General features: G+C 50.5%; 3 protein-coding genes across 14 annotated transcripts in view; 2 read left to right on the top strand and 1 right to left on the bottom strand.

Moving 5' to 3' along the window:
* Window positions 1-7,660, top strand: part of DMRTC2 (DMRT like family C2) — a 13,969-nt gene extending 6,309 nt beyond the window's left edge. For 7 of the 8 annotated variants that reach the window (XM_079985469.1, XM_079985465.1, XM_079985463.1 and 4 more), the window contains 4 exons: window positions 799-916; window positions 3,239-3,314; window positions 4,589-5,585; window positions 7,032-7,660. In XM_079985469.1, coding sequence (XP_079841595.1) covers window positions 799-916; window positions 3,239-3,314; window positions 4,589-5,585; window positions 7,032-7,201 — 1,361 coding nt within the window. In that variant the 3' untranslated portion in view covers window positions 7,202-7,660. Of the gene's footprint in view, window positions 1-798; window positions 917-3,238; window positions 3,315-4,588; window positions 5,586-7,031 lie in introns of those variants that run through there. The other variant, XM_079985470.1, reaches the window with a different exon arrangement.
* A 3,925-nt stretch (window positions 7,661-11,585) lies between these two features.
* PAFAH1B3 (platelet activating factor acetylhydrolase 1b catalytic subunit 3) lies at window positions 11,586-17,041 on the top strand. Of its 3 annotated transcripts, none has more exons than XM_079985734.1 (6): window positions 11,586-11,789; window positions 12,556-12,651; window positions 14,619-14,708; window positions 14,809-14,925; window positions 16,073-16,195; window positions 16,409-17,041. In XM_079985734.1, exons 2-6 carry the CDS (start codon window positions 12,571-12,573, stop codon window positions 16,673-16,675), a joined length of 678 nt encoding a protein of 225 aa, XP_079841860.1. In that variant the 5' UTR covers window positions 11,586-11,789; window positions 12,556-12,570; the 3' UTR covers window positions 16,676-17,041. The 3 variants fall into 3 exon arrangements, with proteins under 3 accessions (XP_079841860.1, XP_079841859.1, XP_079841861.1); XM_079985733.1 differs by lacking the exon at window positions 11,586-11,789 and adding an exon at window positions 11,809-11,941; XM_079985735.1 differs by lacking the exon at window positions 11,586-11,789 and adding an exon at window positions 12,004-12,462.
* A 1,750-nt stretch (window positions 17,042-18,791) lies between these two features.
* CIC (capicua transcriptional repressor) lies at window positions 18,792-66,667 on the bottom strand. Of its 3 annotated transcripts, none has more exons than XM_079985260.1 (21): window positions 66,549-66,667; window positions 58,833-61,415; window positions 38,312-38,461; window positions 37,924-38,140; window positions 37,452-37,581; window positions 37,082-37,264; window positions 36,311-36,470; window positions 36,033-36,214; window positions 35,511-35,730; window positions 32,382-32,482; window positions 30,600-31,869; window positions 29,265-29,485; window positions 28,015-28,181; window positions 27,668-27,861; window positions 27,252-27,521; window positions 26,082-26,536; window positions 25,179-25,447; window positions 22,807-22,961; window positions 21,798-21,929; window positions 21,402-21,533; window positions 18,792-20,145 (listed from the first exon to the last, which is right to left on the bottom strand). In XM_079985260.1, exons 2-21 carry the CDS (start codon window positions 61,381-61,383, stop codon window positions 19,796-19,798), a joined length of 7,509 nt encoding a protein of 2,502 aa, XP_079841386.1. In that variant the 5' UTR covers window positions 61,384-61,415; window positions 66,549-66,667; the 3' UTR covers window positions 18,792-19,795. The 3 variants fall into 3 exon arrangements, with proteins under 3 accessions (XP_079841386.1, XP_079841388.1, XP_079841387.1); XM_079985262.1 differs by having other exon boundaries at window positions 22,807-22,958; XM_079985261.1 differs by lacking the exon at window positions 66,549-66,667 and adding an exon at window positions 65,310-65,448.
* Between the last annotated feature and the right edge of the window lie 2,858 nt (window positions 66,668-69,525).

Genomic DNA, 69,525 nt, shown 5'->3' with positions numbered 1-69,525 from the left:
TCAGCCGACTCAGCGTCGGAAGAGTCCAGAAAGGGGAAAGCCCCGGCGGGCAGGAGGACCCAGAGGAGGAGAGAACAACGGAAAAGGTGGAGCAGGGCTAGGATCTTAAACTGGTGTCAGAGGGGAGGAGATTCAGACGGGACTTCGCCGGTCTAGGGTTTAAGACGTAGAGCTGCGCGCTGCGGCTTTGGAATGGAAGTTGAACTTCAATAAAGACTTTTGTACATAACGACGATCGGGCGTTGGTCCTCTGTGAGCTGGGACCTAGGGGCAGCTCTGACAGGTGGCTAATATTTTAGTTGCATGTACCGTAATTAAGAAAACCTACATGATCATAGCACATGCTTCGAAAGATATACTGCACTTCTTATACTATAATAGCAGCAATTATATAAGAACTTAATGTAACCTTCCAGCGTCCTGGTGTTCTTTGAAACAGTCCTGAGGAACGAGGTGTTGCTTCGGAAAGGCTGGCCCTAGTTCTGGTTTCTTATACAGTGGTACCTTGGGTTACAGACGCTTCAGGTTACAGATGCTTCAGGTTACAGACTCCGCTAACCCAGAAATAGGACCTCGAGTTAAGAACTTTGCTTCAGGATGAGAACAGAAATCGTGCAGCGGCGGCAGCGGGAGGCCCCATTAGCTAAAGTGGTGCTTCAGGTTAAGAACAGTTTCAGGTTAAGAACGGACCTCCAGAACAAATTAAGTTCTTAACCCAAGGTACCACTGTATTGTAAACACCATGTTGGCCTCTGTATTCAGGATCTGATCACTGAGCTTGTTTTCCACCCCATGCAGGTTGTGATGGTAATGAAGCATTGTACATGCCAGATAGTTACATGACAGCTCCAGGACAGATGTTTCACCAGACCCCTGGCACGTCCTGGTGCTTACCTTCACCTGCCAATCTGCCCAGGTATTTTGTGTATGGCGTTCCAGCATCGGGAATATTTAAAGCTAAGTAACGGTCTGTGACTGAAAATTTAAAAACATGAATATGCCTCTATAACTGCTAATCAACCAGGAAGACTTAACTGTGGGTGACTTGAAATCTTTGGTCATTATAGTTGTAAAAACTATAATATAGGTCAGTATGAATATTTCCATATGCAAAATAAATTCAATGACTGCTTATTTTGCATATGAGAACACATTTCTGGTGAAAATAAGGGAATCCTATCACAATGATAAGAAGAAGTCCTTGCAGAGTTATATAGTAAAAAGAATGTGGAGATTCACTAGAGTTGCTAGATCTTTAAAGAGGTGGCCCTGGCCATATCACATTCCCAAGCATAACATGTTGGATGAGGACTGTAAAAAGTAACATAGCTCCAGAGTAAGTTTGAACTTTTGAGCTGGCAACTCTACCACCTGTCCACTCACATTTTGCCCACACTATATGATGAAATATTTGCTCTCTGTGAAATATTTTCTTGTCCAACATGTTTATGCACATGGCAGTTGTGTAAACACCCTAAGGAAAGTCTGGCAGCTGTAATGTTCTGTCTCCCTGCTCTGCTGAGGATTCAAAAACAAGAAGCCAGGACAAGACAGAGAGCAAATAGTTGGTAATAGTACCTCTGGGTATTAATCACATGGTTGATTTAGCCATCAGGTAGTGCCTCCCACATGTGGGAATGAACATGCCTTTTGGCTACGATCCTAAGTGCACTTAGCATAAATGTTCAATTAATGTCAATAGGACTGACTTCTGCCACAATGTTTACAGTATCAGGGTGTATATTAGCTCACTAATCCCAAGAAAGGGCTAATCCAGCTAATGTCAGGGGTGTTGAGGAATAAGTCTCACTAGACACAATGCCCATGATTTAAGATGGGTTATTTATTAAATGATCTACTTCTCTGTGTAACTTACATTGTAAGTAGAAGGTAAAGTTACTAAAGTAATTACAGTGAAGTCAAAGGGAAGTATAAAAGGTAGAGTTTGCTATAGAAATTTATAAGAAATAAAGCAGATAAGCTGATGACCCTTTTGGCCAACTTCTGTTGCTGAAGGAAATAGTCAAACTTTGCAGTTACACAGAAGTCTTAATCTAGAGCAGGAGTGGGGAACTTCAGACTCAGGGGCTGAATGTGCCCCTCAGAACTCTCCCCAAGCAACACACCTCAATAGCCCTGTTCTGCACCCAAGATTTTTTGCCTGGTTGGAATACGTTCTTGAAGTGTGGTGATGTTCTTTCCTTGCCTGGATGGAGGGTGAAGAGGGGAAACCTCTGACTTTTGCTTGGCCTACAACAAAGAAAGCATCACATCCATTGCTCCACCCACTTTTGGGCATACATGCGGCCCCCAGATGGTTACTCACAAGGGAGTGAAACAAGGGGCTGAAAAACATTCCTATCCCTGATCAAGAAGAATCTAGAGGAAGCACAAAGTCACAGATATGAAGTAGATATAGCAAAGACAGTGCTGGAATAATTGTCTTGTTATGAGTGGAACCAGAGGGTGGTATATGCCTTTACTGCTAGAATAATGTATTTGCACAAATTATTTAAAGAACAATTTTAACAGTTCCATGTAACTTCAGGTCCTGTATAATGAATAAACAGAAATTGCTCCATGAAAGACATTACCTAATCTATTATTTATCTTTTATTCTCTGGCACTGGTACAGCAACAGCTGTCTATAAAGGTAAAGGTAAAGGTACCCCTGCCCGTACGGGCCAGTCTTGACAGACTCTGGGGTTGTGCGCCCATCTCACTTAAGAGGCCAGGGGCCAGCGCTGTCCGGAGACACTTCCGGGTCATGTGGCCAGCGTGACATCGCTGCTCTGGCCAGAGCCAGAGCCGCACACGGAAACGCCGTTTACCTTCCCGCTGGTAAGCGGTCCCTATTTATCTACTTGCACCCGGAGGTGCTTTCGAACTGCTAGGTTGGCAGGCGCTGGGACCGAGCAGCGGGCGCGCACCCCGCCGCAGGGATTCGAACCGCTGACCTTTCGATCGGCAAGCCCTAGGCGCTGAGGCTTTAACCCACAGCGCCACCAGCTGTCTATGCTAACAAACATTTACTGCAAACAGCAAGTTGTGGGTGGAAATGTAAATTGAACTTGGGAGAATGACAGCTGCAGAAGCCCCTCTTCCCCCTCAACAGTTTGTGGTTTAGCAAGGACAGAAGGCGAGTGGGAGACAAGCTGCCAGTAAGGAACTTTATAAACAGGATTGAATGTGCTCTCTGTCTTTCTCTCTCTCCCCCCTCCCATCCACCCTCTTCCAGCCGCATGGCCCTGAATCCCCTGAGTGGCAACATGGATTTCAGCAGACGTCCAAAGGCTGCACCTTTGGGAGGTCAGGTATTTTGGTCCTTGTGTCTTGCACAAAAATTGCCCGTGAGCTGGAATTATTACCTTCTCCCTCCTTCCTGAAAGATGGGAAGACACATTTCAGTGATCTTGCAGGAGGTAGGGAAGCTGGCAGTTGGAATTATTTAGTCTGCCCTGTTCTGTGGGAGGGTGAATACACACATGCCAATGTATGGTAAGGCTTCTCTCCTGATGTCTCTCCAGTTGGTGACTCACAGGTGTGTTAGCTTGTCACAGAGAAATGGAGAGTAGTTCAAGGTCTTGGAATGGGCAACCTCTTTACTAATAGTAGAACTCATGCTTCCCCTATAAGAGTCCCATGATCCATTTTGTAGGTGATTGCTTCTCTGCCGTAAGAAGGCCCCAACTTGCCAGGGCCTTATATTGGTAGAGGGCTTTCATGGGCTGGTCCAGTGGTTTAGTGGGAGAGGGTGAAAGTGGGACAGTCAGCCAGTCATGCTCTTTGGTCTAATGTTAAGTTATGAAATGCCATAGCTCTGGCTGCAAAAGAGGAACTGCGTTGGAAACAGTAAACATTATCCCTTGAAAAGTGAAACAACTCCTATTCCTTTCCAGCCCTTTAAATTGGACTAAGCAGAATGCACAGCTGGGGAGAACACGAGCAATGATTGGCAAGGCTAAACGATATCCATTCAATCAAAGAATTGTTATTTGGCACAGGCAATTGGTAAAATGACTAATAATTGGTCTATATTTCACTCTGTATACGTGGAAAGCAGCCAGAGTTGCATCTCCATTCTATTCTAATCGGAAACCTTTATTAAAATATTCCATGTTGCAAGTGCCCATACCACAAGCCAACCTGGGGCTAGATTAAAATTGAGGACCTACAACTGTCTTGCTGCGGAGGCCAGTTGTGTGTCATTCTTATTGCTGCTACCACTTTCCTTTTTTCTTCTTAACTCTGGTGAGGAAAAGGAATCCAGAGCTATGAGCTGGTTACCTGCATGGGTGAAGCTTCAGCTAGCACCTTCTCATCAGGGTAACACTTCATGCTTCTGATAAAGTGGACTGTAACCCACAAAAGCTTATACTATAATACAATGGTTAAGTCTTTTAATGTGTTGCAGGTCTCTTTGTTCTTTCCCACCAGCAAAGAAGGATGCAAGATTTACCCTGCTCTTATTCTGTTTCCCAAACTCTGCAAAAAGAACAAGCAGAATCTGTACATGAGACGTTCATTAATCTAGTTCATGTCTGTTTGTTAATTATGAGGTTAATAGTCTCTCCCCCTCTCTCTTCAGCCAACCTCTTCTGCTCATGTTTCGGTCTGGCCCACCAGGGGGTTTATCTTCTCCCCCCTTTCTGAACAACAGCTGCAGAAAGAGGCTGCTGAAGCCCTGATGGTGCTGAGAAATGCTCCCCAGCCAGGTCCCATTTTGGCCACTTCCAGTCTTCTGCCCCCTACCAGCTCTGCACCTGCTCTGTTGGCCTCATCAGCTTTCACACGCCCCTCAGCAACATTTCACAATCCTGGGGTGGCCAGTCCCTTCCAGCAGCATCCCTCATACTACATGCCTCCATGTGACATTCAGCCTGTAAAGGCTTCCAAGGACATAGCTTTGAAAGGAACCCAGCTGTCCCCAGAGTCAGTTAGTGCTCATGGAGAACAGGCCCCAGGGCCTCTTTTCCTTCCTTTACTCCATGGAAGTGCTCTTCCCCAGCAGTACAAAAATGTCCATCTATTCTCAATTGCTCCACCCCGGGCACCCCAAGTGGCTACTTCTGTAATGGTTTCCAGCATCCAAGCTGTCAAACCTAGCCTCAGAGGGACTTCCAGTGTCAGCCACCACCATTTTGTCCCAAACGTGGCAACCTACCACACAGCCTCAGGCTCCATGCCACATACCATCTGCATGCCACAAACTGTAGACAGTGGTTGGATTTCAGAGACAAATGTTGAAGTCCTTGCTCCATCCAGCTCCACTCACAGTGGCCCTCAAATTCTGCCCTTCTGTGTCCCACCAATGGATGTGTCTGTCACTTCAGTGCCCCTACAAACTGGCACCCCATGCACTCCATTTGGGATGGAACTGCACATGCTTCCTAGGCTATCACTGTTGAATCCTACCCCCTACATTATAGCTCAGGAAGGTTTCCCAGAGCCAGTTTCCCCCCCAGGGCAGAAATCACAACAATGCCATCAGCAGCAGAGCAAAGAAGGAAAGCATTCCAGCAAGGGACAGGAAGGAGAAGAACATGGCAGAAGCCACAATGCGCCAGGGAGCAAGGATCCAGAAGGTACACTATAGACAATGCAGCTGCAATCGATGCCAGAAGGACTAATACGTGTTATCAACTATTTTTGAAAACAGTGTCTCCAAAAGAGCAATGACATGTGCAGAAAGCACCCCTGTACCCAAAATATAACTGAGGTTTATATAAAGTAATATAGAGATTTTATTTTATTTTTCTCACACACAACACACTAGAACTTAATGAAAGTGATTGGCAATAGGATCAGGACTAACAACAAAAATACTTCACACTACACAATCAACATGGAATTGGCTGCAGAATGTTGTGATAGCCACTGGACTTAAAAAATAATAATTAGATAATTTTTTGCTGGAGGATAACAGTTATTATGATAATAATATTGGTAAACCTTTCAGGGCTGTTGTAAGGGTTAGTGAAAGAATGTATGCAAATATGTGCATTTGAGCTTTTAGAAAAACTCACTATACAAAACTGAAGTATTTTAAATTTTGGAAATGCCCTTCCATGATGCAGCACTGCTATCTGTAGCAATTTGTTTGCTTTCATAGGAATTTGCACAAAATGTTAAGCACATGTACAGACAGACATGGAATCTGGAATGAGGGGATCTTTACTTGTCTTTGTAGATATTAATGCTGGGTTCTTGGGTTGTTGTTTTTTAAAAAAGGATTTGATCTGTTGATGTATAGGAAAATTCCTACCGTTAGCAAGAACAGTCCTTGCAGAGAAATTGTTAAGAATGCATGCAAACTAGCTTCAGCAGGTTTCTCCTTTATCAGGAAACCTGATTTCATTGACCAAAACATACCTACACCCATATTGCTTTTCTCCTAAACTGAGAATCTTCTGCTGATCTTCCCGTATACAAGGAAGTACCAAGTGGCAGTGTCCATGGTGCAAATAAGAAACCTACGCTAGACATCTCATATAGTTTTGCTGGAATTCCTTTGTTTAAACACCATCACCTTTGTATCAAGAGGTTTCACAGGAGGTTATACAGCTGGGCTCCTCAGAACACAGACAGAAATATTCAAATCACTTATTCCGGATTAGTCGCATTGCAGTCAACTTGAGAATCATGGGATTTAAGGATCATGGTCATAATGATGTGCAGAGTACCCAGAGTGTCTGAGAGAAAGAATTCAAAAGGGGCAATTACGGTGTTGCCACTTAGGAGCTATTCATACAGGGCTTCTGCAGTTTGTCAACTTACTGCTTGTAGCTGACCTGGGTTCACACCAGATCAGGCAGAAGGCAATGCAATTCCAGTCATGTTACCTTCTAGCTGTCCTGGAACAAACCCAGGTCAGCCACATGGTATTTACAAATAGCAGGCTGACACCCTGCGGGAGGCCTGTCTGAATAGCTGTCACAAGATCAGTGTGATTGTTGTATAGGTAGGAATAGGGGAAGAAGCCATTGAGCTGCACTGTTAGAGATCTAACAGGGTTTCTCTGTTCTGTGTAGGTTCTACAGAAGCAGTGCCTGACTTCCTCGCATCTAAGCAAGCATGCAGCCAGTCTGTTCAGCAAGCCTCACCAAGCCAACAACAGCCGAGCCACCTCCACCAGGCCAACACCTCCCCCTCTGTTTCCCTAAGCATTGGCCAGATGGGCTCCATCTCGCTCCCCACCTAGGCTTCTGACAGTGGGAGGGTGTGTGCATATATAATACTCTGTGAAAAGAAGGGCTTCAGTTGGGTAAAGCCCTTCTCTCCCGATCTTTTAACAGGGCATGGTCAGGGGCACAGCCTCTGCATTTCTTTCCTTCAGATCCCCAGCTGAGTTATTGCAACCACTTTATTGTGGCAAGACAAAGTCAGCATCACTTAACACATTCAATTCATTTTTAACTAGTTCAGTGCCAGGCAACAGGCAGAGTTTTTGAAAGGGTTTTGAGAAAATGTTAGATTTTTAAATAGCATGTTGGAGTAGCTTTCTAACAAATAGCGTAAGCAGTTAATGTTCCTTCTTGAAGAAATGGGATATTGTAATGGATTTCTACCATTTAAAAATAAATCACACTGAAATGATTAATGAACAAGACATGTGTTACGTTCCCTACACGACTGCTGCCAATAAAATGTTGAGACACAACAGCAGTTGTTTTGGTTTTTATCCCCAGGCTGAAGTTTGAAAGATTTTTCACTTTGCTTTATCTAGTGCTATTTCAAGAAGGATTCAAGTTTTCTAAATTAGAGCTATACTGAAATTCTGCACTCAGAATATATTAATAGGGTTGTATTTGTAAGCTTATGTAGCATGTTGGTTTTTGAGGGTATGCAAGAACACCATGAGTGAAAACCACAAGGTAAGATGAGAAAACCATGTGTCACAGATAATTTCTCCTTTGCATGCTGAATTCTTTTACAAACACTTCTATACATTTTCAAATTTATACCCACAACAAGAACTGTAAGTATTTTTAAACAAAAAAGTTCTCAAACTTGTACCAGATGTGACGTGTACCAGATTCCCATATACATATTCCCATATACATATACAGTCACAGAGAGCCTCTGCAGCAAATATCAAGCAGATGTTAAAGTGAGGTTTGTTCTGCAGCAGTAGATCATAGTATGATCTCCCTCACCCCAAACTGGACTGTTCTGTTGTTCCATCTTTCTGCCGGAAAGGGGAGAAGGATGGATGTATTAGCGAGAGGAGGTGGGGCTGTGTTCTGTAGGTTCACACTTCTAGAACAGGCTTTCATTATCAGCTCTCCAAACCAACAGAGCCCACATCACAGTTTACCATAAGCAATAATTCCAGAAACAAGTAACTCAAAACCACCCCATTTATTTGTTTATTAGAAAGATGGGCATCCAGGCCTTCCAATGCATTCATATTGCACAGAGCAACTTAAAACAATTAAAATATAAGCCTTGGTTATTAATGCAAGATAAGCAGAAACTTTCTATCTAAAATAGCTTAGAGACCTTTGAATTTCAGATACAGGGACAGCAACACTAATTTAAGTTCTACATGTGAGAACATCCTCAGAACATGCCTTCTCTACAAACAATGTCAGTGTTTTACCTCTTGAAGCTTGAACCTTGCAGACTATAGTTATGAGAAGAGGCTGAGAATTATCTGCTATTGTTCTCTAGACCCCTCAGAAGGCTGTGGGACTGTCCACCTAGTGTGTGGTACAGGCATGCCTACAGTGCCATGCCTTCAGGGCTGATCTGCAGCACTATTCCTTTCTATTGCTGTTCTGTTGAGATTCTCAGGAAAATGGGTCCCCTGTGTGGCTGAGAGAGAGAATGCAACAGCTTTCCACTGGTCAGTCCCTATTTGGATATAGGTAAAAAGTTAAAGGACCCCTAGACGGTTAAGTCCAGTTAAAGGCGACTATGGGGTTGCAGCGCTCTTCTTGCTTTCAGGCCGAGGGAGACAGTATTTATTCACAGACTGCTTTCCGGGTCATGTGGCCAGCATGACTAAACCACTTCTGGCACAGCGGAACACCATGACGGAAACCAGAGCGCATGGAAACACCGTTTACCTTCCCACCACACCCGCCACAGTGGTACCTATTTATCTACTTGCACTGGCATGCTTTCGAACTACTGTAATAACACACAATGTTTCTTCACATGTGAATGTGAATATTCAAGTGCCACTCCAGGAGTGGCTGTACCACCATGGGGTGGACTAGGCCTCAATATACAAGCGCTGGAAAGTCCTTGGTTTAAAACTTGCATCAGCAAGGCCACTATTTCAGGCCAGCACAACTTTGTGAATCCTGGAGCTAAATGCAGTGCTTTATCAGCTGTATAATATGACCATGCAGGTGCTTGCAGCAAAAATAGGAGGTTCATTAACATGGTGGACAATATGTGGCCAATTGGCTGCATTCAGATTAATGTGTCACGCATTGTGCAGGCTTGGAGTATTTTTTCAGCCTCAGCACCTCATTCTGCAATCAGGTGATAATACTGATCCAGTATTGTTGTAGGTTGTTGTAGGGATGACTGTGTCAAAGTATTTAACACATTATCAACAGTCTGCTAAGTTATTATTTTCCACCACCACCATCCTGTGATTCTAAAATGAATGACCTGTGCTAACTTCTGAAGAATACAGTGGGCTTCCAAATGGTTGTGGGAATGCATTAAGCCAGGAATGCAGAACCTCTGGCTCTTCAAATGTTGGACTCCCAAATCCAGCCAGTCCCAGCTACTATAACTCAGGGAGTTACAGGCCAACAAAATATGGAGAACCAAATATCCCCCGGCTTTCTATTAGCTTGCTCTCTCCCATTCGCCCCAAAATAGAAAGTGTTGCCAATTTTATTTTTACCTGGCAGAGCTGCAATGCCTTTATTTCAATACGTGAATTTCTGCCAGACGTGCAGGAGCTAAGGCAGTGTGGGATACAGAGGCAGTAGCCTTATTCTCATGGTGCCTGCAGGGTGTGGTGAGAATTATATAAATCTAATTATGTACACTACCAAATAGGAAAACATTATACAAATATTGCTTCCAACTACTATCACACAAAAAAACCAATTTTGAGCACAAATGTTGTTGGATCTGATATTGAGTTTCAGATAATTCAGTTGGTTAGACCAGAGGTTTTCAACCTTTTTGAGTCCACGGCTCCCTTCTGCGGCACCCCTGCGGGGCTCAGGAGCCCCTTTATGTCACCCCTTGCCCTGCAGAACTGGCAGCCCCTCACCCCTTTTCAAACACACCTGTGGAGTGTTCTCTCAGCCTCCTCTCCTCTCTCCTTGGGAGTCCTCTGGGCAGCAGTTGCTCTCTCCCCCCCCCCAACTTTAAGCTGCCCACCCCCTGCTCTACCCCAAAGATAGGTGCCTTCTCCCACTGCCCCACAGGGGCCTGGGAAGCACCCTCTGGCCAGCCCCAGAGGCACCATTTGCCCTGAGGAGCCAAGGCTGCTGCAACAAACAGATGTGCAAGCCTTTGGGACGCAGAGACGGGAGAAGGCATCAGAGGAGGGAGAGATGAAAAGAGGTATGGAGGCCAGTGGTGCCCGTGGCACCACTGACCATTATTCAAGGCACCTTGGGGTGCCACGGCAGCACACTGGTTGAAAACTACAGTGGTACCTCAGGTTAAGTACTTAATTCGTTCCAGAGGTCCGTACTTAACCTGAAACTGTTCTTAACCTGAAGCACCACCTTAGCTAATGGGGCCTCCTGCTGCTGCTGCTGCGCCGCCGGAGCCCAATTTCTGTTCTTATCCTGAAGCAAAGTTCTTAACCTGAAGCACTATTTCTGGGTTAGCGGAGTCTGTAACCTGAAGCGTATGTAACCTAATGTACCACTGTACTGGGTTAGAGCATGATGCCAACAAAGGTCCGTATACAGTAGTTAAAGCTATGATTTTCCCAGTAGTGATGTATGGAAGTGAGAGCTGGACCATAAAGAAGGCTGATTGCCGAAGAATTGATGCTTTTGAATTATGGTGCTGGAGGAGACTCTTGAGAGTCCCATGGACTGCAAGAAGATCAAACCTCTCCATTCTGAAGGAAATCAGCCCTGAGTGCTCACTGGAAGGACAGATTGTGAAGCTGAGGCTCCAATACTTTGGCCACCTCATGAGAAGAGAAGACTCCCTGGAAAAGACCCTGATGTTGGGAAAGATGGAGGGCACAAGGAGAAGGGGATGACAGAGGACAAGTTGGTTGGACAGTGTTCTTGAAGCTACCAGTATGAGTTTGACCAAACTGCGGGAGGAAATGGAAGACAGGAGTGCCTGGCGTGCTCTGGTCCAGGGGGTCACGAAGAGTCGGACACGACTAAACAACAACAACAAGAGCATGATGCTGATACTGCCAAGCTTGCAGGTTTGATCCTGGACTAGATGAACCTCAGGGTCCCTTCCAGGTCTCCGATTCTGAAAATCCTGCCTGCACCAACTGCTGACGCCCATTGGCTATGCATGCATAAGGCGGCACCGAGGAAGCAGCAGCCGAGGGGAGATGCAGAGCACAGCCCGACCGGGGAAGGGAGGGTACCAGGAACAGCCGGAGGATGAATGGAACAGCGGTACCATTTCCTTCACGAGATGGGGGAGTGGCGAAGGAATGCATCCTCCTCCCCTCAAATGACGGGGTCAGATGGTTCCGCCGAGGCCGCACAAGCAACCGCTTCCAAGCGCGGAGCTAAGGCGGCTTGAGCGTCAAAGTCAGTCGGCGGCGAAAGGGGCTCCTCCCGCCGCTGAAGGGTTGGACCAACTGGCTTCTTTCCGATCAAGCCGTGAGTATTTCTCCCCTCCGTTTCAAATGGTACTGCCTGTATCAAGCGTAGAGCGGATAAGGTCAGAGCGAACCACTGCGCATGAGATGGGGGGGGAAATCGGGCAAACTCGCTTTTCCCTTCGCCTGAGGAAACCTAACTCCCGCTCGTCGGTAAGAGTGCTTTAAAAGGCAAGCAGGAACCTTGAGTTATTACATAACCTTGGGGGAGGTTCTGTGGGCAAACCGCGTTCCCTCCCCCCATTGTGCTTATTGGTATTTCCCACTCGCCTTGAGGGGGCATCTTTGGCTCTTGAGGATTGTACCACTATGCGCTACACAGAGGGGGAAGCAGTGGACAGAGCTATTGTATCCAAAGGGGAGCCTGCAGGAAAATTTTATGTCCTGCTTCCTAAGTATTTCCCTCACCACCACGCCCACAAAATAGAATTTTACCATCACGCTGCCTAGTGCTGTCTGCTTTGAAGCGGGAGGATCCCGAAAGAGAAAGACCAATGGCATAAGATCAATCCCCCTTTTTTTGAGAAATGGGACTGCCGATTCATAGTGAAGCCGATGAGAAAGGACTGAACCACTCACGCCGACGGGAGGGTCAGAGGGAAAGGCTTGCCCGCGTGCAATTAGCCTTCCTGGGCTGTGTGCTGTGTGCACAGTCCCCTCCCTTTCCTGGCTAGGTAGTGCAGTCCCCTGTGCAGGGCAGGTGGGGCGGGGACAGGGGTGGGGGGCTTTCATTGTGTGAGGTCTCATTCTTGCTCTCGCCTTCCCAGGAGCCACAAGGGACCATGAGTGACGGCGACAAGAACCCAGCCAGCACCCCGACCCCAGTCACTGATGTGCAAGGGGATGGGCGATGGATGTCCCTGGTGAGAGGCCCAGCTGGCTCAGTGGCCCATTGGGAGGATGGCGGGCTGTAGAGAACAAAGCAAGGGGAAGGGGGGTTGTGGGGGGGGGAGAGAATAGTTTTCCACCTTGGGAGGGTGCAGTTGCATTTTCCAGGGTTTTCGTTTGCACGTCTCCAAATGGTGGCAATCACAGTTATCAGCTTCGAAAGGCTTGCAAAAGATTTGTATTTTTAGGTTGAAACGCATGCACCCTCCCGCAAAAAAAGAAAGAAGCAGGTTACATGCAGCATTTAAAAAAACAACAGCAAAGCAAATGTATGATAAGGTGAAAAGCGGAGGGAACATCCTTATGAATGAACCACCTGTGAAACAGACAAAAGACTCCTGCCTCTCACTTGACCCAATGAGCTCTTTGAGTAGCCTTATTAGTTTTCATTGTCTCTGATCTTTTTGGTCCCTCAGTGCCCTTCCCTGGAGAAGGCCTTGGTCGTTCCTGCCTTTGCAGTTTTCATTTAGTATTTGCGACCCACTTTTTCTCCCAAAGTGGAAAACAACAAGGGAAACCCCCAATGACTTACAGTGGAGGCGATAGTGCATGGTGGTCCTCAGGCAGTGTACAGTTGCTTGTGTGCTCATTTCTTGTGTGCTAGGCCAGAATTGCCAATGTGCTAATCCTGAGAGGGATGCAGAATGGAGCCCCATCCCTGCAAAGGGTGCTGTTGTGGTGCAGAGCGATAAAACCACCTATTACCTCCTCAGTTGTAGGGCTTTCATTTAACCATTGACATGGGACCTATTTTTAATGTTTCAGGAGTGTAGGCCGTGTCAAGTCTATTGCAGCAAAACCAACAGAGCACCTTAAATATTAACACTTTTATTGTTGGAGATGCTTTTGCAGGCTAGGGCCAGGGCCTGCTTTTAATATTTCAACCTTGTATGTGCCCTCCTTTTCTCTTCTTTCTTCATAATCTCGGTAGTGGCACCCGCCCTGTGGAACGCCCTCCCACCAGATGTCAAAGAGAAAAACAACTACCAGACTTTTAGAAGACATCTGAAGGCAGCCCTGTTTAGGGAAGCTTTTAATGTTTAATAGACCATTGTAATATTTTGTTGGAAGCCGCCCAGAGTGGCTGGGGAAACCCAGCCAGATGGGCGGGGTATAAATAATAAATTATTATTATTATTATTATTATTATTATTATTATTATTATTATTATTACTACAAAAGAAAATGGTGCTGGTATCACCAGTGTGGCTCACCTGAAGCTGTAAAGGGAGGTGGGACCCACTCTTATACCACCCACTAATTGAAGGCCAAGAATGGAGTGTTGAGTTTGCATGGGATACATTTATGCCCCTGGGAAGGTTCCATTTCTAAGCCTAATTTCTCACCTTTGGCCTGGCTACCACCTCACACATTACGATGTGGAAAGTGCTTTATGAATGTTAGGTACCCCTTTTAGCCTCCTTTTCAGCTACTTCTTTCCCATCAGGGTGGACAATAACAGTGGAGTTTTTTCCATTTCTATGTCTTGGCATGTGAATATATGGCAGTTTTTTGTGTGGTAAGTGAACAGGAAATGGTTGGCAGTAACAATGCACAAAAGCTGCGTACGCAATATAACTTTAAGGTACATTCCAAGCACATTGCCCCCCCCCCCAAGAATTCTGGGCACTTTTCGTTTGTTAAGGGTTGCTGGGAATTGTAACACTGTGAGGGGTAAACGACATTGCCCAGAATTCTTTGAGAGGAGGAATGTGCTTCTAATGTGATTTGAAGAATTGGTGTGTGCGCAGCCTTAACGCTGCAGGGATTAAGGCAGCACTCCTGTGCAGAGTTAGGCATATTTCAAGACTATAGTGAGTCTCACCTGCATCTCATTTGAAAACTGGTCTGCATGCCTTGGTTGCTTCCTCTCTCCACCTAATGACATTCCTTTTTTTAGCTTTGTCTCTTGAAATTTGCCCTCTTTCTCCCCATAAAACAGCACCATCGCTTTATCGCTGATAGCAAAGACAAGGAACCCGAGGTTGTCTTCATTGGAGATTCTTTGGTGCAGCTGCTGCACCAGTTCGAGGTAAGGTGGCTCAGAAAGAAACTTGTAAGGGGCGAGATGGGTAAATGGAATTCTCTTTTAATGGTCTGACAGCTGATTTGCTTCCTCCCCCCCCCCCCAGATCTGGAGAGAGCTTTTCTCCCCTCTACACGCTCTCAACTTTGGCATTGGGGGCGATGCCACCCAGCATGTGCTCTGGCGCCTGCAGAATGGGGAGTTGCAGCACATCCGACCAAAGGTAATCTTTATGAAATAGTGCTATGCCAACTCAGACCATTGGTCCATCCGGCCCAGGACTGACTGATTGCCATTTCCCAAGATCTCAGAGGCATTGATCAGCAAGATCCTTTAAAAACTGGATTGAGGACTCTGCCCGTGATCCTAAAGCTTTTCCCGAGAGATGTCTCCTTATGGGAAGCATCCGAGGAGATTGGGTAGTGGCGGTACGGGAACATAGAGCAGGATGAGGAAGTAATTGCTGATCTTTAAGGAGAGTTAGGTTTGTTTCTAGTCTTCACCAAGAAAACCAGCAGGAAATCATACAGATTTTCATATTTTCTGCATAATTTATTCTGCCTCTAGGAAAGTGTGTGTGTGTGTGTGTGTGTGTGTGTGTGTGTGTGATATTGATTGATTGGCACTTTGGCATTTTTTTCGAAAGGACAAGTATCCAAAAACTCACAAGGGAGGACTGAAAGAAGAGATAGAGATAAACCCACAGTAGCCCTTCTTGCATAATCTCTATGCAAAAAATATTTAACTCAGTTTCTGTGACGCATGCATCATATGCCTATGTCTCTTTATTTTGCCTAATTCTGCTTTCACTAGTTAATCAGCCCTTGGGAAGAAGAAGAAAGCACTGGAAATACTGTTCAGACTACTTCTCCCGATTTGCTGAGATTATCTACACCTCGTAAAGCATATACTATAGCTGCTAGGCCTAAGGACTTGAAACAAGCTTTTAAAACATCAGCTAGGGGCTTCCATCCTTGCTCACCCATCCCACCCCAATGCTAACCCCATTCCCTTTGCACCTTGCCCCCCCCCCCAAAAAAACCCACTCCTTCACAGCTTGCCCCAATCGCCCCATCCCCATACTGTTTGTCACTGCCCTCACTGGTTAAGGGAGAGACTCCTCCCCCCCCCCCGCCTTTGTCCACCTTTGCTGAGAAAAAAGAGCCCAATTGTGGCTTTAAAAGCAGGATGGGGAACCTGTGGTTGATGGGAGTTGTAGTACAGAAACATTCCACCCCTGCAGGGAAGAATCTTCAACTACAGGAGAAAATGATTGTTCTAACCATGCGGGTGGCCTTCTTTAGGCCAGGACAGCAACCTCCTTTCCCCAAGAGAAACTTATTCTCCCCTCTCCCTCTTTTAACCTATAGATTGTGGTCGTCTGGGTGGGCACCAATAACCACGGCCACACTGCCGAGCAGGTGGCTGGTGGCATAGAAGCCATTGTGCGGGTCATCCATCAGCAGCAACCGCAGGCCCGCGTGGTGGTGTTGGTGAGTGCCGAGGGTGCCCGGGAGGGCTGCTTTGGTGGGAGGGATGAAGGTTTAAGGCAGCTACTGTTGGGCTACAACTCCCATCATCCCCAGCTAGCAGGACCGGTGGTCAGGGATGATGGGAATTGTAGTCCCAAAACAACCCCACATTCGGGAAACCCTGGCGTAAGGTCTGCACTGCTTTCTAATCGGCTCGTGTCTTCTCGGATGCAGGGCTTGCTGCCGCGGGGCAAGAACCCCAACCCCTTGCGGGAGAAGAACAGCAGAGTGAACGAACTGCTTGAGGCAAAGGTTCCGCTGCTGCCCAACGCCTCCTTCCTCAATGTTGACCCGGGCTTTGTGCATTCGGACGGGACCATAAGCCACCACGACATGTACGACTACCTCCACCTGACCCGCAACGGCTATGCCAGACTCTGTCCTGGCCTGCACCGGCTGCTGCTTTGCCTGCTGGGAGAATGCCACGCTCAAAGCCCTTGACCAAATGCTGTTGCCTGTGGCCAAGATGGAGCCACGCTGTGGCCTGGGTGGCTGCAAAGGGACACTTCCCCAGAAGTTAGAATGCTGTCTCTTCCGCCACCTCTCCTCCGGTCTTCAAGTGGGTGGGCAATAAATACAGCTTCCCTCCCAAGCTGTTACGTCTTCATCTACTTAGTATTCAGCACTGAATGCTGATTTCGCTCCCCCAAATCCCTTTCAGCATGTTAGTTCTGTAGATTGTTAAGTGATTGTGGGAGACTGTGGGGTTGGGGGGCCTGTTGGCCAACGTCTGCCAAAAACTTAAGTTGGGCACAGGCAAGTTGATGCAAACTTGCTTATGTTTACTTAATAAAAGTGGTGCACAAAGTATCTGGTCTCCAAGACTGGCTTCTTCTTTCTGTCCACCCAGTAGAACATGAGACCCTTAATCTCAGGGCTGTGGGTTTGAGCCCCACACCGGGCAAAAAGGTTCCTGCATTCCAGGGGGTTGGACTAGATGGCTCTTGCGATCCTTTCCGAGTCTATGATTCTGACTGGGTGTGGGTTTTTTTGTCCCAGATATACAAGCAGTGACTTCTCAAATGAAAATGGAGGTTTGCCAAAGCATTATCCTATGCTCTGGGGGTGGCCTGCCTTAAGCAGACTTTGAAAAATTACAGGGATTAGTATAGAACTGTCAAACCGTTAGCTGCAGCGTGTAGTAGCAGCGGTGGAGAACGAGTAGCCCTCCAGCTCCCGTTGGGACCCCAAATCCCCAGTCAGCATGGAGAGTGGTCACAGATGATGGGAGTTATAGTTCCCCACCGATATGCATGAACCTTCCATGGAGGGCCTATTATGTCTCTGCAGCAGGGAATATCACCTTCTTTGTTCCCTGCAATCTTTGCTAGGTAGTTGAATATTGAATCAGATGGAGCACATGCCAGATCCAGAAAGCTGGTTCTTCTGTATAATTGCACCTTCTCCCTAAAGCTGCTCCCTCCCAAACCTTTAGGTAATTGAAGAGCAGGGTCTCATCTCTAAATGGACAGGTGGGGCTTACTGTTAACCGCTGTGGTGCAAGTCCTGTATTGTTCCTTACAGCCACAGCAAGTGGTGGAGCTCTCCAAACGGTCGACTCACACTCTTCCGTTGTCTTCCGAAACAAGACAGATGCCAATAGCACAGCAGGGTTTGAGATGTGGTGCAAGCCATCATTACACAGCCTTGGTGCAGAACCTCGTAACGCTATAAATGCCTACTCAATCCTACCATTCACCACTCACAAAAAGAAGATGCCCCGCCTTATCAGGAAATGGCTGAAAAACAGGCACAGGTCATCTCTCTTCATATGTAGAAATCTAGATTTTGGAGGGGACCATCGTCTACACCATGGGTAGGCAAACTAAGGCCCGAGGGCCGGATCCAGCCCAATCACCGCCTAAATCCAGCTCGCGGATGGTCTAGGGATCAGTGTGTATTTACATGAGTAGAACGTGTGCCTTTATTTAAAATGCATCTTTGGGCTATTTGTGGGGCATAGGAATTCGTTCTTTTCCCCCCTTCAAAATATAGTCCAGCCCCCACACAAGGTCTGAGGGACAGTAGACCGGTCCCCTGCTTAAAGTGTTTGCTGACCCCTAGTCTACACTGATTGCAACCTGCTGTGCAGCCACCTCCTCCTGCCACTCAAGATCCATTTGAAAATCGTTTGAACAAGGATTGCAACCCAGAGAGACCTGTAAATCAGATGCACAAAAGGGCTCGATTTATGCAGCCAACTCCACATCCTACTGCTGTTGGTTTTCGTAGCAGATGCACCTTGAGGTTTGAAGCCTGCACAAGTTCGCTGCAAATACACACTTTTATTCTGCCGCTGCAGTGTCGCAGAAGGGAGAGCGCCCAGGGCCAAGGCTCACAGGAATCCCTCTGGTTTCTCATCTCATACACTCATTTCGGACATACCTCTTTTATTCCCTTTTAAGGGTTAAAAGCCTTTGGAGGATGCTGGAGTGGAGGTTTTGGAAGGTTCTGTGCCGCTCCAAACCAGACTTGCAGGAGAATTTGGTGGAAAGCGTATCCCCCACCAGAAGGTGTTCTCCAAAGATGTGCTCAACTAAAACTCCACGACTGAACGGATTGTTAAAGAGCTTTAATAGCATGTGAGGTGGGAGCACCCCAATACAGAAGGGGTTACACACATGGTCAACATGTGACGTGGGGCCGCCAGGGCACTCACGCTCGGGGGGGGGGGAGCCCCCCCAGCTACCCACACCTGCTCTCTCTTGCTTCTTTGAGTGCTGGGTCAGCCCCTCGCTCGCAGAAACCCTTCTCCACCTCCTGTCCAGACGTAGGCAGGTCTGTATGCAGTCTCTACTGCAAATAGCGCCCTCTTCCCTCCTCCTCGTTGCCAACGCAGAGCCTTGACTGGTCAAGAGAAGCGGGCATCTTAATCAACTGATCCTGGCAGCGGTCTGGGTGTGCTTTCTTCTTCCTTCGCCTCCGGCGACCGAAGCAATAACCTGTCCAGAACTCAAGGCCGCAAACTCCCCACCCGACCCCCTGCAGCTGTGTGTATGTGTGTGTGTGTCTGGGGAAAGACTCTCCCCTCCACCCCAGTTACGGACACAAAAGCAACGAATATGTGGGTTCTCAAAATATTTAACATTATTAAAAGGGCGGGGAGAGGCCTTGAAATTGGAACCCGACACCTCGCACGGGTCCATCGCTCAAGGCCCTTTGTAAAACTGTCCCCCAACTTGGCCTCATCGCCGGTCTCCGCTGCATTGAGAGAGAGAGAGAGCAAGGCCTGTGTGTCCTGGAATGGTTTTTCAGCACCACCACTCGAGTCCTGGGGTGGAGGGGGAAGCGAAGGGGCTGGCAGCAGTCCAGAGCCCCTCCCTCTCGGAGCAGACTGGCTGGAGAGGAGTGCAAGAAGAAAGGGGACGAGTCTGCATAGGAAGGACAGCTGCCTCCCCGCTTCCAGTCCCTGAGCAGGGGCACAGAAAATGGGGGAAGCACTTAGCAAGGGAAGGAGGGCAGGAGGGACGAACAGAGATGGCAGTGGGTGAGGGGGGGGCAAAGCTCCAATATCCCCCCCACTCCTTTTCCACAAGGCTGTTTCTCTCTGCTCACGGCTGTTCATCTGCTGCTGGTGTTGCCTCCGCTGCCGCTGCCTCCTGGGGAAGACTGCTGGTTACAGTCCCAACTGGCAGCTGTTGTAGGAAGGGGGGCAGTTGTGGCGGTGGCAGCAGAGGTGGCCTCTGCTCCTTGCGCACAGTCCTGCGCCATGGTCAGCTCCAGAGGCTGCCCCGCTTCCGCAGCGCTGCCCTGGCTGGCGGGGCCTCCTGGCTCCGGCGTGCTCGGGGCCTGCTCCGTCGGGGTGGCTGCCTGCATGATCTTCTGCCGCACTTCCCGGATCTTGAGCTGCAAGCAGACCTTGGTGGGGAATATGTCGGAGTAGCGGGCCTGGAAAGCCGCAGTGGCTTGAGCTGCCAAAGAGGGAGGGAGGGAGGGAGGAAAGGTGGTGAGTGCCGCAGCAAGGAGGATGGGGCGGAGGAGAACGGCTGGGGAATAAAAAAGGGGGGTGGGAAGAAAGCCTACAAACTAATGCAGAGAACTGAACTAGGCCACAAAACAGAGAGAGAAAGACTAAGGAGTATTACAGTACTCTCTGAAATGTTTTGAACACTAGGGTCATGGGTTGAAGCCCCACATTGGGCAAAGATTCCTGCATCTCAGGGGGCTGGACTAGATGATCCTTGTGGTCCCTTCCAACCATACAATTCTATGGAGCGCATTCCCTCATATGAACCTTCCCTGGTTTTGAGATTTTTCAGGGGAGGCCCCTCTCTCGAGTCCCACCACCCTCAGAGGCACTCTTGGTAGGGATGCAGGAAATGGCTGCCTCAGTGGCTGCTGCCATACTTTGCAACTCCCTCCCTAGATAAGTTAGACTGGCTCCCTCTTTGTCCTCCCTTCAGGCACTTGTTCCAACTGGCTTTGGGGAACTGAGTGCTTTTAATGAAAGGGCTGGTGCTATGCTGTTTTTATTTGTATGGTTTTAATATATTTTTCATAGATTTAATTCTATTTATGTTCAATTTTAAAAATAATTGTTGTTTTTTCAAAGGCGGGGTATATGAATGGATGGATGGGATGGATGAATGAATGAATGAATGAAGTGTGATTCCTCTACAGAGATGCAGCCACCCTTTCTAACAGAACAAATACAGAAACTCTCCCCTAGGCAGTGCTTTAACAATGTGAAGAACCTGGAGCATACGCCCCACCCGCCAGCAAAGCCAAAAAATATACAGAAGAAGCCTAGAGGGGTAGAGTCAGTCTCGGTTCCTGTTCCAAACTGAAAGCTGCCATTCAGATAGCAGGAGGATGACGCAGAGTTGTTCTACGTGAGTCTTTCCTAACCTGCTGCTCTCCAGCAGCTGTTGGGACTACAACTTCCATCATCCCCAGCCACTGGCCGTGGTAGTTGGGGCTGGTGAGAGCTGGGAATCCAAAAAAACCCGCCAGACGAGGAAAGCTGCTCTCGATTACATTTCCACAACTGTCTGGTGGACCCTAAAATGGCTGCTCAGTTGAAACCCAAAAACTACAGTTGTTTTTCTTGCAGTGGAGGAAGGGTCCAAGGGCGGGGGGGGGGGGGAATGAATCCCCTGCAGGAAAAGGAAAATCCAAACTTCTACTCCCCCAAGGACAATGTCGTCATGATGAGCTTCCTCCTTACCTGAAGGGAAGAAGCCATGATCCTGGAAGAGCTGCATGACCAGAGCCCTCCTCTGGTCCAAGGTACGTCGGAGTGAAGAGTATGGCACCTTCTCGTATTCCAGCTCCCCGAGTACGTCTTCAGTGTCTGTGCCTAAATTGAGAAAGGATCTATGATGCACCTGGAGCCAAAATGCCCCTTTAGAAAGTTTGGGGTGGCCAAATGTTAGTGGGTGGTTTGCTAGCGGCTAGTTGGGGGGTTGCCTGCTCTGAATGGGGTCACCCTCCCTCTGAAGAAGCAGGTACACAGCTTGGGGGTATTTCTGGACGGTTTCAGTGCTGCTTGAGGCTCAGGTGGCCTCTCCTCCACTGCCACCTTTTCTCCCCAATCATCCCCCTGCCCTCCAACCTTACTCACCGGTTTTGTCAAAGGTAAAGATGTCTCCTTCGCACTTGGCACTCTTGGGAGTGTTGGGCTCCGAACTGCAGCTGGAGCGGCGCCGGATCTTCCGCTTGGGGGAGATGGGGTCCTCCGTAGAGGAGTCCAGGTCTGAAAGGGACACCCGCACACAAGTCGTGTTACCAAGTCAGGGGAGGGGAAAGCCCTGCCCCTAAAAAATCTGCACCAAATTAAACCCAAGGGTGCAGAATTACGGGAGAGCCCGGAAATAGGAAGCACAAGTTACGCTTCCTTTCCCACCTTATCCCAGAAATGTGAAAGGGGCGGATATCCCACATTGCTTTTTGACTCCGGTAACCTCGTGGGCAAACTTGTCCTGGCTGGAGACTCTCCACAGAACAGATGGTACCCCATCCTCCATATCTGTCAGGCTTTGGGGAATCAGATCCCTCCCACGGTGGCAGCCCAGAATTGAGAAACAATTAAAGTTCTTACCAAGCAATTTATTCAATAATTCACAGAGAATGATGAAGGAATGCAGCAATCCCTATAATGGCATTGCTCCAAGTCCCACCCCCTTCGTCTCTCTTATCCTACGTCATCCTTGCGCCGGTTAGTCTGGACTTCTGTCTCTTAAGCTTTCTGTTTGGCTACTCTCACTGCACACCTAGTCCTGGGGGAGGGGGAATCAGGAATGCTCTCCAAAGACACTGAGTCTGTCATCTGTCTCTCCCCCAGTGAATCTGCTTCCTCTTCCAATATCGCCCAGCTTTTCACCTCTACATCCTCTGAACTATGTCCTTCTGCAAACCGCTGCTCTAAGTCTATACTTTCCTCCTGTTCACAGGAAGGTTCATGAGAAGTGTGGGGGATGGCCACCACCATTCCTCCTCCGTCCAGCCCCTGACAATATCTATGTCTGCCGTTCTCATCTGCTCCTCTGTGTTTGTCCTCTGTTGCCTTGGAAATGCAATGCCCAGCAGCCGCTAGCACAGAAGGCTATTCCTGGCCCTGCCTGGCTCCTTACCGGTAGAGTTCTTGCGCTTCTTCCGGTAGCTGCCGAGGATGGCACGGGGCGAGGTGGCAAGAGACTGCAGGGTGGGCGAGGGCAGCACCTCCTCGGGCTTGAATTCAGGCAGCTCGGCAAAGCGCTCCTCAAAATCTACCTCCGACAGAACCCTGCTGGGGAAGGGGACAGGGTGTGGGTCACACCGTGCAGTCAGGGGCTCCCGCAGAACATGCCCCCGCAACACACACGCTGCCCCCCAACACAGCAGCCACCTCGTGCTCTGCTCTTCAAAAGGCCAGTGCTTTCCTCCAGGGTCCCTCCACCACCAGTGACAAGCCTTTGTGGAAAGCCTTGTCTACAGAAAAGGCCGCCTTCACCCGTGAATTTAACTTGCAACACCGCCCGTTCTGCAAGAGAGTGCTAACCAACGTGTGTGTTTCTGCAGGATGCGACGCTGGCACGTACTCTCTTACCGACGTGTGAGCTCAGGGCACTTTGCACCACTTATTTGCACATTATGGAGGCGCGTGCCTTTTCTGGAATTGGGCTGTTAGTTCGGCACAAGCATCAACAGCTGTGTAGAAAAGAGTGACACAGAAAGCAGCCTTCACACGTGCCAAACCAAGCTCAACTCCCCCCTGGCATCTGCAGCTTCCCAAGCTTCCTAGCTGCACAGAGTTCTTCGCACATTAGAATGCACTGCCACGGAACCTCCCTGGCTCCATGTCACTGCAGGGGCAGAACATCTGGGAGAACCAATCTCAAATCTCCACTTGGCCATGAAGCTCGCTGGGTGGCCTTGGGCCAGGGACTAGTCTACATCACAGGCTTGTTGGGAAGCTCTAACTGGGAGAGGAGCCATCTTCAGATATCTCAAGGGCTGTCACATGGAGAATGGAGCAAGCCTATTTTCTCCCGCTCTGGAGGGTAGGACCTGAACCCATGGCTTCAAGTTAAAGGAAAGGAGATTCTGACTAAACATCAGGAAGAACTTTCTGACATTAAGAGCTATTTGACAGTGGAACGGTCTCTCCCTCAGGAGGTTATGGACCCCTTGGAGGTTTTAAAGCAGAGGTTGGATGGCCATCTCTCATGGATGCTTCAGCTAAGATTCCTGCACTGCAAGGGGTTGGACTAGATGACCCCCAGGGTTCTCTTTCCCACTCTACAGTTCTATGACTCTAGGAGAACCACGTGATAATACGTATAATATAAATACAACCAGCATGAACGGAAGGTGCTCCCTTCAAGCTAACTACCAGCAGCCAACTGCCTATTGAAGGAAAGGAGTGGCTGGGATAACCCAGTCAGATGGTTGGCATGTAAATAAAATAATAATAATAATAATAATAATAATAATAATAATAATAATAATAATATCATATCAAAAAGCAAGCTGCATTTGAGGGGTAGGGGGGGGGGAATTCGGCATCCCCTGATGAAGAACTCCAGATACCCCAGAGCACACTTTGCAAAACGTAACTCCTGGGGAAGGGATGTAACTTGGTGATAGAGCATCTGCTTTGCATGCAAAAGGTCCTGGGGTTCAACATCTCCAGGGAAAGACTCCCTGCCTGAAACCCCAGACAGCCACTGCCAATATGATAAAGGTAAAGGTAAAGGTACCCCTGCCCGTACGGGCCAGTCTTGACAGACTCTGGGGTTGTGCGCCCATCTCACTTAAGAGGCCAGGGGCCAGCGCTGTCCGGAGACACTTCCGGGTCACGTGGCCAGCGTGACATCGCTGCTCTGGCGAGCCAGAGTCGCACACGGAAACGCCGTTTACCTTCCCGCTGGTAAGCGGTCCCTATTTATCTACTTGCACCCGGAGGTGCTTTCGAACTGCTAGGTTGGCAGGCGCTGGGACCGAGCAGCGGGAGCGCACCCCGCCGCAGGGATTCGAACCGCCGACCTTTCGATCGGCAAGCCCTAGGCGCTGAGGCTTTAACCCACAGCGCCACCTGCGTCCCTTGCCAATATGATAGCCATGTTCAAATATATAAAAGGATGTCACATAGAGGAGGGAGAAAGGTTGTTTTCTGCTGCTCCAGAGAAGATTCCACCTAAACATTAGGAAGAACTTCCTGACAGTAAGAGCTGTTTGACAGTGGAATTTGCTGCCAAGGAGTGTGGTGGAGTCTCCTTCTTTGGAGGTCTTTAAGCAGAGGCTTGACAACCATATGTCAGGAGTGCTCTGGTGGTGTTTCCTGCTTGGCAGGGGGTTGGACTCGATGGCCCTTGTGGTCTCTTCCAACTCTATGATTCTACGAGTCTATGATCAGTGCAGACCACTCTGAGCTAGTTGGACCTAATAATCTGACTCTGCATACAGCAGCTGCCTGTGCTTTAGGTCTTTGGCAACCCATTCCTGCAGCTCCCCAATCACTCACTTGTCGACAGAGTCGAAGGTTTTCTTCAGCGGCGGAGGCCGGACCTTGACTTTCTTCCCCACGGGGACCTCCTTCTGCTCGGCTCCTTCGGATGTGGAGGCTGCTGCTGCTGGAGCAAGGGTCGAGGGGCCTCCTTTAGGGGCCTCCGTGGAGCTCGAAGGACCAGGGTTGAGCGAGGAAGTCAGCGGGCCTGCGGATGGGGCAGACGCTTCGCCGCGGCCCTCAGCACTGGCCGTTCTCCAGTCCGGGGAAGTTGAGAACTTGTGGGCCTGGGGAAGAAAGGAATAGGGTGTTTACTATCAGAGAGCGTCTGAGAAGAGGCATTCAGAAGGAGGGTGGGCCAACATGGAGGCAGATCAGCAAGGCTGGCAAATGGGGAGATGGACTACTAGGGGGGAGACCCTCTCGCTTGCTTCGCAAGGCAAGATGATTATGTGCGGGAGGTTATTATATAAATGCACAGCCCAGAAGCCTCAATCCCGAAGATCAAAACCCTGTAACCTTTTGTGAGCTTAAAACTGGGTACTGGAAAGCAGGTGAAAACGGGGAAGATCTTCCAAAGTCTCCAGGAGATGCTCAGGCCGCAGCTTGGGGGAATCTCCAGGGACATGCTGGCTGGGGCTGATGGGAATTGTAGGCCAAAACATTGGCTGGGGGGGGGGGGGAGAGTGCATGTTGGTCAAGGCTGGCACAGAGAGAGGCATTCTCAGTGGCTGTGCTCCCCTGACGCAGAACCATCACCTTGGAGCTTCTGCTGGAGACTTTGTGGAAGATTTTTCCAGTTTCCGCCTGCCCCAGTGAAATGTTGGGGGGGGGGGTGGGGGCTGGGTTGGCAAAGACGGTTGCAGGATTTCCAAGCGCTGGTAGCACAGGTTGAGCAAAGGCCTCCTATCTCCTCCTTACCGTCTCGGTCCCTTTGCTGCCCAGTGGAGGGTCACGGACCGCCCTCTCTTCGCCGGCTCCTGCTTCCCGCTGGCTCCAGATTTCCGCGGGCGCTGCCTCCGTGACCTGCGGTTGCTGGGGAGACGGGGGCGACACTGGCTCCCAGGACTCCCGCTTCAGATCCTGGGCTTTGGGCGGGGGGTTCTGTTCGCTGCCCCGGCACACGGGGGAAAGAGGTGGCTCCTGGGGCCCCGCCTCCCGCAAAGTCCGGGCTTCTCCTGCGGCTTCGGCCTCCCGGTGGCATCGCGACCCTCCCGGCTCCTGCTGCTGCCCTCCAGGGGGCCGGGCAGGACCCGGAGAGGGGGAGGATTCGTAAGAGCCGACTGGGATGCTGGCGATCGTGGCTTTCACCTTCTGGAGGGGCTTGAGCGGTGGGCGCTGAGGTCGGGGAACCGTTGGAGGAGCGGCAGGGGTAGCTGAGTAGGAGGGTGGTGGGAAAACGAAGCTGGTTAGAGTCAAGTCAGAAACGCTCAAAAGGGAAAGAAAGCCCACCTAACTCAGGATCCGAGCAGATCCAGCACCACAGTAACATAGTGCTGCCAAGCAGGAGTGCCCCACACACTTTTAAAAAAAATAAATTTAAATCTTTATTGGTTCAAAATAAAAAGATACAAACATACAACGAAGGTAAGTATTTCAGATTTAAAGAAAAGAAAAGAAAAGAAAAGAAAAGAAAAGAAAAGAAAAGGGGGAAAGGAAAATTTTGAAACAAAGACAAAAAAATGATAAAAAGAAAAAAAGACCAAAGATTTATACGACATGATATCTATCAAAAAAATTTTTTTTGGCAAAAAACTTCCAATCTTTCTCATTATACTTTTTCTGTTGTCATGGCAATATCCTTTTTCATACATTCCACTATAATGGAATGCACTATAGTGGAATGCACATTTTTTAAAAAAGAGCAAGATTACTACTCCTTATGTACTTCAAATGATGCAAAACAATAGGCAACATTTGTGGGGATTACAAACTGCAGCCTAGGTGTACAATTTGTTTCTTTTAGCCCAGTGTCCTCCCTGGCTGCCTCCCCTACTTCTCAGTTTCCTCCCTCTGGGTCAAGCCCAACCTTCAAGTGGGGCTTCCCTGCTGCTACCCTGCTACCCACCTACCCACCCACCCACCCCGTACCTGTGGAAATCAGGCCCTGGCTGGAGCCCCCTGGGCTCTGAGTGCTGCTGCCCCCCTTGGGCAGGATGGCTGTGGGAGAGGAGACTGTGACGGTGCTTGTGGCTGCCACGGTGTAGACCACGCCATGGCTGGTGGGCTGAGCAGGACTGGTCCCCGTGGGGCTGGGGTAGATGGCAGTGATGACCTGCCCTTGTCCGGCACAGGACGCTGGGAGCTGGGGGCTCTGCAGTGGGGACACCACTTGCCCTGGAGCCAGCAGAGGGTTCTGACCTGCAGGAAGCAGAATGGGCAGTGGAATCATAGGCAAGCCAGTCGACCCTCGGCGCCATCTCTCATTGCCCCCATGCCCCTTGCCAAGTGCATCCGTCCAGCCTGGCCCCATCCGCCCCCCCTCCCAGTTGCCTTGCCAACCTTACCTGAGAGCAGCGGCTGCACTATGGCCTGCCCATTCGGTCCGATGGCTGTGAAACCCAGTGCCATGGGGGCAGGGCCCACTGGGGACTGAACATAGGTTGTGGCAGGTGTGGCCGGGGGGGCACTGGGCTGTGTGTGGGAGGCCGAGGTGCCCAGGGAGAGGGGGTGCCCGGCTGTTGACTGCACGTAGGTGATCCTGGGGGCAGAGAGAGGGGGGAGAGTGTGTTATAGCAAAGGAGGTGGCTGATGCTGAAATGAACAAGATCACGCCCCTGCCACCTTCCCCACCCCCCAGGCAGGGTGCCCCCAGGATCTGGCGTAGCCAATCAGTAGGGGGGTGGGTCTGTACCTGGTGGAGGAGGGCAAGAGGACTTTCTGGGTTTGGCTCGGGGAGCCCATGACGGCAGTGGCCACAGTGCCTTGGAGAGCAGCTGGGCTAAGGGGTGGAACCAAGGTGGCGCTGCTTTGCGAGGAGGGCTGGGGCTGAACCACGGGCACCGGGGTGAGCTGGATGATCTGGAAAAGCAGAAAGAGGGGGTGGCCAGGCAGACCTGTCAATCAGAGCTGTCAACCAACATCATGAAAACACTGTTTCCACAAGGCATTCAGGTCTGATTTGTCAGAATTCAACATCTGCAGTAGTAGGAACGGTATTCGTGTAACCTATGCTGCCTTAGCTGCCCTAACTGGAAGAGAGGAAGGAGCGTTGAAGTGTGAGTGGGAACTGCAGCCTGTGATCAGTAGGGACAGGGAGCTGTGAGGAAGAAACAATCTGGGCCCACCAATTGCCTTTTAGTTTTATCTCTCCTTTGTTTTTAAAGTCCCTCCCCACAATCCTGAAAATGATAAACTCATCCAGAAAGAAAGAGATTAAAGCAGAGTTTTCTCAGCATTCCACTCAAAGCAACACATCCTGTACCAAAGTTTCAATCCTCCAGTTTCACAGCATGCCTGTGGCCCTACAGCAGAGTGCCATCGTTCAGCTGGGTTGAGTTTTTCTTTGCTTTACTTATAGAATGAGCAACTGAATTAAGCATTGCTACACAACAAGAGGCTCTGCTCTCCTCCCCACGTTGTACTACGTTAACAATATACTCAAAGAAACTTGATTACACTATTTGCAAGGAAAAGGGGGAATACAAGAGTCAAAAACAAATGAAAGAACTGTACTAGCCAAAGGTATCTTGGCAGGTTATAGACAGCTTGGGGTTTGTTGTTTTTTTACATGCCATGAATTAAAGACCTTGCGGTTCAAGGGAAGTACCTGGACTTTGAAACCCAGAGAGTGACCCAAGTAGGATATGCAGAGGACAGGGAATAAAGACTCCTACATGGAGGTAATTTCAAACCCCCATCCCTAGGCTTATCTACTGCTCCACGAATTGGCCAGCTACCCACCCCTTGTGCAAGAAAGTAATAATAGCAGCTGCCAGAACAACAACTACTGCTACTACAACTACTACTATTATTATTATTGGACAGTCCTGCAGCATTTACGCCAAGCGTAGTATTCACAATTAGCAGATACCACCACCTTCACCCGTAGCATAAGGTACCCAGCACAGCCCCCTCCCCCCCCCCCACTCCCAATTAACTAACCTTGCTGGCTGGCTGGCTCCCGTTCTGCACCGGGACGGGGAAAGATGGGGTCACCAGAGGCAGCTGGGTGGCAGTGGAGGTGCGCACCGTCACCTGTGGGGGTGCCATAGGCACTAGGACCTTGCCTTGTACCTGGAGCCCAGCAGGGGGCACCACCTGCCCAGACACAAGGTGGGTTGAAGTTCCGGGAGATGGAGCTTGAACTGGAGACACTGACTGAACTGGGGGCGAGAGAGGGAGAGAGAAGAGAGGCGCACACAGCAAGGTCAGTTTACGGATCTCAAAAAGCCCAGCATCTGAGCGGAGGTACCAAGGTACCATATCTCATAAAGGATGTTGCAGAGCTGGGAAAGGCACAGGACAGGGCAACTATCAGGAGGACAAAAGCACCTCTCCCTATGAGGAAAGCTACATTTGGGGCTTCTCAAGTTTGGAAGATCGATCAAGGATTACGTAATTCTACTGTTTTTCTGCAAGATCGCCTTACCCTGCATGTGGCCGCCCAACCACTCCACAGAACTGGCACCGTGACAGAGGCCACGTAATGCTTGCTTCCCATTTGCAAGGAATCAAATCTTCCAGGGTGGCAGCAACCATATGGCGGAGCTCCCTGCCTGCTGACATCAGGCAGGCACCTTCACCGTAATCTTTAAAGGGCAGCGGTTGGGGGAGGGGGTTAGACAAATTCATGGAGGGCAAAGGCTATCAGGGGCTACTAGCTGTGATGGTCACATAACACACGTTTCTGGAGAGGCCAATTGACCTCATGCCTTGCACTAGGGGCTCCCCAAAGGCACATGGCTCTCGCTATGGAAAATGGGATACTGGACTAGACAGGGCCCTGGCCCAATGCAGCACGGCTGTTCTTGGATCTTTTACACCAGGGAGAGCCAATGTGCATATTCTTGTCGGCCGGCCGCCTCTTGCTTGCCCAGGGACCGGAAGTGAACTCTGCCATACAAAACGGTGACCCACGCCATCACCACTAACAGTTAGGCGATCTCAGTTAACACAGAGGTGGTAGGAGGTTCAGGTAAAAACCCCTTCATGTATTAAAAATGTCTGGAACCTGGCGCTTCTAAAATGTGTAATGCTTTGGGGCACGGTGACCCTCCAGGGATGAGAGATCCGTTAATGAAAATGAATCTCTTTCTGCACTCCATCATGGGGCATGGATGAACTAGCCAGGAAGCATTCTCAATCGGTCTTAGGAATTACAGAGAGACTAGGCATGGTGAGGTCTAAGCCTCTGATGTGATGCAATTATCTTTTTTAAAAAATAAAATAAAATATTGGTACGGAGGGCATATCAAGCAAAAAGGCCCATGCCCTTACCTTTGGGTGCTGAGGACATGACGGTGACATTGCTGTTGCCGCTTCCAGGAGCAGGCTGGATGATGGGGATGGCTTGGGGTGTGGCGATCACCTTCCCGTTGGCTGGCGGAAGAGTGAAATGGATGCTGGCAGCTCCAGGAGCACCCGCTCCCGCTGGCACCTTTCCCCCGGCCACCTGCAGCTGCTGAGGCAAGGTGGGCAGGATGTACTGCACCTGAGTGATGCCGCCCGCCTTGCCCGCTGCCCCTGAGAGGATGCCCTGAGGCTGCAGGATGCTGAGCGGCACTGGGCCATTCTGCCCAGGCCCAGGCGGATTCTGCGTGATGAACTGCACCGAGGGCTGCTGTGCGATGGCGCCGGGGGGCAAGACAGTCACCGGAACGGCAGCCCCTCCCGTGCTGCCCGCTTGCCCGTAGCCTTGAGCTCCCACAAGGAGGTTGGTCACCACGCTGCCCTGGTTGGCAGGCCCCTTCCCCACAGCGGTCAAGCCTTGCCCAATGAGAGGGCCGGCTACAAGGTGAGGCGACGTGGCTTGGATCCCAGGCATCGCCGAGGGCGGCTGAGTCTTCTTGTCGGCGTAGAGGAGGCCGAGGCGCCCCACGGAAATCCCTTCCGCCTTTGTGGCACCGTCCGAGGGAGGGGGGCTGAGCAACGGGAGCCCCTCCCCTGACCCGCGCGGGAAGGGCTTGCTGGCGATGGGCACCGGGGTGCTGCTAACCGGCTTGACCACGTTGGTGACGACGGTGGAGGCTGTGCGGACCAGGCTGGGCGCGCCGCTGTAGCCGATCACTCCCACATTCGGGGTGCTCATGGACGGGGCCGTCACCAGCACGGTGCCCGAGGACAAGCGGGCGGAATCGGAGAGCACCACGGCCTGAAACATTCCACCAGGCGAAGAGATGACCGAGTGAGTAGGGGCGGCCAGGGGGGCCACCCCAGACTCTGTGGCTGCTGCCTGAGAGCCCCCTCCAGCACTGTCTGCCCGCTTCCGCCGGTAAGAGGCCGCTGCCGATTCGAAGCGCGGCTCCAGGCGTTTGGCTGGGGTGTTGTGAGGGCGGAGCCCTCCTCGGGAGTCTTGGGCCTTGAAGGTGCTGGGTGCCAGCTGGAAGGAGCCGTACGTCTTGGGAGGGGGCTGCTGGTCGAGGCTGTGGGGAGGCGGGGGTGGCTCCAAGTCCAGAGGGGGCGGCGGGCGGCAGGGGGCGAAGGCACCGGAGGAAGGAGGCAGCGCAGCCGAGCGGATCACCGGGGAGAAGAGCTTGCGCCCAAAGTCCTGCGACCAGATAGGGAAAGGGTTAGAAGGCTGCCGAACACCCGTGAGCAATCTCCTCCACAGCGTTGCTTTCATACTCTTCCTTACAGCATCGCCAGTCCTGCATAGCAGCGGGTTGGACTAAATGACCATCGGAATCCCTTGCAACTCTACAATTCTAAGTCCCAAAACAGGAATGAGTTCTGAACCAGGACAGTTCGCATTTCGAATCTCACTTCCACCAAGAGGGCAGCAAAGTCCCCCTCTCTCAGCTCCAGCGCCTTGCCTGCAAAGGACTGTGCTTGTGTTTGCTCATCTTAACACAAAACATTAATTAAAAACTTCTAAAGATGCCATACCAAAAGCCAGGAGTTTAGCTTGCAGCAAGGAAGACGCATGCGATGCTTTGAACACTCTGAAGCATCCCACTGCGACCCCCACAAAAAGCAAAGATTCCTCTCTCGTTGCCACAACCTCTTTATGTTGCAAGGCTTATAGTTGCACCCTTATTCCTTTACTTCCAGCCTACTCACCTTGTTGTCGGATTCATCCCCCAAGGAACCCTCGCTGTCGCTGTCCGTCACTCGTTCCTTGCATTTGAGGTCAACATCAGCAGGGTTGAACCCATCCTCAGCTGTAAGAGGGCAGAAGCATGAGTCAGCAAGACACCTGACCACCTCCAAACATCCCCACTCCCTCTCCAAAACTCTCCTGGAGAGGCAGAGATTTTTATCCGAGAGAGATAGGATTACTGCAAATCTGCAAATTCACTTACTGCAAGTACAGGCAAAATTTCTAATTTTTTGCAGTGTGTGTGTGTGTGTGTGTGTGTGTGTGTGTGTGTGTTAGAAATTGTAGCTGCTGGCTCCCTGAAGAGATCTAAATTAGGGGTGCTCTGGGTGCAGAAGGGAGCTAAGTAATCAGAGGAAAAGAAGGTGCTAGTAATGGGCCAATAACCAGGGCACAACAAAACACTGCGCAGGACAGAAAACGAGAGGCAGAAATGTCCATCTCTTTACCTACCCGCAGCCCAGCTTTGAAGCAGAGCAATCTGGCTTCTGGTGTTCAGAGAATCTTGTTCAGTAAATAATCAAGATTGCATTTAAATGCAGATTAAAAAGGGGGTAAAGAGGACCCCTGACCATTAGGTCCAGTTGTGGCCAACTCTGGGGTTGCGGCGCTCATCTCGCTTTATTGGCCGAGGGAGCCGGCGTACAGCTTCGGGGTCATGTGGCCAGCATGACTAAGCTGCTTCTGGCAAACCAGAGCAGCACACAGAAATGCCATTTACCTTCCCGCCAGAGCGGTACCTATTTATCTACTTGCACTTTGACATGCTTTCGAACTGCTAGGTTGGCAGGAGCAGGGACTGAGCAACGGGAGCTCACCCCGTCATGGGGATTCGAACTGCCGACCTTCTGATTGGCAAGTCCTAGGCTCTGTGGTTTGACCCACAGCGCCACCCGCATCCCTTAGTTACCTTTTAATGCCAGTACACACCACTACCACTACGTTCACAATCTAAAAAGCAAGTAGCAACAAGAATGGGACTATCCCACTCCTGTAATAAATGCCTCTTGGGATTAGGTTGACACGTTATTCAGAATCAGGCCACTGGCCTCATCTGCCTCAATACTGTCTGCAGTAACTGGCTGGCTGATGCTCTCCAGGGTGCCAAGCAGGCGTCTACCTGGAAATTCCAATGATTAAGCCTGGGGTCTTTTGCATGCAGGTCACTTGGCTCTACCGCCAAGAACATCCAGCCTCAATAAAGCAGCACAGCAAACTGCCTCACTCTGCATTCTATCCCACATGACGGATTGTGTGCAAGGGAATCAGGACATAGAGAAGCTTGTTTGAGAGCAGCTTATTCCACATTAACTAATGCAGAGTACAATGATCTCGTGGTACAGAAAACACCTGTGTTTTTTTAATAAATGGGGAAGTCTGAGCCATTGTGGTTATGGGAGTAAGACTGAAGACTTCAATATGAAATGGCACCTGGGAGGAGATTCCACGCTCCCCAAGGGGGCGTCATCACTCCTGTGCCCTCACTTTGCACCTCTCCCGCCACCAATATTTTGAGTTTTATCCCTCTTTCTTCCTTCTGTGGTGCAATTTGGTGATTAGAGCAGCTTGCCTAAAGCTACTGTTCGAAAAGAGGTGGCTGCTTCCATCGCTGAATTGAGTTTGTGTCTAGAAGAGGAAATTCCATTCATTTATTTGAGCTAATAAAATTTGAACGGTTTGGGTAGCGGGGAACATTTGTTTAGCTTACAGTGTAATTAGACAGCTTGTCACTGCAGGTAAAGAACAGTCGGTGTTGCACTCTGACCGAAGTAAATTAAAGTTCCTCTTTATTGGCAAGACTGTATAAATCGGGAGGAGGGGGAAAACACGGTGGAATCATAAAATCGTATTGTTCGAAGGGATCCTGAGGATCATCTAGTAGGAATATGGGATCAAACCTGCAAACCTTGGCGTTATCAGCACCACACTCTAGCCAACTGAGCTATCCAGGCATTCAGGACAGTCACACTATTCTGCAATCTGCATAAATCATGCTAACGAGCGCATATATTTACTTGGTTTGCGTATTTTCACTCTGCTTCTCTCCCAGTCATGGAAAGGCAGTCCACCAGCCCATCTTTGCAGTCTTAAATGTTAGAAACTTAAGGAATTCTGAAGATGCTAAATCCCAAGTACTAATTTCCCAGTACCATTTTCCATGCCCACAAACTACAATCTCAGAATACATAGAGAAAAAAGGATACCCCCCCCCATCAATAATGGAAGAGTAGCAATTTCTTCATCCTTGTGCTACATTCTCCGTGCAGCAAATCACAAGGTATTTCACAAAAACCTAACACTTTCTTAAATCCATGGGGGTCACAGCCTTTCCAGTCCCACCCAATCAACTTTAGCATTGTAGAAGTGAGAGTCAAAGATAACTTAGGGGGCCCAGCTTCTTCGCCTCTACAAGCTCCCAGAAATCGCAGAAAATCCTGCCTCCTTGGTTTCACTGAATTTTACCAGATGCAACATCATTTGATAACAGATTAAGTACAAGGTTTGTGTGGCACATGGTAGATTTGCATGAATTTGGGTTTACAGGACAACAAACTGGGCTCCCATCGCCCCAGAAAGCAACTTTTAGTCATGCCCTAGAACAAGCTAGGTGCGCCTATAGCACAGTGCTGAATAACCTTCTAATCTGCAAGGGGCAAACTTCTAGCAAGAGTTGGGTCAGTGGGTAGGTAAGAATATAGGTACACTGATATTTATGGCACAAGAGCAGCACCAAGGCCATACAAGACCACACGCTATTCTTGCTGCAGATGTGAGGGCAACAGTTAGCAGACCAGCAAGCCTATTCCAAAACAGTGCACGTCTTATTGATGAAAATCAGTCCTCCAGCTTCCAACTTAAATTTAATGCTGAACTATTAGTTCATGGTTTGCATCAAGTTCTTGAAACCACAGCATTTAATTAACGTGTCATCTTCCTCACCCCCAGTATATTTGCAATGTTCCTCATCCTTTGCTTTAGGAGGAGGGCAGCCATGCAGGAATTTAGGGCAACAAGTTTAAATACTCCGAGCTCAGTGTGATTCAGGGATAAGCGAAAGCGTTGTGCTAGCATTTGGGGCAGGGACTCCTTACCAATGACGTCGTCATCACCCTCCTCTTCGCAGATGACCATTCGCTCCTCGTCGCTGGTCATGTCCTCGCTGGTTGTGCGCTGAGAACGGGAGGCACGGGAGGGGTGCAGGTGCAAGGAGTGCCTGGGGCCTTCGCCTGGGGTTGCAAATGGGGACCCCGAAGGGCCCAGCCCCCCGAACTGCCCCTTCCCACTGACGTACAGAGACTGCCCTGAGCACATCTGGAACAGAATAGTGTCATCTGTTAGAGCCTCGCATCTCCCAGGGCAACAAGGTGATCCTTGATCTGCGACCTGAAGGATTTTTGTCAGGTCAGACTTCAGCTGAAAGAAGGAACTGGGTGGCAAAACAACAGCTGAACCGACAAGGAAGCCCCAGAACTAGTGTAGGCCATAATAATGTAGCAAGCAATAATCCCTTCTCCTTCCCAAAGCCCCAATTCCCCTGGAACTGATCGGAACCCAGATTCTCCATGACCTCCTACTGCCCCGCCCCTCGCCGCCAGAAGAGTGTGCCAACGTACCTGCGTGAGCACCTGGCTGTCACGGTCACTCTCCATCCCATGCACCCCACTGTGGGAGAAGGCCCGGGGGCGCTGTGCGCCAGGCCCCACCGAGGGCAGGATCCGCTCCCCATGGCTGTGGCCGGATCCTACCATGCCTGCCTTGCCCTCTGGCCCCAGCAGCACCTGCATCTCGGAAGGGCCTGGTGGGGAAGCAGAGAGTGATAAGACAAGAAGGAGAGAGCCTTAAAGCAAGGGGTGGGGGTGGCAGGGGGAAGAGAGATATGAAAGGAGCTCACCTCCTGGCACAGCAGCGGTACCCGTCTCAGACATGCTGCGTTCTCGGGTCTCCTTGGAGCATCCCCCTGGCCCCGAGGGCTTCACGTCTGAGCTAGACTTTTTCCGATCTTTGTTACACCACTTCCAGTCAGGGTGTGCTTTGAAATGGGCTTCCTTCACCTGGTTTTTTTTTGGGGGGGGGCGGGGAGAGAGAAAAGTCGAGAACGGAGAGAAATGAAGAAAAGATTCCTAGGCAATGTACCAGCTACTGAGGGGGGAAAGTGGGAATGGCTGTTGCAGACTCCACGCCACAAAAGTTAAAATTCTGTGCAATGGAGATCTGAATCCCATCTAAAATGAGCAAATTATGCATCATTGCTATACACTGGGAAAAGAAACAAAGCAAGACACAGCATCCATGTTCCCTTTAAAACTGCTGCTTCTGAGATTTTACTAGGCTTTAGCTATAAATTTTTCAAGCATATTTTGGCAACCTAAAGGCCGGAGACTTGCTTTTGTAATTACATGAAAGCAGATATTCTTCAGAAACTCAGGTCTGCAACCATACAAGCTTGCGTACCTTTTCTGTACTCCTGAAAAGGTTACATACATACAGCCCTGGCTTTCACCATCAGGCCCTGCTTAACAGCATCACTCTTGGGAGACAGAATGCTGGATGAAAGAAGCCACTGATCTAAGCCAGGCATGCTAGCTGCACTATGGGAGGCAACAGCACTTGCAGATAAGGCTCCCAACTCACTCTCCGTGTTACGCTCCCTAGGAGGCTGTACCTGGAAGGCCAGGTCGTGGTACTTCTGCTTCTCCTTGGGCCCCAGCGCGTACCACCACTCGCCTAGGATCTTGCTGACGGTACGGTTGTCTTGGTTAGGGTGCCGTTGGTGCACCAGGGCCCGGTGTCGCTTGCTGAAGATCATGAAAGCATTCATAGGCCGTCGGATGTGATCTTTTTCTCTCTGCAAAAAAAAAAAAAAAAAAAAAAAGGTGTGTGTGGATGCAAAGAGCACCAAAGCCACCACTAAACTTATATTTTACCCAGGGTGAACCCTGAATACTGGTGGAGCATTCCACAGCTGAATGGGGAGAAGAGAAGCTGAGGAATATGAGAGAGAGAGAGAAGAGATGAAGAAAAAGATCCCTCACCTTGTTAGGACTGCGCCCATCCTTCTCGGAAGATGAATCTCGGTCTTTGGGCAGAGCGCTCAGTGACTGGGTACGACGCTTGCCCGGCAGCAGTGGGAGTTGCATCTCAGAAGATACAACGGACAGGAACCTACAGAAGGAAGACCAATTTCACCATCTTCTCCAAACTATTCCCAGCACCGCCACCTTGCCCGGGTCTCCTGACATCCTCCTTCAACTTAACCATGCTCCCCGTTCCCTCTCTGTTTTAGGGTTCTCTTCCAACTGCCTCACGCCGCTCCTTCCAGCAGCACATTCCCTGCTCCACTGTGCTGGGGTCCCACCTCTATCGTGGACTTATAGCTTGCGCAAGTCGCCCACAGCTATAAAACAGCTGTCTGTCGGGGGGGGGGAGCTGTGACCTCGCAAGGCTGTTGGAAGGAGAACTGCAACAAAGCACGATGGAGCAGCCCCAGAAGGCAGCAGAACTCACGCATCGTCGTGATCGCTCTCTGTCTCGCTGTCCAGGCGCGAGTGCCCTGGGACATCGTCTTCCTGCTGGGCTGGCCCTCCGCTCCCTCCAGGAGTCGCCGCTGATGGCTGGGAAACTGGAGTCGGGCTGTCAGGGTGCGAAGTGTTTGGCCTCCCTGTTTCGGCCCCCGAAGACACGCTGGGAAGCTCATGGGCCACAGCAGCTGATTCTGGAGGTTCTGAAATGGAAAGCCTCGGGTGAGAATGAACAGCCATGTGCTCTTGCGGAGGAGGGCAAGGAGTTGCAAGCATGCCCGGTCCTACCTGCTGGCCTGTCCCATAGCAGGAAACCTTGGTGGAAATTCAGCACCTGCCCCCTTTCTTCCCCTCGCCCCGCCCTGCGCACTTGCCTTTGTTCTGATTGGATGTAGACGGGTGGCTGACAGGCTGCTGGCCTTCAGTCGGCTGCACGGAGGAATCGGGCTGGCTGGGAGCCAGGAAGGGCACAAGGGAGTGCCATGGGAATACAGCCACAGACCGTGGCTCCACATTTGTCCACACTGGAAGGAACGGGAGAAGAAAGAAAGTGTTGCAATAGTCAGCTCAGACCAGCAAGTAAAATAAAGGGAAGAGGAGACTGGGAGTCGGGACTCCAGGGTTGAATCACAGTCCAAGCCTCCCTTCCTCCAGTTCCCTTTCTCTCTCATGCACACCTCTAACAGCCACAATCTGTGCCATGCCTTATCGCTAGCTTCTAGGTCCCTGGGGGTGGGAGAGATTTTCTCCTTTGCCTGCCAGGAAGCAACACCCCCCCTCCTCCGCCCTTCCCAGCTGGAAGCCAGGCAAAGGAATTTTACAGCTGCAGGAGGGGAAGGGGAGGGAAGGGGTGAGGGGCCCAGCTCACTCAGACTCCCACGCTTGCTGGGGCAGCCAAGCTACTTGGCTCCATCCCAGCCAGAGGGCTTGAGAGCATCCTCAGGAGCTCAGGCTGCATGGGGCAAGGGAAGTCAAACGGCGCCCCAGGGCTGTGCCCTCAGGAGAAGAAGGTCCTCCCCACCTAGGAAGAAGTGTCCATAGACATCAGCACTGCCCCCCCATTAGAAGCTATTCCTTGAAGGTATAAGTGATCTGCTTGCACTGGCTCTCCCTCCCATCACTTCCTGCTGCCCCTGTATCAGGCTAAGCAAGACTTCCTTCTTGGGATTCCAAGAAAAGGCTATTATTGCGTAGGAGAGAGAGACCTGAGCTGGCTTGCATGTGTTTGCGTACGCGTGTGCACACACAATCAAATTTGCAGCATCTGTACTTCCTGGTTCTATGGCACCCAAAAAACAAACCGCATACGCAACACCAGTAAGCTGAAAATATTGTGAAAACACCTCTACAGGAGACACTCAGCTCTATGGCACGTGGACTCACAGTGTCCACTACAGCTTGACTAAACCAGTGTGACTAAACCAGAGCCTTGCACCACTGCAACAAACCACATCATGTGTTGTTGTTTTTTACAGGAAACAACACAGGACACATTGCAGGGCTGCCTAGATCAACTTCAGTCATACAGTGGCGGCAGCAGCAGGGCTCTCTGTTTCAGCATCAAACACAAAATTAGTGCCACCTCTACCACCATCCCACAAACAGCCTCTACAAAACACAGCTGACATGCATAACTGGAAAACTACATGCTAATCAGCTGTGCACAAAGATGCCTCAGGCTTAATTCTGTGGAGTGAGTAGTGCTGATTCTAAACAGCAGCACAAACTTACAGCACAACCTAACATACTTTATGCTACCCTCATCCCCGTGAAGCAACTGCTGCTCAGGGTCACCTGCATTCTTAAGTGCTCAGCACTCCACAAGCAATAACATACCTACCAGAAAACCAATTCATACTTAGTTTTGACTATACATTGGTGGAATAATACACAGAAGGCCACAGGTTTGATCCCTGGCATCCCCAGCTAAAAAGGTCAGGTCAAGAAACGCCTCTACCAGACGCCCTGGGGTGCTGCTGCCAGCCAAAGTAGGCAATGCTGAGCCAGATGGACAAATAATCTGTCCTGGTATATAAAGTTTCCCATGTCCCTGCATTGCTCATCATTCCTTTGCAGGCTGGGGGCTTTTGGTTTTATTTGGATTTTACTTACGGTTTGGGGTTTTAAAAAAAATGGATGTACTTGTTTGATAAGAAAAATGTTAAAATCATAATAGAAGGGGGGGGCCTCTGCTTTCCAGAAAGAAAAGGATAGTTCTATTCCCACTGCTAAGCCCCTTTCCCATCATTCCTCTCTCTCTCTCTTCCTTCCTTTGCATCCCCCTGATGGATCAGTCACATCGCTCCTGTGCCTGCGTGTAAAGTTAACTCAATTATTAAAAGCACTCAGCGCATCGTGGTTGGACTGTGCCGGGAAATGCTGGCTCAGTGGCTTCCTGTCCTCCGGCTGGTGACCACATCCCAATGCGGAGGGGGAGGATGAGAAGGGAGGGGGGGCGACAGCAGAAGGAAGGGCACAAAATAGTAAGACCCTCCCTCTGGTCTCAGCAAAGCAACAAGGCTCTTAAAATGTCACAACTGGAGGCTGCCCCCACCCACCCCCAAGTAAAGATTACTGATTTAGCTTCCAAGATTGAAGCTGCTGTCCATCGAGAAAAACTACAACACACGTGACGAAGAACAGGGCTCGTCTGAAGCGGCACCATGTGAAATCATGGCATCCCGCGTCCTTTCCTGACCCCCAAGATGCCCCCATCCAACACAGAGAACAGGACAAGAAATCCAGTTTTATAAACCAACCGCAAGCCCACCACCATTCCCTAAGCCTCGATTTCTCATCTACAGAGGTGGAGACAAAGTAAGCAAGTTCACTAAGCTGGCATGGATGAAAGACATGGCATGCAAATTAAAAGAACTGAAAGCATGAAAACAGCAACACATGGAATCTTCTCCAATCACCTTTCCACAGAGGATGCTAATAAAGGGGTGGGGAGGAGAGGGGAGGAGTGCCCATAGGGAGGGGCTTCAGACAAAACTCAGTCAGGGTTGCCACCTTTACCACAGGCTGCTGTGTCTTTTTACTGTATCCAGAAATGCTGAAAAAAAGGCTGCTGTTCTGTCACTTGCAACATCTCCAACTCCAAGAAAAAGTTCACCTGGGTGCCAAGCTGCTGCTAAGCATAATGGACCACCAAACACAATACTGCAAATTCAAATATCCAACATTTGCTCCTCGTCTTAAGACAAGGAATAGAAATTGTAGCCACGGAAGGGGAAGAGGGAAACTTCGAATACCATTCCCCATCTGCAGCCAACTGACCTCCTGAACTTAAAAGGGGACTATGTGAATGAAATGGAAATATCAAGGAACCCACGCCCCCTTCCATCCTGCAGATTTCACCTCTACAGTCATCTTAGTATGAAATGGAAGACACCCTCAATCTCTTGCGACACAAGAAAGGTTAAAGGTTAGCTTCAGGTCAACTATATCTTCCAAATCACCCATCTTCCCAGCATGAAGAGAGTATGAGAGAAGACCAAGGCGTGCCTTGCATGTCTCCATAAACAAACATATCCACCTTTCAGAATTACCACTCTGCAACCAAGAATTCACTGACCGAACATGCCTAGCCCCCTGTGCGGCAGAGGGGGCAACGCTGACGGGGGTCTTTCTGTGGAGAACATCCCAAGGCGTGTTGAGCCGTTGTCCTGAGGGCAGGTGGACCACGTGTCTCTCAGCTGCCCAGTCCGGAGAGCATTCTCCCCCTGCCCTTGCCCTGGGGAGGGAGGCGTGGGGGGTGGTCTCTTTAACAGGCCAACTGAAGTCTGCAGCTTTGGGTGCGCGCTGGGTCAGCAAGCCAGTTCCCCTCCACGGCAGAGGGCCACCTTAGAAAGTCCCATGCGGGGCGAAGGCCAGCTGGATGTCAACAATCTGAAGGCTCACCACCCCACTGCCGCCCATGTGCAACAGCAGCAGCAGCAGCAGCAGGAGGGGCAACACTCTTCTCCTACGGCCTGCTCTGGTCCTCCTCACAGGCGCAGCAGCGTGTCCGGCAGTCAGCATGGGGTAAGTTAGGAAACATCTTAGGGTGGGGGAGCAGAGGGAGGCGAGGTAGGTAGCCGTGTGGCGGTGGCGTGTGTGCGCGCGCACCCATGTGCCAAGCCGGCTGCTCTGGCAGTGTGTGCAAAGAGAGAGGGGCGTGTGGGTCCAGCAGTGTTGAGAGGAAGGTGCTGGTGGGAGAGAAAGAGAGGGAGGGAGGGAGGGAAGGAAATACAGGCTGCTTTGAGGTGCAGTTTCTAGAGGTGGGTGTGTGCGAGTATGCAAGGGCACTTTAGCACCTCAGCGATGAAAGCGGGTGGGTAGGAAGGAGAGGGGTTGGAAGGGGGGCGGAGAGAGAGAGCGCCCACACCGCCTGCCCCGATCCCCGGCCAGAGGCTTGTCGCCCGGCAGGATTACGGTGTGCGCGCATTGGGAAGGCAGGAAGAGACCGGGGAGGGGGGGGGGGAGAGGGAGGGGAAGGGGAGAGGTCGCGAGTTGTCCGCCTATTCCCGTCTGCCCGCCTCCCCTTCCTCCTCCTCCTCCTCGCAGCCACTGTCGGCGACAGGCGGGCGGTTGCTTGTCGCGGAGCGTCTTGACGGAGACGGAGGGAGGAGGCTGTCGCTGCTGCTGCTCCGCCTGTCGCGCCGTCCCCTCCGGTTGTAACGTTGTAACCAAACACCATTCACTGCCTGCCCGCCTCCTCCTCCCTCTCCCGGCCGCTCTGGGCTACGAACAAGGGCGGCCCCCTCGCCCGAACCGCCCTCCTCTCGCTCTCCTCGCCCGCCCGCTCCCTCCTTCTTCTCCTCACTCGCTCTCTCTCCCTCACACACACAGACGGCCGTCGTCACGCATGCCCAATTAGCCCCCGCCGCGCCATTGGATGCCGCCGCGCTGGGTCATTCACATGCAAATGAGCACCCCTCCCTGCCGCACGCACCGCGGCCGCCCATTGGCCGCCCCTGGAATGTCAGTCATATGCAAATCCGCGAGCCAGCCGCCGCGAGGGTGGCGGTGGGGGTGAAGGAACGGATCGCGGGGCGGGAGAGAGAGAGAGAGAGAGGTGGGGGGGTGAGAGGGATTCCCATTGGCCGTGGTTTACTACCAGTCGCCTTCTCCTCCTCTTCTCCCGCCTCCCGCGGCTCCCACCTCCCCCCCCCGTCTTCTCTCTTGTACTCTACCGCCGCCTCAGGCCCGCCCGTCGGAACCCAGGGAGAGAGGGAGAGACCACGCCCGGGGAGAGGGGGGGGACCGGAGGAGAGAAAAAGGGAGGCGAAGTGAGGGGAGAGGGGGCAAGAAAGGTGTGATAAGGGGGGCAGGGGAAGGATGGGGGCGGGGGGGCGCGAGGTGGGAAAATCCTGGGGGCGGAGGGGGATGGAAATGAGTGGGGGCAAAGGGTGGAGGGGTGGAGGCAAAGGGGGAAATGAGAGTAGGGGGCGTAGGGAGGAAGGGTGGGGAAAATAAGGGTGGGGGCTTAGGGGGAAGCGGGGTAAGAGGAAGGGCAATAAAAGGGAAGATGGGGGGGGGTAAGGATGGGCAGGAAGTAGTGACGGGGCCAACCAGGTCAAGAGTAAGAAAAAAGAGGAAACAAATAGGGCTAATGCAGTTTAGTTTTGTTTTTAAGACAAAGCAAAGTAGGGAGGGGATATAAAGGAAAGCAGTGCAAGATTTGTGGTGTTTGCCCCCCCCCCCTTATTGACTTAGCGCACAAGGGTCTAGGACCTGGGAGAGACCAGGGTTCAAATCCTTGCTCAAAAGGTGAAGCTGCCTTGACGTGACCTTGGACCAGTCACCACCTCTGAGCCTGGGCTTGTTGTGGGGATTAAATGAAGGATGTGGGGAGGGGAGAGAGAGAGAGAACCAGGTACCCTACCCTGATCTCCTTGGGGAGAAAGGTAGAGTGTAAATGCAGTGCATACATGATACACCCCATATGCCCCTTCCCCACCCACTTTGTGCCCATGTGGGCACCCACTTGGATCGTGCTCATTCCTGTGGCCACACATGCCCTGGCAGATGCCTGTGAGGGGGCACCACATTGAATAGACGCAGAGGCATGGACACACACATACACACCAGCATACCCTTGATAAGGTGCACGCCTGGCTATCTATACGCATAGACAGACCCACACGTGGGATTAAGTGCATCCTTGTGTAACACCTGAATGGGGCACATGGGTGCGAGCCCAGCTAAGCATGCAGGCTGATGGAGGACCTTTTAAGATGAGTGCATCACCGTCATGCTCCCAGATACATACGTGTCCGTACATTAAAGTCCCTCCTATCATACTACTCACACATATGCACTGAAGCTGCTTCTGCTGGCAGGCAGCCCAGTGCGGCTGGGGATTAAGAGCTTGCAGCACAGACGCATTCCTGGGATAATCTATCCTCCCTAGGGCAGGGTGGCGGGAAAAAGGAGTGTGGGCGAGGGGGGGGCAGAGAGGCAGTGAACCCCGAGTGTCGTGCACTCCAAGGCACCCCCCCCTCCGTTCCTCCTCTTCCACAGAGCTGCCTCCGCTTGCCTCCCTATGACTCACACTCGCCTCCTCCCTTAGCCCCTTCCTGTCCCTGAGTACCACAGCCCCTTCCCCCGCAAGACTGACTCAATGCTGCCTCTGCTCACAGCTGGGGGTGGGTGAGTTGTAGCCAGACTCTTTCCCCCAGCAGGCAGCCAATAGGCTATGAGGTGAAGTAAGGAGACACGTAGGAACACCCCCCCCCATCACAGACACACACACACCAATACACAAGCACACACACACTAGATCTGGGCACAAGGCCAGGCCTGGGCGAGGATCCCATTGTTGAGGGAATTGGGGGGGTGAGAAGGAGAGGACACAAACACACCACTCCCAGCACGCACTGCCTTACGCCAAGGGCGGGGTGGAAGGGAAGACTGACCATGACGTTGGGGCTGGGGCGGTGGGGGGGAGAGAGAGAGAAAAACAATTGCACAGAAAAAGCGCCACCCACGCTCACTCTGCAATGCTCACTCTGCAATACACATCGACTCACATGCAGAGAACTCATAGGAGCCTAGCCTTCCTCATGCTTCTGCCCCGACACAGCCACGCATGCTGCATGCAGACCTGCTGCCTCACAGGAGCCTGCAGAACTTTTTTCCTGCAAACTCTGCAGCCCAAGGGCAACACACACACACACACCGCCTTCTCTCTCTCGCCAGCAAGCGCATTTTATGTCTGCTGAGCGCAAAGGACAGAAGGTAGCACAGAGGGAGGAAAACATATTCGCAGAACAGGAGGCACATGACACTCAAAACCCAGATATACCTCTCTCGGGTGAACGACAGAAATCAAAGCTGTATCTTAAGTTCCTTACTTCAAGGTGGCTTAAAGGGAGGGGCGACTTACAGCGCACCATCCTGTCCGTCTAAAAGGAATGCAGAGGGCCTCCAGATTAAATGGACCTAAGAGTTGGCCACCAAATCCCAGACGATCCATAGTTCCTCCAAGGAGTTCAGGGCCACATAAAGGGATCTGTCCCAGAACGCTGAGCCTTTCTAGTTCTCATCCGCATAATGCAAGCAAGCAACATTAGAAGTTTCACTGGTGTGTGTGTGTGTGTTGCTTCTTCAGTGCCCACACTCACTCTCTGTAGAGAAATACATTCTCTCACATGCAAAAGCTCATGTTCGGTGAGGACACAGGAACACACTGCTAGAAATGAAGGCCTCCTTTTTTCACGGGAAGATCATAGAGCTGGAAGGGACCCTGTGGGTCAACTGTTCCAACTCCCTGCAAAACAGGAATCTCAACTAATGCATCCATGGCAGATGGCCATCCAACCTCTGCTTAAAAACCTCGAATCAAGGAGTCCACCATCTCCGGAGGGAGACGGGCTCAACTGGGATTGTCCACCTCTTTCAAGGCGAATATGCTTCTGGCTTAATTCCTGTCCTGCCCTGACTGAGGCTAAGCCGTCACTCAATGTGGTCATCCCATAGCCGGGCTAAACCACTTCAGGCCTAAAGATGCGTATGACTCAATGCTCTTCCATACAAAAAGCATACATTCCACATAGAAAACTGAACATGGGGGTGGAGGTGAGGTGAGAGCCTTACTCCTCAACATGCTAGTAAACAGCATGGAGGGATATTGATCACAGTTACCTTAAGTGGAAGATTATTCAATCATCTGAGTCACTGCCTGAGTTGAAAACGGTACGACTCAGACACAGGTTGACCACCCCCAGTGACCACTAGCCATTAAACGTTTGTCGACCTAGTACTGTGTTGATACAAATACAACACCAGTCACTGTAGGGGAAAAGCTGCGTTCTTGTGCACACATGCAAAGCTGCGAAGAGGGCAACCGCAGATGTCTGCTGCCACCTGTTCCCATCTGAATTTCCCACACAGCAGTAGGCTGTGTGCACACTCTGGCCCCTGCTGCATGGGGAGTTTTGCATCCTGGCTGTAGCAGGGGGTGTTATACAACTGGCTTGCTGGCGTGCTTTCGGCACTGTCCTCTGTCAGGAACACAATCATTTACCATACTAATATCCTGGCACTTTCCAGGGTGTAGGGAACATCCGAAATTGTGTAAGAGCAGGTATTCAGTGCTGGCACTAGGTACATGCTGCATTACATAACAGGGAGAAAGCCACACATCACACCTTATACAACAACCCAGGGCATCAGAGTTCTACTAATGTCTGATGCAGTGGAAGAGGAAAAGGAGACCTGTGTCCTGAAACTCTCATGCTATGAGACCCACAGCCTGGCCTGATATAAGACAGCTTCCTATTCATCCATCTCTCCAAGTATTAACTACTCTGACTGGCAATGACTCTCTAGGGTTTGGGGCAGGGGGTCTTTCCCATAAGCTGCTGCTACCTGATCCATTTTATTTTATCTGAGAATGTCAGTGGTTGCACCAAATACCTTCTTAGGTACAAAGCATGTTCTCAGGCACTGAGCTACGGCTGGTCCTAATCCAAACATTGCAGAGAGGTGTATCAGAGAGCCAGAGCCTGTTGCAAGTCTAATGCAAGTCGAAGTCCACATCCCTCCCAGCCATGGTTTGCATGTTTATCAGGGTGAGCACTGGTGAATCCAGGCTGGTGAATAAAGCGTGAAAAGTCACTCGGACTCACATTGCAAGAACATCTGGGGGGCTGGACAGTGTGGTGTAGTGGTTAGAGCAGGGTTTCCCAAACTTGGGACTCCAGCGGTTTTTGGACTACCGTTCCCATCATCCCTGACTACTGGGTCCTGCTAGCTAAGGATGATGGGAGTTGTAGTCCAAAACAAGCTGGGTTAGAGTGTCCCAGGACTAGGGCCTGAGAGACCAGGTTCAAATCCCCACTCAGCCATGAAGCTCATTGGGTGACCTTTAGCCAGTTACTGTCTTCCAGCCTAGTTTACCTCACAGGGGAAAATGTATGCTCCTTTGAGCTCCTTGGAGGAAAGGTGGGGTATAAAATAAACTAACTTGTTGCAGCAGAAAAACCCCCCAAAATGTCTGACAGCCCTTTAAACACTAATTAATCTATTGTGGTATAAGCTTTCATGGATTACTGCATACAGTGGTAACCTCAGGTTAAGTACTTAATTCGTTCTGGAGGTCCGTACTTAACCTGAAACTGTTCTTAACCTGAAGCACCACTTTAGCTAATGGGGCCTCTTGCTACCGCCGCGCCGCTGCTGTGCGATTTCTGTTCTCATCTTGAAGCAAAGTTCTTAACCTGAAGCACTGTTTCTGGGTTAGCGGAGTCTGTAACCTGAGGCGTATGTAATCTGAAGCGTATATAACCTGAGGTACCACTGTACAGTGGACTCTAGTCCATGAAAGGTCATACTCTAATAAATGGGTTAGTGTTTAAGATGCCACAGGATCATTTTGTAGTTTCCCTCCCCCATGCAAGTCTGCCAAGCTTGATCGCTTTCCACAGAATGATGGTTTCCTTTTATAAAAGCACAAGACAGGTGTGGAACGCCAGCTTGCAAGCATGAAATTCGCACTTTCAGAGGAAGTGCGAACGTACCCCGAGGTTTGCTCAAGCGGCACCACGGCTGCGCCACGGGGAAATACATGCATGGTGCAACCGCGGAACACACGTGTGCATGCGATGGATATGCCCGTGCACACAACTGCGCAAGCACGCCCACACTCAGTACAAGTACACAAATAAACCCATCGCATGTGAGGGTGTGGGAGTTAGGGAGCCGGCACTACTGCAGTACGCACAAAATGCACCTAAGCCCCAAGCCATATGCACAAATGTACAACTCCCCTAAATCTGGATCTGGTCTCTCCCGTTGCTGATAAAAATAGAGATGGGGCTCCGGGCGAGCAGCAGGGAGATGGTAGCCTTGGTTACCAGTTGCCGAGAGACAGCAAACTGCAGTTGTGATGCTGCAGGGAGATGGAGCCAGTGCCTTGGGAATGGGAGAAGCACATGCCACGCTCTCCCTTACCTCGCATGCTTGAGTCCTCACCTCTGTCCCATGCGCACTCTTCCCTTCATATGTCCTAGCACCCCAGAGCAGGATGTGCACAAACCTAAACAACCGTGAGCCACGGTGTCCTGGACACACAGAGCTCCAGAACCTGCCCATCACCACTGCCAAAATGAGGGCCCCAGAGAGCAAACCTCAAATGTAACCGCCTGATCTCAAGTCCCTAAAGAGTGTGTCTAATTGGGTGCAGAAACCTGGCAAAGCACAAGCATGCATTCTTATCCACCCCAAAAGGTCTCTCCCAGGGGTGAAAGGGATGGGCTCAGAGGCAGCGTTTGAAATTAGCCGGGGGCCAGAAGAGAAGTGTTTGGATTTGATATCCTGCTTTATCACTACCCAAAGGAGTCTCAAAGCGGCTAACATTTTCCTTTCCCTTCCTCTCCCACAACAAACACTCTGTGAGGTGAGTGGGGCTGAGAGACTTCAGAGGATTGTGACTAGCCCAAGGTCACCCAGCAGCTGCAAGTGGAGAAGCGGAGACACGAACCCGGTTCACCAGATTACGAGACTACCGCTCTTAACCACTACACCACACTGGCTCTCTTTTGTGCCCGGCCTTCGACCACTTGCGACCAATAATAATAATAATAATAAATTTTATTTATATCCCGCCCTCCCCAGCCGAAGCCCGGCTCAGGGCGGCTAACAACAATAAAATAATAGAACATTCTAAAATCATTTCATTATAAAATTAATTCAAACCAAGTGAAGATGCCTGGGTCCCAGGATAGCGCCCGACATCTCCACCATCTGGGGATCGATAATTGGATCTGGACTGTTTTCATCCACTAATACCCCACCCAGTTATATTTCATCTGCACAATCGGAATGAATTTCTGGAAACCAATAGTTTTTTTTCTATGCAGCCCGAGCAGGAGCAGTTGCCATTAAGAGAAAGAGGTTGGAATAAGCCAATATACATGTGGACCGCTCCTGGAGCAAGGGACTTTTCTTTAAGTTCTCAAAGCTTTTAACTTAGCTCGTCTGAACCAGACAGATGAGAATAAATCACAGTCAGTCCATCATCTGGAAAAAAATGACTTTAGAGCCATCTTGCCCAAAAATGGCAACTAGACGTTCCCTTTTGGCGACAGCAACCTTGGTTTAATGAGCCATCTTATATATCTGAGTTTCTAACACTGCTCAGAGGTACCCAGTGGTATGGAGTTTGGATCTCACATTATGATTTTGGTGACAGCAGCCACCAGGGGGAGAAAAGAGGCTTCTTATGGTACAGAACAGTGGCTGGGGTGGGGGGCAAACTTCAGTCAGCCAGCCGTTCTGTGTATGTTCCTCTTTCTCCACTCACTCATGCAAGCATCATGTGATGCTTCAGCAGTCTTGCGCATGGACAATACACAAAACACAGACTGGTGTGCAACTGGTCGTTCCTATGGGTACCAGCAGTTATATTAATGGCAAATCCAAGTGAGAAGCCTTGTCCACACATGGATGGATGGGCAAACGTACCGCGACACCTGGACACGTGTTCAGCCATGTCGCAAACCATATTTACCTGCATGTGGGAATGAGTCCAATGTCTAATAAAGAAAAGTCATGGTCTCTTGGCTGTGGCAAATGCTTCAACCCAGGTGTCTCAGGGTCAAGAACGGGATGGTGCAGCAGGCATGACTTGCTGCAATGAAGGAATCAGGGGGGTGGGTGCGGGGTCACAGCACTGGGTCTCCCCAGAACTGCCTCCATATTCATTCTGCACACTAAAGCCCCATCTGCACTACCTATTTAAAGCAGCATCATTCTGGGAACTGTAGCTCTGCGAGGGGAATTGGGCTCTCCTAACCACCTTCAGTAAGGGACGCGGGTGGCGCTGTGAGTTAAACCACAGAGCCTAGGACTTGCCGATCAGAAGGTTGGCGGTTCAAATCCCCGCAACGGGGTGAGTGCTCGGTCCCTGCTCCTGCCAACCTAGCAGTTGGAAAGCACGTCAAAGTGCAAGTAGATAAATAGGTACCGTTCTGGCGGGAAGGTAAATGGTGTTTCCATGCGCTGCTCTGGTTCACCAGAAGTGGCTTAGTTATGCTGACCTCATGACCCGGAAGCTGTACGCCGGCTCCCTCGGTCAATAAAGCGAGATGAGCGCCGCAACCCCAGAGTCGGCCACGACTGGACCTAATGGTCAGGGGTCCCTTTACCTTTTAACCACCTTCAGTACCCTAAATAAACTACAGCTCCCAGGATTCTTTGGGGGAAGCCATAAAATCTTAGAGCTGGAAGGGACCCATGGGCAGGGTTCAAAACTTTCATCAGCACAATCAGCTTCTGAGCCCTGGGCGCAGTACTGAGCCTAAGATTTGAGATTAAAACTGCAGAAAGAAAGGAAAGGGGGACCTTTTTCTGCCTCCCCATTTCCAGCTACTCTCTGAAGACTGGAGAAGATACCCTCTTAAGAATATTAGGGGGGTGGGCAGGGGAAGGACTGGACTGTGTGAAAAATGAGCATAATATTTTAGCTGCAGTTCCTTCATTTTCAGCTTTCTATTTTTGTTATTAAAAAAAGCGCACCTAGACATTTCGTTGTTGCGCCCATAACCTAGGCTGAAGGTGCCATTTAGCTCCTGGATTTCATATCTCAGTTTCTAACACTGCCCACGGGTTATCAAATCCAGCCCCTTGCAATACAGGAATCTCAACCAGATCATGCATAACAGATGGCCACCCGACCTCTGCTTAAAAACCTCCAAATAAGGGGAGTCCACCGCCTCTCGTGGGAGTCTGTTCCACTGCCGAACAGCTCTGTCAGAAAGTTTTTCCGAAGGTTTAGTCAGAATTTCCTTTCTTGTACGGCTGCCATATTTCAAAAAGTGAAAATCCGGAAACAAAAGCAATTGACATTTTTGATCTACTTTTAAGGGAAATCCAAGGCAAAAATGACACTGCTGGCATGGGCTGCCATATGTCCAGATTTTCCCGGACATTTTGCCACTTTCCGCCCGGACATTGCTTCTGACTGCAGTATTCCGGATATGTCTGGGAAATTTCGGACGTATGGCAACCCTAACGTTTCTTGTAACTTGAAGCCACTGCCTCAAGTCCTACCATCAAGAGCAGGAGAAAACAAGCATGCTCCCTATTCCATTTGACGGCCTTTAAGATGCTATCATATCTCCTCTGTCTCCTCTTTCCCAGGCTAAACATACCCAGCTCCTTCAAGCACTCCTCATAAGGCTTAGTTTCCAGACCCCTGATCATCTTGGTTGCCTTCCTCTGCACATGTTCCACCTTGTCATCATCCTTCTTAAATTGTGGTGCCCAAAACTGGACACAGTATTCCATGTGTGGTCTGGCCAAGGCAGAATAGAGTGGTTCTATTACTTCCCTTGACTGGACACTATACTTCTGTTGATGCAGCCTAGAATAGTGTTAGCTTTTTTTGCTGCTGCATCACACTGTTGACTCATGTTCAGCTTGTGGTCCACCAAGACCCCTAGATCCTTTTCACATGTATTGCATTAAGTCAGGTGTCCCCTATTCTATATTTGTGCACCTGGTTCTTCCTACCTAAGGGCAGAACCTTGCATTTGCCCCCACTGAAATTCATTTTCTTAGCTTGCGCCCAGTTCTCCAAACTGTTAAGGCCATTTTGAATTCTGATTTTGTCTTCTGCGGCATTAGTAACCCCTCCCCAGTTTGGTGTCACCTGCAAATCTGATGAGCATCCCCTCAATTCCTTCATCCAAGTCATTTATAAAGATGTTGAACAACAACAGGCCTAGGATTGCTTAAAGTTGTTGTCCCATCCAAAACCGGTTTGAAGTCCATATTGTGCTATTGGTCTGGTAATTTTTGACCTGGCAATATATTGCAAATTGTTATGTGTATGTGTGAGCTATGCAAAAATCACAATGTGGGGGAACCCATGAAGCCAGCCAAGGCCTCTACATAGCGCTGTCCTCATTTCAGACATTGTGATATATTGGTATATCACCATGTTTAATTGGCAATATATTGTGATGTCGAAAACCAGATATCGCCCATCCCTAATACATAGTGCAGATGGAACCCTACCTACAAATTCTAAAGCGCGTTACTATCAATAAGATCAAGTTCTAAAATGCCAACACTTCTGAGTATCTGTGTGGATTGGTATTAATCCAGCATGTCTATGCTGGATGATCTACACAGCAGTCTTAAAAGCACCCCCTCAAAAATTGCTAGCCCACCTAGGATTGCCTTATTGTTATATCCTGCTCCAAGACCAACCAATACAGGGTGGGTTAGGAATATTTTAATAAATAACCTCCTAACACATACCTCAGTCAGTAGTGGTACACAGCTGGCCTAAAAGGAAAACGGGGGGGGGGGGGGGGGAAATAGAAGCAACTCCCTTCCGTTTTACAAGCTTCCCTGCCCGGAGACAATTTCTATTCACCATACGTGAGTAGATATTTAACCCTAACCCAGACCTCGGGGGGGGGGGGAGATTACCCCAGTGGTGCACTTTTAATTACAGAGTTTACACAGAAGTAGGCTGACAGCAAGGGATTCGGGTTTCCCTAGGGAAACCTGAACCAGAAATTCTTCCTTTGCATCAGGAAAAATTCAGTTCGCATCAGGAAATTTTCTTATGCCCCGGAGAGCGACCTAATTGAGCATGTTCGTTTTACCTATATTTAGTAAGCAAAGCTAAACCATTGGAAACTGCCGCGCTCGCCTGGCATTATATTTGGGAACCAGCATCTCTCCGGTGTTGCTACTGCGCTTATGAAACAGAAAATTCTGCGTGGGGAAATAAAAGCGCTTTAAAATGGCACGTTGGAGCCAACCGGGTTCTCCCTCAGAGTGGACCCACTGAAAATGGGCCCAAGGTAGTCATGGAATCAGAGCTGGAAGGAATCCCAAGAGTTATTTAGTTCAACATCTTACAACACAGGACTCACAGCTAGAGCATCCCTGACAGATGGCCGTCTAACCTCTGCTCAAAAACCTCCAGTGAAGGAGAGTCCACAACTGTTCCACTGTCAAACAGCTGTTAGCAACAGAAAGTTCTTCCTAATGTTTAGTCGGGATCTCCTTTTTTGTAATTTGAATCCACTGTTCCAGGTCCTACCCTTCGGAGCAGCAGAAAGCAAGCTAGTTGTGGTCATCCAATTCAATGAGTCTTCTCTTGAGCATGATTGACATTCAGTACAGCCCTTTCCATTTTGGAAAATTTTCCACCCCACATTATTTGCCTACCACATATTGCCTTCCAAGATATTACTGTGCTGGTAGCAAACAATATCCCCAAAGTTCGCCCACTTACCATTTGCAGTTCTCTTTAAGAAAGTTTCGGACATGTCTATGTCTTACACACATATATGTACACATTCCAAGAAACACAACCGACTGTTGCATTAGGGGTTTTTCTAATTCTCTCAAAAAATGTAACTTGTTGGGGTAAAAGACTTCTGAGAGAAAGTGGCAGGCCTAAAAGCCTTCAAGGTGGTCTTTAACTCTCCCAGCTCATATGTCACACAGCTCTTGGCATCATCTAAGCAGGTTAAAAACAAGTTGATTTCAAACTGATCAAAACTAGCACTTAGTCAAACTGGTCGGTTGGCTGGTTGGTTAGTTAGTTAGTTAGCTATCCAACCTTTTCCCCAGAACAAAGACTCATGGTGGCTCACAAAAAAAATTAAACTGGACTTGGTAGCGTGAGACTCTTAATCTCAAAGTCATGAGTTCGAGTCCCACCGTTGGGCAAAAGATTTCTGCACTGCAGAGGGTTGGACAAGGTTATCCTTGTGGTCCCTTCTATAATTCTGAGTTTAGGCTCCTGCTCCCAGCCTACATTAAAACCCGATTGCTGTTTTGATGTGGACAAGACTAGGGCAACTTCTTTAGGCAGATCCAAGCCAGGAAAGCAGTGCCAGTTCTAAAAATCCAAGGCTCCTTTCAGTGACTTAGGAACTGAAGAGCAGCCCTCCTGGATCAGGCCAAAGGCTGATCTAGTCCAGTACAGTGGTACCTCGGGTTACAGATGCTTCAGGTTACATACACTTCAGGTTACAGACTCCGCTAACCCAGAAATAGTACCTCGGGTTAAGAACTTTACTTCAGAATGAGAACAGCAATCACACGGCGGCAGCGGGAGGCCCCATTAGCTAAAGTGGTGCTTCAGGTTAAGAACAGTTTCAGGTCAAGAACGGACCTCCAGGACGAATTAAGTTCTTAACCCGAAGTACCACTGTATCCTGTTCTCACAGTGGCCAACCAGATGACTATGAAAAGGCTGTGCGCAGGACACAAACATTACCACCTGGGAACTTGCTTACTTATTTTTGAACAAACTTGTTTTTCTAGATCAGGCTTACCCGGCTCACAACCCAACCAAGTCAAATGCAACCCACCAAATGTGTACGGACACGAACAGGATAGTTTGGCTAACCTGGCATTGTGGCCTGCTTGGGACTGCAAACAATAATAATAATAATAATAATAATAATAAATTTTATTTATATCCTGCCCTCCCCAGCCGAAGCCGGGCTCAGGGCGGCTAACAACACCAAAACAGTGCAACATTATAAAAACATTATAAAAGTTAATTAAAATCCAAATTGATGGCAACCATAAACTAAAGTTTTGTAAAGATTGCCAAAGGAGGGGGTCAGGCTGCGCCCTGACCAAAGGCCTGGTGGAACAGCTCTGTCTTGCAGGCCCTGCGGAAAGATGTCAAGTCCTGCAGGGCCCTTGTCTCTTGTGACAGAGCGTTCCACCAGGTTGGAGCCGCAGCCGAAAAAGCCCTGGCTCTAGTTGAGGCCAGCCTAACCTCTCTGTGGCCTGGGACCTTCAAGGTGTTTTTATTTGAAGACCGTAAGTTCCTCTGTGGGGCATACCAGGAGAGGCGGTCCCGTAGGTGTAACCTTGGAGGTGGTTCAAAAGCATTATGGGCCTGTTCTCCATTCCAGAGTGCACTGGGAAGCAAGTGGCAGAACAAGAGAAATCATGGGGGGGGGGGAATATCTAGACTACTGTAGGATCTCTCTTGCACAGACACACAGGCACTCTCATAGAATCAAAGAAGTGTAGAGTTAGAAGGGACCCCGTGGGTCATCTAGTCCAACCCCCGGCAAGGCAGGAATCTCAGCTAAAGCATCCATAACAGATGACACTCTATCCCTCGCAGGAGCTGGGACAAAACTTGGAAGCTCTGCTTGCCCCTACCTCCGGGAGGAGGAGAGAATCTGTTTCGTCAAACGTCCAGCCACAACCAAAGGAGACCAAAGTTGAAATCCCAACTCAACCCTGGACAGACAGGGCTGCTGCCTTGAGCACATCACATACTCTCTCTGCTTCAGATTCCACAACTATCAAAGGGGACGGTTAATGGCCTTGGGCCCAATTAAGCCAAGGCTCACTGCGATTTCCACCTACTTTCCACCTGGGGGACAGGAGGCGGGCAGGTGTGGAGGATTCCCTGGTCCTGAATGGGGTAACTGTGCCCCTGAAGGACCAGGTGCGCAGCCTGGGAGTCATTTTGGACTCACAGCTGTCCATGGAGGCACAGGTCAAATCTGTGTCCAGGGCAGCTGTTTACCAGCTCCATCTGGTACGTAGGCTGAGACCCTATCTGCCTGCGGACTGTCTCGCCAGAGTGGTGCATGCTCTGGTTATCTCCCGCTTGGACTACTGCAATGCACTCTACGTGGGGCTACCTTTGAAGGTGACTCGGAAACTACAACTAATCCAGAATGCGGCAGCTAGACTGGTGACTGGGGGCGGCCGCCGAGACCACCAGTCTTGAAAGACCTACATTGGCTCCCAGTACGTTTCCGAGCACAATTCAAAGTGTTGGTGCTGACCTTTAAAGCCCTAAACGGCCTCAGTCCAGTATACCTGAAGGAGCGTCTCCACCCCCATCGTTCTGCCCGGATGCTGAGGTCCAGCGCCGAGGGCCTTCTGGCGGTTCCCTCATTGCGAGAAGCAAAGCTACAGGGAACCAGGCAGAGGGCCTTCTCGGTAGTGGCGCCCGCCCTGTGGAACGCCCTTCCAGCAGATGTCAAAGCGATAAACAACTACCTGACATTCAGAAGACATCTTAAGGCAGCCCTGTTCAGGGAAGTTTTTAACGTGTGATATTTTACTGTATTTTTGGTTTCTATGGAAGCCGCCCACAGTGGCTGGGGAGGCCCAGCCAGATGGGCGGGGTATGAATAATAAATTATTATTATTATTATTATTATTATTATTATTATTATTATTTAAAATCTCTCTTACTGAAAACAAAGATAGGAGTGCAAGGACTTTGCTGCTGGGTCGTGATGTAGGCTAGAGGTAAATTCACAGAGGAAAAAAAATATCTCAATGGCCATTAACTACAACAGTAATCACAAGAAGTAAGATTCTGAATAGCAGTTGCCCGAAGGCAGGCAGGCAGGCAGGCAGCAGGGTGTGGGGCTTCTTGCCCCTTGTGCCCCCGTTTCCTGAAAAACACAAGAAGATACTGGGCTACAGTATGGGTGGGGAGCATGGACGAGAAGGACCTATAAGGAAAGGCTGAAACAGCAAGAAAACTGCCGGCACATTTGCAAAGCTAAGCAGGGTCCGGTATGGTTCCAAACTGGATGGGAGACCATGTGTTGAGAGTCCCGGGGTTGGACTAGATGACCCTCAGGATCCCTTCCAACTCTACTATGATTTGGGACCCTTTAGCCAAGAGAAAGGTAAATGAGAGGTGCCATGATGTAAGTTTATAAAATTATGCCTGCCGTGGAGAAAGTGGGGAGAGGAAAGTTTTTTTCTCCCAGTAGGACTCGTTGACGTCCAATGAAGCTGAATGTCGAAATATTGGGGACAGAGAGAAGAAATAACTTATTCACACAGCACAGAGTCTAACCATGGAACTTGCAGCGATGGCCAACAACTTGGGGAGGCTTTCTTGCCAGGATGGCCGTGTTTTGCCTCCACGGTTGGAGGCAGCATTGCCTTTGAATAACAGTAGTTGCTGGAAATCGCAAGGGGGGAGAGGGCTTGGACCCCGCTTGCTGGTGTCCCCCACACATCAGGTGGGCCACTATGAGAACAAGATTCTGCACTAGATGGGCCATGGACCATGATCCTGCAGGGCTCCTTCTTCTGCTCTCATGACCTTTGGCCTGAAGCAGCAGGACTCTCACGAAAATGTTGCCGCCAGCTCAGTGTTTGAAATTAGCCAGGCGACAGAAGCATTTTGCACCTGGCTCTTGGCCACTTGCGGCTAAGTGAAGAGGCCTAGGTGCCAGGATAGGGCCTGACATCTCCACCATCTGGAGGTGCGTGCCTGGGGATCATTGGATCCGGACAGTTTTCACGCATTAATACCACATCCTGGAGAATTCTATCAGTTATATTTTATTTGCAAGGTCAGGATGAATTTCTGGAACCCAAATGCTGTTTCTGTGCAGCCTGAGCAGGAGCAGCGAACAACGTCATAGTTAATTGTTGTCGGTTGTCTTCACTTACCCCACCCCACTGCCCTGCTCACATTCACAGTTGTGAAGAGTATTCATACGTTATGAATAGTCCATAAAAAGAGAGGGGTCAGAACAGGCCAATACAAAGCTCAAGGTTGTCATCTGAAATAGCCAGATGTTTAACTGAGAATCAACCACATTCAGTCCATCCTTTGAAAAATAAGACTTGCCCCAAAATGGCAACTAGACATTCCATTTTCTCGACTGTAACCTTGGCTTAAGGAGCCATTTGGTGCCTAGTTTACATATCTGAGTCTCTAACATTGCACCAGCTATTAAGAGGAGGTTAGGGTACAAACCCAAAATGGAGCACCAACAAACCTTTCGCCTTCCCTTCATTGTCATGTTTGAATCACATCCGCACCAGGTTGGCTGCCCAGAGCTGGAGAAAAACACTATCCTCAGATGAACTATGTGGACACTTTCAAACTCCCTCCTAGATGCAGCCTCAAAGCCAGCGTACATTTCCTGCTTCCGAACAGCACTGAGTGAAATATCTCTTAGTACCTACAACTCATGGAGCACTTTCAATTCACAATGTCCTTCACAGTCCTCAATGTCCTTGCTTTCACAACAACCCTGCAGAGCAGGACGCTATTGCTGCCGCTGCCCAAAAAAGGAGTACTTGCTAACAGCAGCAGGGCAGCAGTGGCTGCTGAAATCAGATCTCCAGGGCCTAGATCCAAAGCAAACTCTCTCATCCACTAGGCCATACGGTACACAAGACCCCCACTCTCTTTCCGAAATAGAGACACAGCCTCTCTCGATGCAAAGAAGAAAACAGTTAGTGCAAAGTCAGAGCGGATTCAAAGCAGGTATATGCACAGGACCTAATGCACAGACAAGTGCCTCGTTTTCATCTTCAACAGAATGAATCTTGGGAACCATCAAATGCAGTCCACACAGGGATTGAAAACTGTGCCAGAAGACGAAAACAAACTAAGCAACCAGCCCAACTCACCTGTCCCAGGCCTTCCCATGATTATCTCCTTCTTGGGCGTGGGGTGGCTAGTGTACTCTCCAGGGACGATGACAGGCAGGAGGGCTGCAGGAGAAGGATGGAAGGCGACTGGCTGGAAGGGGGAGGAGACGCTGAAGATGGGCGGGGCCTGCTCGGAGGCGGAAACCACGCAGGGCTGGCTGGAAGGAAGAGTCCGGCCCACGTTGATGGGCACCGGCATCTGCAGCTGCCCCTTGCCCGGAAGATGCTCCTTGGAGCCGGCCTTCCCCGCCCGCGGGCTGCCCACCCTCCCCTCCAGGGGCTTTTCGGTGAACTTGGAGGGCAGCGGCACGTCGGGATTCCGCACGATGACGGGCGAGTCCCTCTGCACGGCGGGCACCCTGCGCACGGTGGGGCTGGGGTCGGAGGTCAGCCCAGCCGGCGGGGGCACCAGCAGGAGCGGGGAAGCCTGTTGGGAGCGGGAGGAGAAGGGCCCCGCCCCGGCGGGCGACACAGCCCGGAAGCCAGCTGGTGTGGAAGGAGTGGGGGTGTGCGAGACAGACTCGACGCCCGAGTCAAGGCTCTCGTTCTTGTGGAAGTCGGCCGCTGAGCCTGTGCTGCTGTGGTGCGAGTCCCCGGCTTTCCGCTTGCTGGGGCTCATGGGCACGGTGAAAGTGAGGTTGGTCTGGAAGGTGATGCCCGAGTGGTGGCGCTCGCGGGAGGCTGCGTGGTGCAGCATCTCAGGGCTCAGCACGGCACCACCGACACCCTTCGGCGTGCTGGCGCTCACGTGGCGGCTGCGGGCGGCAGCCCTCTGGATGACAGGCGAGGCATTGATGGGGCTGAAGTTGGCTGGGCGAAAGCCGAAGAGGGGTGAGGGAGAGGGAGAGGGTGCCGGTGAGAAGGGAGACTGGTTGGAGACGGGTGAGAAGGAAGGGGTGCCCGAGCGAGAGCTGCCCAGGGAGACCAGCATGACAGCTGCTTCGCACTCATCAAACTCGAAGCGGGACAGGTCGGCGGGGGGCACCAGGCGGGGCCGAGAGTCCCCCCGCGCGCTGCTGGCCTCGCTGTCCCGCGAGGTGTCATCCCAGTCAAATTCGGCACTGCCCTCCCGCAGCCCACTGGCCCGCCCCTCCGAGAGGCTCTCCATCTCCTTGGTGCGCATGGAGAGGTGGCGGGAGCAGTAGCCACGCCGCTGCGACTCCTTCATGCAGCCCTCCCGGGAGCACAGCCGCCGCCACTGCTTCCCGTTGAACTTCTTGCGGATGCCATTGGGCGTGCACACCACGTCCCCCTTCTTGTACTTCTGCTGGGCCGCCGTGAGGGGAGTCCGGGAGCGAGACGAGCCCGGGGTGCTGCATTTGTCCACAGACATGACACTGCTGCTGCGGCTCCCGCTCGCATCCGGGCTCAGCAGTGGGGACGGCTGCTCGGGGAGGCGAGGGAAAGCTGGGGACTTGGGCGGGGACAGGATCTGGGGCGGCACCACCATGGACTTTTCCTCTGACCGCACGCAGGCGCTGATCTTGGAGACTTCCGCGTCTTCTGGTTGTTTCGGGTCGGGGCACGGGAGGGCCAGGGCGACCTTCTCTTCTTCCGGCAACGGAGGGGACTTTTCAGGTGGCTTGCTGTCCTCGGGGGCAGCTTCGCAGCTCCACGGCGGGCGCAAGAGGCGCAGGGCCGAGCGCGTCAGCCAGGCCGAGTCTTTGCGGGCTGCTGCAGTGCCAGGGAGGACGACGGGGCGGGCAAAGCGAACTTTGTAGGAAGCCGGCTTGGCGCTCACCTCGACGATGGTGCCTTCCCGGTAGGCCGTCTCCTCGGGGTCTGCACAAGCGCAGACCAGTGTGCCAACCACCAAGGCCCCCGGAGGAGGCATGGCATCCAGGACCACGTCCACCGCGCCGGAGCCCAGAGCCCCTTCATAGTACGCCGTAACGCGGTCGCCCACAAACTGCACCCCTAAGTCCTGCCCACGGCGGATCTGCTTCACTACAGCCGGCTGAAAGAGCCCTTCACGCCGGGCCAGCACCCGCTGCGAGCGCAGCTGCCGCAGGTCATAGTCACTCGGGGCCGTGGCCCAGGCGTCCCCCGCCCCCTTGTCATTCTCGTCCGCAGAGTGCTCGCTGGCGGTGTCGGTGCTGGATGAGGGGCAGCGCCTGGGCTCGTCCTCGGTGGGCCCCGCCGCACCTTCGCTGCCGTTCGACTCGTCGCCCCCCAGGCACTTCCTGCAGGGCGCCCGCGACTTGAAAGTGGCCGTCTTGCGGTTCAGGGAGGCTTCCGCCCCGCAGGCCTCAGTCCCCGGGTCCCTGTCCCCCTCGGGCAGCTTGTAGGGGTCCTCGGGCGTCCCTGCCAACTCCTGCAGGCCAGGATCCATCGGCGGCTGCAGGCACCGGGCACCTGGGAAAGGCGGGGCTTGATCTAGAGACTCCTCCCCTGCTTCTTCTTCGGGTTTGGGCCCCTCCTCAGTGGCCTTGCGCTTCTGGGCCTTGGCTGCCCGGGTGGAGGGTGGGGAGCGGCTGCTGCTGCTGCTAGAGGAGGAGGAGGAGCCAGCAGCCTTCCTCGCTGGTTTCATATTCCCTCCAGGCTGGGTGTGGACTCAGGGAGCTGAGGAGAGAAAGACAAGAGGCAAAGGTTACAAGAGCAGGCAGAGGCTCGTTCTGCCGAGGTTCCAGCGAACCAGAGTGACAAACCCCCATACCTGCTCTCTCACTGGTCCAAGGATCTGGCCTCTCCTTCCCCACTATTGCAGCCATCCAATTTTTAAGAACCTGGAGGTTTTGTTTTAAGCTAAAGAGCAGGGATGTCATACAGAATCATAGAGTTAGAAGGCACCCCTAGAGGGTCCAACCCCCATGCAATGCAAGAATTTCAGCGAAAGCATCCATTATATTCTAAACATTGAATGACAGAACTCTTGGGTATCCAATGAACCTGAATGCTGGGAAGATTCAGGGCAGAAAGTACTTCTTCGCCAGTGCAGAACTCACTCCCACAAGGGGCAATGACAGCCACTAGCTTGGATGGCTTTAAAAGAGGAGCAGACAAGTTCATGGGGAATAAGCCCATTGGTGTCTGTACACTCCATGGCTATTCTCTGCCTCCACAATTGGGAGGCAGTAATGCCTCTTAATAGCTGTTGCTGGAAACCACAGGAGGAGAGACGGCTCTTGTGTACAGCTTGAGGCTCTTAATCCAAGGATCGTGGGTTCAAACCCCATGTTGGGCCAAAGATTCCTGAATCGCAGGCGGTTGAACTAGACGACCCTCCAACTCTATGATTCACGTTCTGCTCACTGGTTCCCCAGAAGCAAATATAGGGCCACTGTGAGAACAAGGCGTTGGATCAGATGGGCCCTTGGGCAGATTCAGAAGTCTCCTTGTAGAATCACAGAATTGCAGAGTTGGAAGGGACCCCCAAGGGTCATCAAGTCCAACCCCCTGCAATGCAATTCTTAAAACGCTCCCTGCTCCCATTGTCTTTTCCCAGCTCTAACCCTAAAGACCCTTCCCACAAGCACAAACCCACCTGCTACTTCTCGCTTGTGTGAGGCTCGTGGCAACATATTCCATACTTTTGCCCCGTCCCATAATTCTCTGCTCACCTCCCAGGCCTGAGCTCCTTCACCTCATATAATTGTACAGTGGTACCTCGGGTTACAGATGCTTCAGGTTACAGACTCCGCTAACTCAGAAATAGTACCTCACGTTAAGAACTTTGCTTCAAGATGAAAACAAAAATCGCTGTGTGGTGGCACCGGCGGGAGGCCCCATTAGCTAAAGTGGTACTTCAGGTTAAGAACAATTTCAGGTTAAGAACGGACCTCCAGAATGAATTAAGTTCTTAACCCAAGATACCACTGTATTCAGAAATGGAGAAAACACAAACACCGCTTTGACTGGCACTTAGCAGGATACACTAATGGTTGGGTAGCACTCATATGCCACCCCTGGCACCATTGCCAATAAAATCGAGAAACAAATGAAATAAATAAAAGAGCTTAGGTATTCCTGCATTGCGGCGGGTTGGAATAGATGACCCTCTGGGATCCCTTCCGGCTCCCTGCCCCCCCCCCAGGAGGTCAGTCATGACACTTAACTACACTATGTTGTAAATCAGGAACGGGGAACCGAAGTCCCTCTTAACACCAGCGGACTACAACGCTATTCTTCCTGGCCATTGGCTGTGCTGGCTGGCGCTGATGGGAAATGGAGTCCAAAAATACCTGGAAGGTCACAGGCTCCCCGTCACCATTCTACAGAATGGGAGAGCAAGCATTCAAGCAACACAGAACTCTTCATCAGATGAAGGCGTTAAAACTTATGATAGAGTACAGGGTTTGGTATGGTATGGCTTGCACCTTCAACATTCTGAATAAGAGACCCCCGGGTGATGTTAACACAAAGAGGAGGTCCTTTGTCTTCATTTTTAATTGTACAGCAGAAACATCCGTGGGGAATAAAAAAGTGAGAGGGTCCCGGGGACTGGATGTTATGCCATAAGGACAAGGCAAGTTTTGCCCTGCAAGGTCCCTCAAAACGGATGTTCGCTGAGCAGCTTATAAAGAAATGTGTAAGATAAGCCCCCTCAAGGAGGCTTGCTCAGCCTGAAACAAATCGGGCTAGCATAATAAGAAGCTTTCACCCTTTCCAGCATCTCTTGAGATACACTTCTCTCCATTTCTGTTTACCTCATCAGATGCTTCCCGAGTTTGTCTGTGCTTCATTGTGCCAAAGGCCAGAGAAGAAACTCACACGTCTATCCCAACATGAGGCAGCGCAAGAAAACGGCATATCCTCACTTGTTCAATATGGCCAACACGTTTTCTCAACGGCTTTCCATAATGTGCTACCCGGGTAAGGGGTGCAGCGAACTCAGGCAAAACCCAAAGAACCCCAAGTTCTGCAGAGGGAGGTTTGTTCCTTGTTCACATGTCTCCCCCTGCTACCAGCTTGGGTGCAGCTGGTGGGCGGGGAGAGGAATGCTCAGAGACCTCCGGAGGAATCCTTCCTAGTTCCCTTCTCATCTGAGGCCTGGAGACAGGAGCAGGGTGCAAAGGAATGTGGAAGAGTTGCAACCCATCCGCTTGGCGGCAAGGAGGGAACGTAGGCCAAATCCCCTCCTCTTCCCCGCACCCCACCAAAAAGGGAGGGAGAAGAGGCTTCCTGGAAAAAAACAGACTATGGGCGAACAGTCTCAAGGATTGGCTCGACAAAGCATTCCTAATGTTATCATTCCGGACGCTCTCCCTGGCTTCAAGCTTCCTCGAGAGAGAGAGAGAGAGAGAGAGACGTTATGCCAGACTCTCCATGGCTGCTGCCCCCATCTCCCCCATTTCAAACCCTCTAAACATGTTCCTCTTCTCCCACCTTTCCCCCAGATCTGCTCTGGATTCCTTCAGCTGAAGATGTGGGTGCTCTGTTCCCGAGTGGTGGAGCAGCGGCACTCTGTATGCGCTCAGAGGCACATGCTGTTACTCTACATACCCTTGGGCTGAAACTGGCCACCAGAACAGGTCCCTGTGCTAATACCTCGTGTGGCTGGGGAATAATGAAACCCTAATTTGTCCACACACCTTCTCCCTGCACAATCCCCCCCCACCTGCCCCATATAGGAAATATTTGGAGTATTTTCACGTTACTACTCCCAGAGTCATATACACACAGCTATGCCATCCTTCCTTAGCAGCCCCCTCCCAAAAGCCAGCAAAGTGTCATCTGCTCCTGCCCACGGCCTTATATCTGAACGACAGACCCTCTACCCCACAGCACCTCCCACAAGTGACCTTGCTCACCCCAAATGCTGGGCAGAAGACTTTCCTTCGCTCTTGACAACGCTCCCACCACGCAACTAACTTCCCAAAGACCCCTCCCATGTTATGCAACTCCTCTCCGCTCTCTGTTTCTCCCCACCCCCACCCCAACACACACAAACACCTCCTGCCACGCACACACAATGGCCAGGCCTCCCTGCCAATCCTCCCATCCCATAATAACTGGTGTTGGGTCTCAGCCTGGACCGCTGCCCTGCTCAAAGTCATCCCACCACAGCCAGAATCAGCACCCCTCTCCTCTTCTGGTGGTGCATCACAACCCACTTGCCCTCCCAAACATGCCCAGGAAAGGGGAGCTGGGGGGGGGGCGGCAAAGCTGGTCTCTCGCCTTGATCCCACCTGCCTTAGCAGCTGCAAAAGGGATCGCATCCCCCCCCCGACAGAATTCTTTTGAGTAAGACCACCAAAAGTTGTGGCACATAAAAAGCGGGCATCTCTGCTGCTGCTGCCTCCTGCTGCTGCCTTGCAACTGTGAGGGTCCCCATTTTGGGGCTGCGGGAGTTGGTACCTCCCGGGACCTAATGGGAGGAGGGGGAGTAAAGTTGGTGCATCCCACTCCCTCCTTTTCCTTTGGAGGCTATGGTGAAGATGTTAACCCTTTGTGGAGCCTCCTCTTCCCCCCCTCCTTGGGAAGGGGGGCACTGGAGTTAATATCACCCCCCCTTACCTGAATGACTCCCTCTTTCCAGGGAGTTTAGGATAGCCAGAATTCTTTCTGCAGGGAGTCTTGGTACAGTCCAGTTTTTACTCCCCCCCCCCCCGCTTCTCCGATGGTCCAGCCCGAGCCCCTCTCGGCCCCTCCGAGCCCCTTTTACTCCAACAGACAAAATGGTGAATGAATCTGGACCAGCTGGAGCCACTGTCCAATCGGCACCCACAACTCCGTGACAGATTTTCGTAAGAGCCAATAGCTCGCCCCCAGAACTTGCGCATTCCCCACCTCCCGAGACAGGCAGCGCGTGCGGCCTATCAGCGCTGAAAGGGGTCGGCCAGACTATTCAAAGCATTCCTGCCCCTCCCTTGAGAGAAGCACTTACAGTAGCCTGTAGAAAGGTGAATTAAGGGAGAAGTGGGAGAAGCCCACCATACAGTAGCCAATAGGGACGGAGAGGCGGAGCAAGAACACAGACTTGTTTACCGGGCGCTGGGCGAACAGGAAGAGCGAGGTTCCGCTGAGCCTCATGGGACATGTAGTCTTTAAGGACTTTCACCCACAGTTGATTGAGTCTTCCAACCCTCGCAGAAAGAACTTTAATTCCCATGACACTACGCGAAATACAGCTGAGGCAGAAACGGGGAGCTATCCTTCATGGGACTTGTAGTTCTTGTCACTCATCCTTCCTATACTGCGTAGGTGTGAAAGACAACAATTCCCATAGTGCCTTGTTAGCCAGGCTTCTACAGCATTAGAAATGCTGAGCGCGCAAGGGCTGCCGGCCGCCGAAGTCATGGTTCCCATAAAGAGTTATGGGAGAAACCAGGAAGTTACCAGAGAAAGAACCACAACTCCCGGGATGCAACGCGCCGTTCCTCAGGACGGGCCAGCGATGCCCATAGGAAAAGCAGAGGGACGTACTCGTAAAAGACTAGCGCACCCATAATGCTTTGGGGCAACAGAACGTCTAAAGAAGCCAAAGCTCCGCGCACAGCCTCATGGGATTTGTAGTCCAAAACTGCGGCCCGCCCTTAGGACATCCTGGGGAGTTCCCCTAGGAAAGACTACAACTCCCATCAAGCTCTTCCGCTTGTTACTTCTAGCCTGTCCCCTCCCCCCGCAGGGCTGCAAAGTACAACTGAGGCAAGCGGAGCGAACGGGGAGGGTGGACTTCGTTCCCATCCCAAGTCCCCTCGGCGGAAGGTCCATTTTTAAGTAATTTGCATGTCATTAGCATATTCATAAACTCACCCGTCGTCCGCTCCTGGCCTCCCTTGCCCCGGCCGGGCCCCTCGCGCTTCCCCTCAGCAACAGCGGAGCCGCCGCCGACAGCTCCGCGGCCAATCAGCGTCCGGACCGGGATCCCCTTCCCCACGTGGGGCTGAGGAGGCGGGGTCGGCAGCGACCAATCAGCGCCTGGGGCGGCCTAGGAATGAAGTCACCAGGGCGGGCCCGCATTGGCCGGCGCTGCCGGAGGTCGTAGCCAATCAGGAGGCGCTTTCGGCAGGACAGGAACGGGCGAGAAGTCGGGAGTTGTGGAACCTGGAAGATGCAGCGGGGGGGGGGGCGACTTCTCGCTCGCTCGCTCGCACGCGCGCGCACACGCACACCTGCGCGTGCAGGCCCGTCACTTCCCCGCAAGAGCGTGCAATGCACAAACACACGTTTTGCGCCAGCAATTTGACCCCGATGCAACTTGAGCCAATGCAACAAGCGCGATCTGCTTGGCGTTCCCGTCAAAACAATTAGGGGCGGCGCGGTGCAGTTTTCGCCTTTTCAGCTCTGCAAAACACACACACACACACACACACAAAAAAGAAAGCAGGTCAGCCCCACGGGCGCGTGCTACGGAAATGCACGTAGGCCTTCTCGGGTAGGTTAAGGCCTTCCACACCCGCTTCGCCTGTGCTGAGTCTGTGCAGAAAGGAAGGGGAGAGGCGCGTTCCCGTCGCCTGTAAATTACCCTCCAGAAACGCCCTGGCTGCGTGTTATTTCACTTGCGCGGCGGCGTGTCTGGACGTGCACAGCTACACGGATTCCTTCTGCCTTGCAGTCGTAGTTTTCAATAAGCGGAGAGCGCAGCGAGAGGGGCCTCCGTGCCGTGGCAGCTGCTTTCCTCGGGACAGCGGTGTCTTCTGACGCTCCTCTCACCTCCATGTGGACAAAGCCCTGGCCCGTTAGGTTTGACTTCCAAAGCAGCTGCTCCTCAAGCTATCCAGAACCCTCGGCCAAATCCTGCCCCTTTGGTGGACATGCAAAAAGGTGAAAGGCTTTTGGGAATTGGTTTACAATGAGCTTAAAAGAATATTTAAATACACTTTTCCCAAAAGACCCGAAGCCTTTTTGCTGGGAATGATGGGTAAAGATATTAAGAAAGAAGATAGAACGATATTCCTCTATGCCACCACAGCAGCGAGAATTTTATTGGCACAATATTGGAAAGTGGAAACTATCCCCAATATAAATGATTGGCAAATTAAAATGATAAATTATGCTGAGCTTGATAAATTAACAGGTAAATTAAGAGACCACGATGAACAGAAATCTCTGAAAAATTGGAGTAAATACTGGAACTATATTGGAATAAATGCTTAATGTGATTGGCGGGGTCAGAACAATACTACCAGCGTGTGAATTTAGGCCTATAGATTAAAAATCAAATACGTAATGGAAGCAGATATTTGATACTTACCAAAAGGATTTTTAATCGTTTACTGTTTTGTGAAACAGCCAGATTAATCTATCTTTGTATAGTTAGAGAGAGGAAAAAGTTGGCTTGTATATCCTGACGCTTTTTTTTTTGTTATAATTTTTTCTTTTGTATCTGTTTGTATGTTTGCTATGTGTATAACCTCAATAAAAATGTATTTGGGGAAAAAAAAAAAAAAGGAAGAGTGCTCGCAGTTGCCAACACAGAAGCACAGAAGGGTCCAGGAAGTGAAGCAGTTAGGCCGCATCCGCACCATACATTTAAAGCACCGTGATGCCACTTTAAAAAGCCATGGCTTCTCCCAAATAATTCTGGTAGCTTTGGTTTGGTAAAGGTGCTGAGAGTTGTTAGGAGACCCCTTGCATTCCTTCGTCATCGTCACCATATTATTATTTTTAATATTATTAATATTAAAAATTAATATTATTTTTTATATTGCACCCATCTGACTGGGTTTCCGCAGCCACTCAGGGCAGCCAAATCACTTTCTTTCCCTCAATGAATTCTGAGCACTGTAGCAACCCTTAACAAACTACAGTGCCCAGATTTCTTTTGGGGAGAGAAAATATTCAAATCTGCTGTTATTATTATTATTATTCTGAGATCCAGTGATCTCAGAGTTCATTTTAAATGTATGGTGCGTTCACAGCTTAGAACAAAGGGATGTAAATGATAGGAAAGCAGATTTAAGTTCTGCTATTAAACAGTGAAATGGGCCCTGCAAAAATGCATTTAACCTGTTCAGTTGTTGTTTAAATAGCAGCTGAGGAGAGAGAGGTCCCAACCAAATTTGGGAAAGTTGTACCCTGAAGAGAGGGGGTTAATGTTTTTGCAACATGGTCCTGATGAAAATCACCGTCATCCCTCAGAATCTGCCATTCCCTCCCAATGCGAATTCTCCTTTTTGATTTATATCGCTGGTTCCCAAAACCACTTGAAAATTGTGGGTCTTAAAGACTCTTCTGTCTTTTGTAACAATTGTAATGCACTGCACTACACGCTGTATGGCTTTAACTGTTATTTTTTATTGCTTCTTTTTTCCCTTATCTTGAATTTTTATTGTATTACAATTTGCATTCCATAGAATTCAAAATGTAATACAATAAAATACAAGATAAGAAAGAAAAGAAGCAATAAAAATGCAATTACAAATCAGCATGATTCTTTCATGTGGACATGGCCGTGAACCGCCTGAACCACTGGTGATTCACAGTCTAGGGCTGCCATATTTTGAAGAGCAAAAAAGAGGACACACTTGCCAAATTCTACTTTTAACTATGGATCTCCATGACAACTCTATGAAAAAGAGGAGGTGTCCTGGAAAAAATGAGTACAACCAAGGTGAAGAGTTGGTGGAAGAAGATTGGAAAAAAAATTAAAGTTTATTTACAGAAATATTGCAAAATTAAGGAATGTTAGAAGGCTGTTGGAATGAAGTAATGTGGTTTTAGCAGAAATGATATAAAGGATTAGGTAAAAAATGATTTTTTTAATTGGAGAAAGACGAGAATGTAAAAT

Source organism: Podarcis cretensis, assembly GCF_951804945.1.
Source record: "Podarcis cretensis genome assembly, chromosome: 8".
NCBI lineage: Eukaryota > Metazoa > Chordata > Lepidosauria > Squamata > Lacertidae > Podarcis > Podarcis cretensis.
This window is presented reverse-complemented; position numbering and strand designations above follow the sequence as displayed.

What these genes read in the sequence shown, in the direction of transcription:
- PAFAH1B3 (XM_079985733.1), top strand. Translation starts at nt 11,816, where the DNA reads ATGGTACTGCCTGTATCAAGCGTAGAGCGGATAAGGTCAGAGCGAACC. An exon ending in TGCAGCACATCCGACCAAAG is followed by an intron (nt 14,926 to 16,072) that starts GTAATCTTTATG and finishes TTTAACCTATAG; the next exon opens with ATTGTGGTCGTCTGGGTGGG. An exon ending in AGGCCCGCGTGGTGGTGTTG is followed by an intron (nt 16,196 to 16,408) that starts GTGAGTGCCGAG and finishes TCTCGGATGCAG; the next exon opens with GGCTTGCTGCCGCGGGGCAA.
- CIC (XM_079985260.1), bottom strand. Translation starts at nt 61,383, where the DNA reads ATGAAACCAGCGAGGAAGGCTGCTGGCTCCTCCTCCTCCTCTAGCAGC. An exon ending in ACCACGACCTGGCCTTCCAG is followed by an intron (nt 36,471 to 37,081) that starts GTACAGCCTCCT and finishes AAAAAAAACCAG; the next exon opens with GTGAAGGAAGCCCATTTCAA. An exon ending in GGGTGATGACGACGTCATTG is followed by an intron (nt 32,483 to 35,510) that starts GTAAGGAGTCCC and finishes GCCCTCTTACAG; the next exon opens with CTGAGGATGGGTTCAACCCT.